The sequence below is a fragment of the Pteropus alecto genome, unplaced genomic scaffold (genome assembly GCF_000325575.1).
Source record: "Pteropus alecto unplaced genomic scaffold, ASM32557v1 scaffold76, whole genome shotgun sequence".
Classification (NCBI taxonomy): domain Eukaryota; kingdom Metazoa; phylum Chordata; class Mammalia; order Chiroptera; family Pteropodidae; genus Pteropus; species Pteropus alecto.
The window spans coordinates 11,616,442-11,688,530 of record NW_006443138.1 but is presented as its reverse complement, the minus strand read 5'-3'; positions in this window follow the sequence as shown (position 1 = coordinate 11,688,530).

Genomic DNA, 72,089 nt, shown 5'->3' with positions numbered 1-72,089 from the left:
CAGTACCAACAGTGAGTTCTTCTGCCTTCATGATCAATTACAGACCACTCTATCTGGCTCTACAACGACTACTGCCCTTGAACCTCATGGTATAGCCCAACACAAATCTTTTCCTCTTTTTGACCCAGTCTCCTTGCTGCCAAAAATGTGCCATGTTCACAGACATGTTCACAGACATGTTCCTCCTTACCACACTCTCCACACATTTGCTTCAGATTCACATTCAACTAATACTTATGAGCCTACCATGTGCACTTTTACAATTGCATTTACAACAACCCTATGATATAAATATGTATATATTTATATTTTCCAAGGAGTCTGAACTTAGAAAGGTGAAGTCATTTACTCACAGTCACAATTTGCCCACTACTCAACTCTTTCTTCCCATATAATTGAGAGTCTTTATCAAACCAGTTGGTATTAAATCTTTCCTGATTTTATAAAAACATGTCTTGCTTCTCCTAAAAAATGGAATTAAAGCTTCTAGGTCAAGCATGGGGACTTTATATGTTTTTCAGATCCCTTGAAGCTTCTTACACAGGGTAGGGAACATCAGGATTACTTGAACTCGAAGTTAACAAAACTCTTATTGATAAATTTACTAACTGCTATAACTTAGGTGTTAGCCTTTATTCAGGCCAAACTCAATTCTTCAGACCCTAAGTTATGTACAATCTTTTTTCTTTTTCTTCCCCTCGGAACAATCTTTTTTCTTTTTCTTTCCCCTGTCTTTTGAGGAAGTGTATGTGTGCTTTGCCTGAAGCTTTTCCACCCCCACTCCTCCAGTCTTCCCATTACATGGTACATTAGTTTTGCTCTTGAAAAATGAAGCTTAAACAGAAATTCCCAGCTGCGATTTTTCTTCTTCAGCTTCCCGTATTTGACATGAGGTGTGTAGACTGGAAATGCTAGATCCTTGACTGACGAAAGGTACTTGCAGTCTCCCCTTTGTGATCCTTTTAGTCGCTGAAAGATTCCATGTCCTCAGAGCCAAAGGCTCAAGAAAGAAAACCAACCGGGTCTCAGATGGAAATTATCCCAAGTGGCTGGTCAAGAGCAAAGAAATGGCAGTGGTGAGTTTTACTGCTTTTGTTATTCTTCCCTCCTCTCCTGAGATTTTTATTATGATTATTTAAAAATATTTATAATAAAATAAACAGTTACAAATGTTAGGGATATTGTGTTGCACTGGGGTTCTCTTTGGCTCCACTCTCCTCACAGCTGCGAGTGTTGCCTCCTACATGTTATTAATTTAGAGGTAATCAGGTTTGCATTTGCAGCTGTGCAGCATATGTTTTACTAAAACAGTCATGGCCACGGGCACCAGAACAATTAAGACTGGAAAAAATGCCAGCATTTCTTCCCTCCTCTGATGAACTGATAATGTTTTTCTTTCAGTTCTTGGTTTTGTGTGGTTTTATTATGAAAGAGAGTATACAGCAAACATTTTGGGGGGCACCTACTATGTATCTGAGTTAGTTTTTTTTTTTTTTTTAATGTTATTGCATTTAGATATACCATCTTGGTATTAAAAATGGTTCTATTTTATTAGTGGAGAGAGAGGCTAAGGCCCGACATGCTTCATCATAGGAGACAATAGTACGGAGTCAGACCCAGTAGGATACATATAATACTATAATTGGATTGCTATGTCAAGAAAAAAGCTGATGAGATATTGCCAGTTGGAAGTTGCTATCTTTTTTTACAATTTCAACTGAATTCTAAATCGTTCTTAGGTTACTTTAATAGAAAAGACCATATTATTATAATCTGATTTTGAACTCAAACACAAAAACTATCTTTACTTTTAAAAATAATCTTGTAGAATTTAACAAATTACAGATTTCTTTGAAGTAGATTTTAACTGAGTTATGGTATACAGGTGATATATAAACCAAGAACAGGGCTTACATCTGTGGGAGCTAAAAAATTATTTTGCTACTACCTTCTAAGTTCTTCTAGCTGGGCTAATAATGAAGTTAATTAAAAAGATAGATTAACAGGAGAAAATGTCCAAAGTTCATTATATGAATGTATGTTCGAGGATGCCATATAAAAATGAGACACAAAACACAATGAGGGTTTTACGCCATTATGGACAAAGGAGAAAGAGAGGCCAGATTTCAAAGGAAATAGGCAATTTACAGGAAGTTAAGGAAGAGTGAAACAAACATGGCAGACAAATTGTTGCTAGGCAACCCAGAAACAATGGGACACAGGGAGTGATCTAGTTAACATGTCCCTATTGGAGCCTTTTTATCCACTATACTTTAGGCAGGAAAGGGTGAGGGTCAAAGGTTCTTTCCGAGTCTTTCAGCTCTTCATAACCAGCTTAAAAATCAATATCCCAAAATGCAATTTTAGGGTGGCAAATCTTTGGTCCCCTTCGCATGCAAGAAAGTCCTGAACTGTAGAATGTTCTCTTGGTGTCTCAGCATCCCTGTCTCTTTCTCCATTCAATGCAACCTGTTCACTTTCTTGCATTAATTAAGAGTATTAATACAAATAAAATTCACTCAAAGAGTACCTAGCTAAATTAACTCCTCTATGAAACTATGCTTATTCAGTAAATATGTGATTTCAGGGTTTTTTTTTTTTTTTCCTATTTTTTTATTAGCTTATGTTAGCTTTCTGAACATTAGTGAGCATGCTGACATACTAAAAGTTAATCTAACTCAGCAGCTGGCAAACTACAGCCCTAGATCGAATTCTGCTGCCACCTGCCCACTCATTTACTTGCTTCCTGTGGCTGCTTCTGCATTACCGTGGCAGAGTCCAATAGGTGCAGAGTTGAATAGTTGTGACAGACTGTGCTGGTCTAGCTTCACAGGCATGCAATTTGTGTAGTCGTACAGGGTCCTGGGCCTAGAAGGATCCTGTGCTTAATTTAGTACTCTGCTATAATCATCTTGAAGTTATTAATAATTTTGAAGAAGGGACCCTGCAACTCATGTAGGTAGTCCAGGTGATAGAGCTGTATGGCCTACGAAGTCTAAAATATTTACTGCCTGACTTTTTATAGAAAAGTTTTGCTGATCCTTGATTTAGCTGATCTTCTGTTTTCTTATATTTATAATTATTTAAATCAATGATTTGAACCAATTACCTGGAGAACATGTTTAAAATGTAAATATTTGGGCTCATACTCATTCTTGTATTAACAGAGGTCTCTCGTGTGGCCCAGGTATCTATATTTTTAAGAAGATGTGGCTGCTCCTTGCCACATATGGAGAAAACCTGGTGGGCCTTTCTCATCTTGTGTTTGGGCTGTTTCATTAGATATAGCTTTAATGATTCATCTTTCACTAGCCTCTCCCTTTTCTAATCCATTTTTTATACTGTGGTCAGGTTAATCTCTCCAAACACTGATTTTGACATCTTACCTCCCTGCTCAAGATCTTTTAATAGTTACCTGATCACTGCAGAATAGAGCCCTGACTCATCTGTTTGTCATGCAAAAGCTTCCAACACTGGCTTCCACAAAGTCCCTTTCTAAATGTTTCTCACCCCAGTCTGGAACAGAGGCAGCAAGTGACAGAGTCAAAGGCATACACCTGTTTTCACATCTGGATTTTGCCACTCGCTAACTGCTTACCCTCCTATGAGCCTCAAAATATTCACCTTGAAAAATTGAGACAAGTCAATATATGCACTGAGAGGGACGCAACAACATTTCTTTAAGAAGCTTGCTCCAAATGTATAAGCTCATTCTAATCATGAGAAAACATCAGACGAAACCAAATCAAGGGACATTCTACAAAATAACTGACAAGTACTCTCCAAATTGTCAAGGTCATGAAAGGCAGGGAAGACTGAACAGCAGTGGCAGGAGACCAAGGAGACATGACACTGAAATGCAAGGTGGAATCCCGAGTTGATCCTGGACCAGAAAGATGATATTAGTAGAAAAATCGGTGAAATTTGAATAAGGTTTGTTTTTTCTCGTTATTAATATTGCACCAATGTTAGTTTCCTGTCTTTGATAATTTAACTGTGGTTATATCAGATGTTAACATTAGGGGAAGCAGAGTGAGAGGGATATAAGGAAATTCTCTGTACTATTTTTGTGACTTTTATCTAAGTCGAAATTAATTCAAAAAAAATTTTTTAAGTTGAAATAATAATATCTACATTACAGGGTTGTAAGAAATGATAAAATAATAGCTAATATTCTGAGGGCATTTATTAGGGGCCAGTCACAGGGAACTTTACATGCATTCAATCATGACAACCCTAATGTGGTGGGTAATACTTTTCTCAGGTACAGTATCTGGCACTGAGTATGAGCTCCCTGAGTCCCAGCAAACTTTTTTCTATTCACTACTTTCCAAATATGTTCACTTTTAGAGTTTTTATAGAGCCCATTGGAGCTCCAATAGCTGCTCTGGGCTTCTGGAACTCCTATTGTCTGCAATACTCAGTACTAATTTTGCACGACTTGGTATTATTAATTTTCATTCAATGTCTTGTTATCCAGCTAGAAATGAACTCTTGAAAGCAGAGGATTTGGATACCACACAGTGCCTCACACTGGGAATCTCGTATATCACACACGGCTTTCACCAGCAATCTTGGTCATCTCATGGTGCCTCTCACCCAGAATTTCCCAAGCACCTCACCATCCTCAGATCTCTAAGAGCTGCAACTCTTGGCTGGGCCTGGACATGATTTCTGGCCTTACCAGAGTCGGAGACATTGGTCCCTAGTGTAGGAGGGAATATTAGCAATTGGCTTCTTGGATGATTTCCTAGAAAAGCACACATTGTGATCTAACTTCAAGAAATTCAGCCATCATCCTTTTTTTAACTGTTAAAAAACACATAGCATAAAATTACCATCTTAACCATTTTTTTAAGTATACCATTCAGTAGTGTTAAGTATATTCACATTCTTATGAAGTAGACCACATCATACATTTTTAACCTCAAAACTTACTTTAACTATCCAGAATTTTTGAAAAATTTATTACTTAACAATAAGAGAACAAACAATAAAATTGTCCGGTAAAACAATGGGCTAAAGATTTAAACTATTTCACCAATGAAGATATACAGATGACAGATAAGCACATGAAAAGATATTCAACATCATTAGTTACTAGGGAAATAAAAATTAAAACCACAACGAGACATCTTTTAGAATGGCTTTAAAAAAAAACACTGAAAATACTGACTGCTGACAAGAATGTGGAGTTAATGGAACTCTCATACATAGTTTATGGAAAAGCAAAAACAGACAACTGTTTTGAAAAACTGGTTGGCAGTTTCTTATAAATTATCCTATACTTACCATATAATCCAGCAATCCCACTCCTAAATATTTACACAAGAGAAATGATGACATACATCTACACATAAACCTATATATGAATGTTTACTAACCAGTTTTACTCATAATCAGCCCAAAATGGAGACAACCCAAGTGTCTATCCACGGATGAATACACAGACAAATTGTAGTACATCCATGGAAGAAAGGCTGGACTATTGATTCACACAACACCATAACATTATCTCGGAAATGTTATGCTGACAGAAAGCAGACTCAAAATCTACATTTTATGATTCCTTTCATATAACACATGGGAAAAGCAAACCTATAGGGACAGGCTGGGGTTAGGGAGAGGATTACCTATTATTTTGCAGTGAAATATTCTGCAGTTTGATTGTGATGATGGTTACACAACTCATTATAATTGTTTGAATTCATAGAACTGTATAACTAAATGAAGTCAATTTTTACTGTATGCCAATTAGAGTTCAATTGACTTACCTTTAAAAATACTTTAGTTTTTTAATACTTGAGATAGTTGGCCACTTAATTTATGGTGTTGCTGTTGGAAATAGCCAAATTAGACAGGAGAAACTCACATGTAGGTAGACCTGAATTCGCCTTAGGTGGTTCCAGCTAATTCTTATTTTTCTGGTGACCCAAGTTGGCTTGACATTTGTCTCAAACAATACAGACTTGGTTTAGGTGATAAATCATATAGTTATGTAAGGATTAGGTGATGTTCTCATAGTACTTCAGACAAATCATTGAGATACAGGCCACTAAGCAGAATTTTCAAAGGAATTAGGCCAGTGCTAACTTTTCTTCCAAGGAAAAGTATGTTAGAGCACATTCTCAGTGCCCCTCAGTTTAGTCTGCCTGATAAAATATGTGGCACAGACTTGGGGTTTAGTAGATTGAGAATTAAATACCAGGATAGCTCCTAAGTAAGCAGGATGGTATTTAATATAAATTAACCTCACCTGTAAAATAGGTATTATAATACCTGACTTTCAGAGGTATTGTAAAAAAGTGACTTGTCAAACTGCCAAGTACAAATTCAGTGTTCAGTAGTTGCTATGATCACTGTTGTCACTTGTCATTGCCATTGTTGTCATCATTATCATTCCCTGTGAATAAAGAGAACTTTTCCATTTATGATAGGCTGCTTCTCCACACTGAGGGGAAATAGATTATGCCACAGAAGTGTACACACTTTCTATTCTCTTACGTCATATGCGCTTTGGCCTTCGTGGCCTCTTTTCTTGCCCACAAATGGCAGGAGTTTTTTGCTGAAAACTCATTCTCACTTACAACTAGGTCCTTCCCTGCAGAATTATTGGTAGCACCTTCAAGTGTCTCCGTTCTCCCTGGCTGTCCATTTGCTAGTTGCTTGTTTTCTGATGATTTCGAGACAGGTTAAAATCTATTTAAATAATTTTAGGAATGCAGCACACCCAAGGTGTAAGACAGCAAGAACCACACTTCACCTGCACCCTTGCTTTGTCACTCTGAGTGTGGTCAGATCACCAGATAGTTGAATTAGTGAGTCAGGATATTTGAAGAAAGTGTGAAATTCAAGTATGAGTCATCGGAACTTATGGAGTAAGAGACTGTTGTGTAATGTTTTACTGAGAACCCATAATACGAGCCACTGTAAACCTCAGGCAATTAAACTGTCACACAAGTATTTCTTCTGGGCCAACAAAGGAGTTCTATATTAAGGTATATATAGAAAAAAAGAATAATAGGAAACATAAGATCCAGAATTTACTTTGAAGGAGTTTATATACCATAGCTTGGAAGATAAAATGAAAACACACAAATAATAATATAGGATGGAATTAAGTACTACATGTAATGGAAAGCCCTAAAAGAATAATAATAATAGTAATAAAATAATAATAATTCTTTTAAAAGACATGAGTTAAAGGAGAGATCAATATAAATGAGAAGTGGGTAGGATAGGTATTTAAAGCTTCTTTTATATGACTTTAGTGTTTTTTACCTGTTATTTAAAAAATTAATTTCTGTCACCAAGTGGGATTTCAGTAACATCCTAGTCCTGTACCAAAGCTGAGTGAGAAGCAGTCAATGTGGCTAGAATTTAAAACTAAATTTAATTTGTTATTAGCAGAAGCAAGATTAATCAGAGTGGGAGATAGCTGAGGTAGGGAAATAGAACACTCCAAATTTTCAAAAGGTCTGTTCATGAACTTTTAATAGCAAGCTGCTATGGAAGCTTCTGATTTTTAAAATTTGTTTTAATAAATCATGGGAATTCTACTTTGCTGTGAGAGAGGTGAGAAGCAGAGGTTTTTAAGAGGACACTTCAAAGGGCAAATGAGTCTTTTTCTTAGATAGTTTGTCTCAGATAAAGTTGCTTTCTGCAAAAAAAAAAAAAAAGCAAAGACCAAAGAAAACTGCCTGCAAGGGTGTTTGATGTTAACACACCCTGAGACCCTTCAACACTGAAGTTGTAAGTTGTATTTGTTCTTCCTATGAAAGAGCTAAAATTCTGAGAAAGATTAGTGCCCAAGTTTTCTTTTTCATTCCTTCTCTCTCTCTCTCTCTTTCTGTCTCTCTCCCATCTTTTGGTGAAAAAAGAAAAAAATTAAAGAGTGATTAAAATCAGTACGATGTCAATGAGTATAGTCCTGTATTTCTATTTCTCTGTATTTTGCTATAATTTAAAATATATGCATATGCTGGTGGGAATGTAAAATGGTACAGCCACTCTGGAAATCAGTATGGTGGTTTCTTAAAAAGATGAAACATAGAAGTATTATATGATCCAGCAATTCCACTTCTGAGTGTATACACAAAAGAAATGAAATATTTGTATATATTTATAGCAATTTCATTCATAAGAGCCAAGAAGTGGAAATAAACTAAATGTTCGTTGATAGATGAATGAATAAATAAAATGTGGTTTATCCACAGTGGAATATTATTCAGCCTTAAGAAGGAAACTCTGATAATGCTACAACATGAATGAAAGTCGAGGACATTAAGCTAAGTAAATTAGGTCAGATGCAAGAAGACAAATAATGTATGATTCCACTTCTATGAGGTACCAAGAGTAGTCGAGTTCATAGAGACAGAAAGTAGAATGGGAGGAATGGAGAATTATTGTTTAATGAGTACAAATTTGAATTTAGGAAGATGAAAAAGTTCTGGAGATGGATGGCAGTGATGGTTGCACGAAAATGTGGTTGTATTTAATGCCACTGAACTACACACTTAGGAATGGTTAAAGTGGTAAGTTTTCTGTTATGTATATCTTATCACAATAAACTGCCTCCAGACATTTCACATAAAAAATACGTGCATATGGAATTAGTTTTTTCCCTTGAATAAATAGATCCTATTATAAAGTATAGTTGAAATGAAAAAGTGGTTCTTCTGATTCGGTTAAGCATTTCTAACTAAGTAGATTACAATGTCAAGTTAGGGAATGGTTACTAGGATGGAGGATAAAGAAGCCTTGGGAATTTTAGCCTTGCTAACCCAGACCTAGATGTGATAAGGTATAAAGTGCAGTACCTTCATCGATATTTATTTATGGCCTCTTGTGGATTGAAGGTATTCCACGTATGTGGAAAACAATTGGCAAAGGCATGCAGGCAGGAATAAGTATGTGGTGGTGATGAGAGGTGGGTAAAGGGGTTGCGTGAGGGCCTTAAAAAAGCCATCCGGATTGGAGGGAAGATTATATAAAAACAAGTGCTAGTGGGACAAAATGGTGGGTTGTGTGAGGTCAGACTGCGGAGGGAGTTCAGGTTCGGTGAACAAGTAATAGGCATTCATGGCAGATTCTTATTCTGGTTTCATGTACATTGCGTGTATCAACATAGAAATCCTCTCCAATGGTGAGACGGTGTTCTTCAGAAAAGAAGACATGTCCAACCTTCAGAATTCTTCGTCCCTTTTGTAAGTGCTCTGCTATGTGCAAGATTCTTTAAAAATTACAGCTTCATGTGCAGAAAAATGAAGCCACTGCAAAGCAGGCAATGTATATTTGCACAGCCCACAACGACAACACTTCGGTGATCTTAGTGAATGACAAAACTGGTAATTATGTTCTTGAAATCCATTCCTGTGACAAATGCCACACCATTTCTAGTTATCTGATTTGCTTTCCTTAATGGCTGAGGTGAAGGTCACGATGTATTGACTTGTGGCACGAATATAAATGTTTCCTTCACTTTTTTCTTTTGACATCATCCACTAACTAGAGAACATGGAGACTTTGTGTTTGATTTGGAGGAGGCAATGTGTTTACCAATGGCTGAAGGGTGATTAAGAAATAATGTAACTTCAAAGAGTCTATGGAGAGAGGCCTAGATAAAGATTGCCTGGGTCTCTTCTGGATATTAAGGGAAGTTGACTTAGGTTAAATTTGAACAAGAATGAGCTTAAGTGTCTCAGGTGTTGTAAAAACATTGTCCACAATGAAAGTCCCTTGCACTGTTTAAGAGGCCGAATCTGTTGTCAGGATCTTGTAATACAATTGCAAATCCTACTTTTTGAAAAATACTTGCTTCTACTTCACAGGTGTTTCTGAAGCATTTTTCAAATACTGTAGTTCGTAAAGGTAGAGTGATCCATTCGAGTGTGATCAACAAATATTACTAACAAAAGGAAAGAAGGTACTAAAACAACTGTCTACACAGATAGGTCATATGGTAAAGAAAACTGCTATTATTTTTCAAGGGTCACTAAGATCCAGGCCAATCAAATTCCTTCTTTGTGGCTAATGAAAAGCTAACATGAATTATGATAGTACAGAAAAGGGCCAAACTACAGTTTCCATTTCTAGCAAAGCCACACAAAAAATTTAAAGGATAGAAGATGATCAGCATGTGTCATTTGTCATGAAGCCCAGCTTTCTGTTTAGCACAGCTAAGGGTGCTTTGCCAAAAAGTAAAGATCAGAAAGGAAAATATTCACTTTCGTTTCCAGGCAATTGTGTTGATGTAGACCTGTCTTCTCTAAAATGGCAGCAACTTGAAATGTGGCTAGTCTGCATTGAGATGTGCTATGAATATAAAATACACACCGGATTCTACATTTTTATTGCACTAAATATGTAGAATATGTCATTGATGATTTCCTATTGATGAAATAATAACATTTTGGCTATGTTTAGTTAAAGCTAAATAATTAAAATTAACTTCACCTGTTCCTGTTTACTTTTAAATAGCTAGTAGAAAATTTAAATTACGTAAATGGCTGACTCTGTCGTCAGAATCTTGTAATAAAATTGCAATTCCCAGTATTTGAAAAAAGCTTGCTCCTGTTTCAGAGGTGTTTCTGAAGCATAAGTGGCTTGCACTTATTTCTATTTGATAACACTGGTGTAGATGGTACCACACTGATTTTAAGCACACATTTTTTCATTGATGTATTTCATTCTGCCTAGCATAGACATAATAATTTGAAACTTGATTAAAAAATAAGAATCAGGCTTTTTAACTTCTAAATTATTATATTAAAAATAAACTGTTTTATCTTACAGAAACTTTAAAAAATACCCAACGTGGTTATCTTTCACACAATTTCTTTTGCATTTGTTTAATGATATTTTTCACTGTGCTATCATAATGATAACTTTCCATTCTTTGGAAGAATTAGATGAGATGATTAAATCCCCTTCTGAGCATTTAAAAGGGGGGAACAGTCAAAGAAAGCTGATTTGAATACAGGGAATAAACAGTAATTAAACTGTAAATGTTGATTTTCTTTTGAAGTCCATTGGCGTGTTTGGTGTGAATAAAGAGCACATTGTCAGTTATTTTTTCTGCTGCCACAGTTATGGCACGTGAGAATCATTGAAAGTCTACTTTAAGTCGGGGAGTTTCCCAGGCTGCTGAACTGAAACTTCCTTTGTTTATATTAAAGCACGGATACTTTTTTCTCATACAGTATACATTGATTTTAGATAAAATCAGAGGTTTTTTTTTTCCTCCTTTCAAACTCATCTACTTCACTATAATCTGCAGAGATGCTTTTAAAACCTGGAAAATGTGGCTTCTCACTGAAAACTGAAAAGGGCTTATTTCACTGTGCATTTTTGGGAGACTTTAAAATAGTAGTTCTCAGCATTGGCTGTTTATTAGACTCACCTGGGGAGCTTTTAAAACTCCTGGGGTCCAGGCTACATCCCAGACCAATTATACTGGATACACTGGGATAGAATCTAGGGATCAGTAAGTAATTGTTAACACTCTCCAAGTGATTCCAATGTGTAGATGCGAAGCACCCTGCTCGAACACAGTGCATGAACAAAGGCACACCTGTGTTCACCAGCTTTTTCCAGGGCTCAAGGAAGCTGGCTTGCAGTATGTGAATGAGTTAAGTTTCTAATGGGCTTTTTTTTCTCCAGCTGAAATTGGCTCACCCTGAGACACTTAGTAATGTATACTTTTCTCATGCTCTGACATAAACACCGATAAGGCTTTGATGATTATAAAACTGTCACACATTCAATATTGGCATACCCCGTTTTACTGTGCTTCACAGGGGTTTTATTTTATATAAAATAAAAGCAAGACCTTTCACTGGCAAAAAAATTACAACTTATTTTATTGCAATACTGGCTTTATTACGGTGGCATGGAATGGAACCCGCTATATCTCCAAGGTATGCTTGTAATTAATTGGGCTTGCTTTATTTGGGTAGGTGATGCAGGCTATTAGTCTCTTAAAGTAGCCACCCACATACACAACATACGTACATATATAGATACAAAATTAATGTGTTATCCACTGCTAATATATTTTTGCAAATTATTTATCACAATATTAACAGTTTCAGCTGGATTCTAAAGAGAACATTTCAGCAGGGTGAGTACAGCAGGGACTGTGCTGAATTATTTTGGGCTGGATTAGATATTACTGTCTTTGTAAATGTAATTATTATGATGGAAACCAAATTTTTCCATTGTGAAACTATGGTCCTTGTGAATCTGGTTTTATTGCATTTAAGGCCTTCGAAAGTTATTTTGTAAGCTGTAAAGCACTAAGCAAAGTAAGATAATGAATTACATACATTTTGTAAAGTTTGGAGGTTTCATGTTTAAAATCAGTATCAAGTGAGACATTTCTGTTGTGGGGAGCCAAGAAAGGTGATTTATTCTGGGGTTGCTCTGGCGGGAATGCGATGGGTTTCTTTTAGTAATCTCAAAATAGAGAGTAGAGTATAAAAATCCTTAAATCAGAGACAGTTTGCTGTTGGCCATTTTTTTTATCAACAGCTTTGAGAGGTTTCTTCATTCATTTACTCATTCATTCAACGAGCATTCATCGATGGTTTATTAGGTGTCTAATGTCCTAGGTGCTAGCATACAGCAGTGAAAAATGCAGAGCAGCAATAAACAACCCTGCTCTCATGGAGTTTACATTCTAGTTGAGGAGACCAACAATACGTAAGTTTTCGAGAAATATAAAAAGAAAGGAAATGCGAAGAACCGGATTGTAATTCTTCATGTGACTAGGGCCTGCCTCCCCACGCTGACATTTGAGCAAAAGATTGAAGTAGGTGAGGGAGCTAGTCATACACATATCAGAAGGGTAGCCGGGCATTGGGAACAAGTGGTGTAAAGGGCTTGAGTTGGAGTACACCTGGGCTTACCAGAGAACATATAGGATACTTCCAACCAACAACACATAATTTTTAAATATAAGTATGTGTCATGCAATATTTGGGGCATACTTAAACTAAAAAAAATCAGTGTCCTATATTTTTATTTCCCAATTCTGGCAACTCTAGGTGTATCTGCATATTTGGAGAGAAAGGAGGCCAATGGGTAGAGTGGAGTGAGGAGAGGGAAAGTAGAAACAGGTGAAGTGAGAGACACTGGGGCCAGAGTGGGCAGGGCCTTGTAGGCTACTGTAAGAGCTTTAGTTTTTACTCCAACTGAGACTGGACATCATTGGAGAGTCTACTCAGAGAGGTGCTATGACTTTTCTTAAAGTTTAAAAGAACCAGTCGACCTGCTGTGTTATGTGTTAGAAGAAAAGGGCAGAAGCACGAAGACTGTTTAGGAAGCTCTTGTAAAAATCCAGGTGAGAAATAATGGAGGTGGTGAAAAGTGGCGAGAATCTGGGTAAGCCAATAGCATTTGCGGATGGACTTCACGTGGGGTGCAAGCAACAGAGAATGGACTGAAGAAGGATGATGCAACCATTTAATGAAAAGAAGAGCTGGAGTTTTTTGGAGTTGGGGAGGGTAGGATCACGAGTTCACTCTGTGTTCAGAGAGGTCTATCAGGTATCCAAGTGGCAATATCAAGTCGGCTGTTAGAGATGTCTTTTCAAATAGCAAAACCTGGAATTGCATCTTTATGTCCAAGTGAAAAAGGGGAATGAAAGCCAGAGTGAGAAGTGGGTGAGAAGCCTGTTTAGAGGAAGGGGATGTTCATAGTCCTGTTTAGGGGACTTTTTTGGGGGATTGTGATCATCTCAGGGAGCTGATAACTAGGGGCAGCTGCCAGTGTGTGGCAATCTTTTGAATCCCAGGGGAAGATAAGCTATCAGAACCCTCAGATGACAGATGGAAGAGCTGAACTGGATGTTACGACTCCACTCTTCCAGCTGCTAAGACCTAGCTGAGTCATTGAATGCCACCATCTCAGTTACCCTCCTTCAGTCTTCTGTAGTTTGCACAGTTAACCCTTTCTTGCCACTTCCCCTCAGAGAACAGAGTAGCTGTGAAACAAATATATGGGAGTTACCATCTCTACAGATTACCTCAGAAGAAAAAAATCTCTATTGGAGGGGTAAAACAAATTTTTATTATTATGCTTATTGTTGCTACAGTCTTTAGTCCAACGTTGTGATATGAACGAGGCTTTTGCCATCTAAAGCTCGGGCAGCACACCCTCTTGCCTCTGCCCAGTCTCCAGGGGCTGTCTCCTGGCTTCAGGGTCTCAAGGACACTCTTGATTCTTCCTTTCAGAGCTGAGGCTGCCAGCAGATGTTATCATTTCATCTCTCCCACCCACTAAAACTTGGCTCCTCCTCAAGGCACTTTCACATTTTCCCACAGTTTCCTTCTTGAAGTTGTTTTCCTGTTAGCTTCTGTGTTTTCTCCTCCTATTCTCTGTAGATTCTGTGAGAACTTGGCAATTTTCTCTTTGGCTTGTTTCGTTACTTATTACCTTCCTTCCTCCTCCCCCATTTTCTTTCTTATGGCTTATTATATACTGAGCTTTGGTTTGCGTTTTTCTTCTATCTAACTCTGATCAATAAGGCTCAGAATGGAGTTTTGTTTTGTTTTAACCTTCATTATGTTACTTATGGGTTTCTCAGTGTCATTCAGATATCAATTATACATCCCCAATAATGAAACTCGATGTGGGCAAGTTTTGGTGAGTCTTAGCATGCCAAGTCCATGATAAGACTGCCAGCTGGGTTAAGATATATAACAATTGCCATTAATATTTTGTTTCAAGGTTATCAAACTCCACTTGAAAGTTTCCCAGCAGTTTTATTTTGGAAAGAAGTTATTTGATCCAGAGATCTGGGCATAAAGAGCCACATGGTTCAAGTCACTTGGTTTAAGTTGTTTAATAACTGGGTTCACTGGAACTCAGACTCCAGTTCCACATGGAACCCAGGCTGTCTTTGCCTGGCCCTCTCCTTCTGCCAAATTAGCTGGGTTTAAATCCAAAAGCCTTTTTCTTTGATGCCAGTTATTGTTGATATCTTGGCAAATTCCCACTCTGCTGCTCAGTTAAGGGTGTTCTCTGTCTTTATCCACTTGTGTATCGAATAGGTTTTCCCTTTTGGGTCCATGGGAAATGTAATGGAAAGAGGTGCCTCGATATCATTAAGCCCCTTTTGGATGGGTCCTAAACAGACCTTTCTTATAGCAAAATCTGCTTTGCAGCCAGTATTTTTGTAGGGAGTCTTTATTGTGTTGCTGGTCTTATTTTGTGTAGGCCATTCTATCTTTGGCATCTACAGCTTTCAAATTGGTTGATTGAAAAAAATGCAATGTGAATTTCTTTTTTTTCCTTTTTTCCTTTTTTTTTCCTTTTGGTCAGTTGCCACGTATTGAGCTCTTATTCTGTGCCAGGCACTCTGCTCGTGCTTTATTTAGAAGATGCATTCCGTTCTCTCAACCCATTTTACAGATGGAGACTGATCCTCAGAGAGATTAAATAATTTACCCAGATTAGAGCTGCAAAGCATGGGAAACCAGGTTTGAATCACATTTGTCTGATTCGAAAACATGTGTTTTTAAGGATAAAACTTCCAAATACAATATGGGATTTAAACTAAATCAGTGGGAGAGAATTAAGACAATTCCTTTCCCCTCTCCCAAAGATTTTAGTTTCCCTAGAAACTTTCCAACTACTGTGATACTCATTTGAAATCTAAAAGTTGGGTTGTCTTTGCAATATCCTTTCTCCATACGCAGAGTCTGAACCCTGATTAGCCAAAAGAAAACCTGAATCTCTAAACTATTAAGTTTTTAAAAACGTTGTTTTGTACATACTGAGGTCCTGAATCAGAAACCAACTCTATTGTATGTCAGCAATAGATTAAATAGCTACTAAGTGACAAGCTATAGGAACACACTCTCATTAAAACAGACTGTCTAATTCTTCTGCAATGGTTATAATCCTAATGCATATGACAGATGCTCAGTACATTGTCAATAGGTTAGCTCAGGTTGAAAATGGAGAGGGAAGATGAGCAAGTGATGTGTCTTATCTTTACTTTTGTTCCCAGCAGAAGGTCAGAAGAGGAATTTTAAATGAGAAGCTGAACTCAATTGGCCTCGTTCAAGGTGTGCTTGATGAGGTGTTTCTGATGGGACTTTTATTGGTCAAGCTTGAAAGATCATCTTTGCAGAAAGGTCAAAGTCCTCATTATCAAGGAAAAGGAAAATCAAGCTAGAAATTGCTAGGAATTCCGCAGCTAGGTTTCTTTATCACTTCATTATCACTTCTTACACATAAGAAAGAAATAGGGAGAATTTACAGATGATAGATGGGATGTCTACATGGAAATAAGACTTTATTGTATTTCCCCTGTACTGCCCGCTATGATTGCCTACCTGAATGTGAGGAAAAGGTGACCAAAATAAATGTGGCAACAAATATAATTCACTTGTTTCTTCTCCTGCTTCCAGCACCCTAAGGCCCATGGCGTGGTGGTAAAGACCTCAGATTCTGGAGCTAACCGCTCTGGGCTTGAAACCTGGTTCCTTCACATATTGGATTGACTTTAGGCAAGTGTTACAATCTCTCTAACCTGTGGAATCCCATCTATAAAGTCAGGATGAAAATAGTACTTACGTAATACAGTTACTATGAAGATGAAAAGGATTAATGTCTGTAAAACATTTAGCAGAATACCTGGCATATGGTAAGTATTGAATAGATGATAGCTGTTTTTAAAAATTATTATTATTGCAGAAAAGATCTAGTTTATTAGTTGAAAATGCTGGTAGAAATGAAGATGGAAGTTCATAAAGGGAGTGGGAAGATAATATTAGGACTCCCTGATACCCATTGTATGTAAATCATTTAACAGTGTGCAAAGGATCGTACTAATTCTCGGCTGTGAGAGAAGACTGAATCACTTCCATTTCCATCATAAATGCTGAGGGCAATAATAGGGTGTGGACCAACAAGTCCTGCCTGTCTACCTGGAATTGACTAATTTCCTTTCTCTAATTTAGTAAAGCAGGATGATGTTAGAGTGGATAAGAAGAGAGAATATGAAAGTGACCAGAGTAGGAAGTACGGTGGAAAAGAGAGAAAAAGTTTTAAGGTCAGCTCTAAGCTGCCTTTTGGAGCTATGTCTTGAACATCATCTGATATCCAATATCCTATGACAAGCACAGAACAGAGCTCTGAATTAAACTGTGTGGCATATGAGTGCCTAATTCCCTCTTTCCTAGCTAGTAAGGACAAGGTTTCTCAGCCAAGTTCATCCTGAGGATAAAAGCCTGGGTAATGTTTTTTGAGGGATGGTCTATTCTTTTATAATAATGTTTACAAGAAGCTCTAGACCCATATGAGAAAGAAATTGCATTAAAAAGCTCATCTGGGAGTGGAAGGAAATGCCTTTGAACTCTACTGCTCAGCAGGTAGTCACCTATTCCTGTGCTATTGTTGGGTGGTCAGAGGCTAAGAGCAATCTTACTTCCACTTACAGTCCCTGAATATATATTTTCAGTGATGTTGGCAACTGGAGATTTTCCTTCATGTCCTCTCTATGTTTTTGCTTTGTACTCTGTCATATTTTTGGATGAACTATATTTAGCTTTCAGATTGGCATTGTGAAGACATTCTGATTTTGTTTAAAACTGAAATCACAATGCAAAGTATTGGACTAGGGCTGCTGATAACTCTTCAGAGTTATCGTGTTAGGACTCCTTAACCAGTCATTGTAAACTCATTGCCCTTTCTGAAGGCAGACATTGGGCTTCCATCTTCTTAAATGTAAATGATTCAATCAAACTCATTCAAACTTTCATGCTTGCATGAGTTTTGTTGACCTCCTCTAAGCAAGCCAGGCAAATTCTCCAAACTCCATGTGTAAGGTGGAGATTCCAAGAGGCCTCAGGTCATTGCTCTCCTCTATGCTGCTGCCTCTACCCCACCCCAGTTAATGGTGGGAGGAGTTCAGATAACCACTTAAGACAGCAGGCCGGTAGATACTACCATGTTGTCCTCGATGTCGATTCGACTGCTGAGTTTTCTGTATCACGATACCAGTGCTTATCTTCTATTCTCAGCCCCTCAGCTGCATTCTCCTCACCTAGTTCTCCTCTCCTCTGCTAATGGATTTACATCATTTTTATATACGTCTTGTCTGACTGCCCTGTCTCCAGCTCTGTTGAGACTGTCTGTGGGTGGTTTCCCTGTACAGGGATGACAAGGGCAAAGGTCAGAAGCTTCCATGATTCATTTCCTCTTTGCTGCACGCAGGCCGTGGATGGTTTTGTGGGTGAGTCACTCACATGCCAAACACAGGAAGGATTTTCTTCATATAGAGGCCCCGAGGCTCCGCTATGTCCCGAATCGGAGGAACTGAGTTCTTAATATCTCCTTAAAATGTTTGTATTTTTTTCTGATGATTTCATAAGCTCATTTGTATTCTCTTTCTTTGTGTTTGACGACTCTAATTTGTGAACGTTGCCTATGCCTTGGAGAACTTCCTGATATCTTGTGGAGCTCCACTGAATTCTGACTCTAGAATAATTGGACTCTTAAAAATATACCACAGTATTAAAACAATCTATACTGGATTATCATCTATACTAGAGTATTGACAGCAGTCTACTCCTGGCTTCCCAACAATCCACCCTTTTCATTTTCTCCCAGAAAATAGTCTATGAGAGGAACATGGACGTCAACTGAGAAAGACATTTAAATAACTAGAGCTAAGCTCTGCAGTAAAGTGTGTTTTCTCAATGAAGGGAGGGATGTTATTTTCTTTCTTTTTTTAACCCTTTAGAATTATGCAATAGAATATACAAACAGAAAATATAAATATATAGTATGATGAATAATCACAAAGCTAACATCCCTCAAGAAATGGAACACCACCAGCCCAGAAGCCCCTCCTATGTTTACCTTCTAGACCTCACCCCTTCCCTCCCTTCTAGAAGTAGCCACTCTCCTGGCTTTTATGGTAATCATTTCCTTGCCTTTCTGACCACTTGTGTATGCTAGGTTATTATTTTCTAAAGCAACATCACTTCTATCTTCTGCCAGTGGCACTGTGTAATTCATTTAAGTAATGACCATGGGATGACACTGGGCTGGAGTTGTTTATGTGAACTGTTCTTTCCCCCACCCTAAAATTCCACAAAACTGTTTATCCATGTTTACTGTGTCATGAACTAATAATACTCCTGCTATGACACATGTTTAGAATAATGACAGTGAAGAGGTGAAATAAGCATGAAACTTTTGGTGGTCTCTACTCTGCATTCTGAGTTTCTTGAGCTGCAAGTTGTTAATTTTGCAATGGGAAGTAGGAACTCCCCTTGTCTCCTCATACCATCTTCCCTTTTTAATTTCCCTGAGAAGCAGTCCAGCAAGTTTTAAAATCTGCAGAGCATGGGAATGAAAAGGACCTATTTACTGGTCCTAGACTATCCTTTTTTCGCTTTCCACTGTAAGAACATGCATGCCATTTCGAATATTTCATCATACTCTTCATTGCAACTTCCCTCAAGGGTTCTTTGACCTTTTTTGGTCTGAGCTGACGAAAAAAAGATATAATGGGAATGGGGCTTAAAGACGCATTCTTAACCATTTTTACTTCCCTGTCTTCCTTCACTTCCTTGATTAGTTCAGGCAGGTTTGTGGATGAGGGGAAGGAAAACTAACATTTATTGCACCCCTAATTTGTGCCATGTGCTTTTGAGTCCATAATATTTTTAAATACCGACAACATTATGATATAATTATTTATTGTCTCCATTTCGTCATGGAACCATGGAGTCGCAGAGAGGTTAAGTATCTATTCAAGATCATATAGAAATTGGCATGATCAGGAATTTAAAGGTCTGACTCCAAAGCCAAGTTCTCTTTCTTCTTCATCAATTTGCCTCTCATTTCATTTGCTTGGTGACCTTGTAACCAAGTAGTTGCAAAGTGTGTCCTTTGCAACTACTTTTTTAAGCACTTCCATTTCTAATAGACATAATGAAAGGTTCTTGGGTTTATTAGTAGTAATGGATTCAAAGGCTTAAACAGTTTTCCTCTTCAGAGCACTGGCTCTTAGCTTGGAAACCTATGGCTTCAGGTAGCTGCATCAGGGCTAGAAGTAGGGTGATCCATCTTTGAAGCTTGCATTTGGTCCAAGGCCACTTTCTGTGCCTCCTGACATCATAGATCCGGCCACCTCTGTGACCTGGTGCCCTTAGCCTGTAGTAGGCATTATAAGTTTATTGTGAAAGAATCTCAGTAGAAGATGGAAAAGACAACATGAAGTGGGAATACCCCTGACACATCTACTATGCTCTACTGCTACTCACTGTAGAGTACAATTTGGTGAAATGCTCATCTATCCTGGACCACATCCAAGATGTGGTCACTAAAGCACCAGAAGGACTTTATGTTTTTGCCTACAAGGAAGTTCTTCAGTGTGGTTCCCATGGCCAGTGTTTCCCCAGGAGAGAAGGGCAGGTTAAATGCTTGTGAGAAACAGTTTGGCTGGTCAAGGAGCAGGTGTTGGGAAAACAGACAAAGCAGGGATTTAATTTCGGAGCGTGTCTAGAGATGGTATTAATGGAGCGTGTTAAAGTTATTTTCAGAGGTGCTTATGAATTGTCCAAATCCACGTCCTTAACTTTGGGAAGGAGTAACATCTGAGTCACACTAAATGTAGAACTTGAATGAGGCTCAAAGCCTGTCACAGATACCAGGACCTTGGACCACTGGCTCTCATTCACCACATGAGCTTCAGTGCTCAGTGTTAAAAAGCATTTTCTTCAGAGAAGGAAGCTGGAGAGAGAGCAGCAGTGGCAGCCCCTACTTCAACACGTCTTTGGAACCTTCAACCTGTGTGCAATGAGGAACAATTTTTCATCCTCTCCCTGACCCAGGCTCTACTCTACAATGGCTCTGCAGTGACACATTGTTGTTATCCTCTTACAAAATTCTTTTTCCTCTTTTGTAATATGTATGCTGAATTTGTTCATTCTTGATTCATTCATTTAATCAACAAACATTTTTTGAGCTCACCCTAAGTGCCAGGCATTCATTGTCTTAGAGTCTAGTGATACACAATCGAATAGTACAGATGAATAGCACAATTGATTTCATGTTGTCATTTTTTCAATGAATTTTTAAAACCTAATTATGTAATTACAAATGCTATGAAAAAAAGTGCTTATGTTTGTATCGGTGGGAATGATAAAGAAAAGCCACGTGTAACACTCAGATGCAGGGAAATAATGAGGATTTTACTAAGAGATGGAGCATGAGCCTTACAAAAATAGCCACGTGTGTCATTTTCCTTGCTTTTTTCCTTGTCGTTTCCATATTGGCAGCAAATTCTTGGATCATGTTTTTGTGAATTAGTCCCTTCTCACAGTAATCGCAGGAACATTATTGATTTATTTCATGGCTTTGTGCTAGTATTTCCATATATCTTAGATAGTTTAGTATTATACAAAGTTAGAACTGGCCAGGATCTTCAACATTTATCCATGGATATTGAGTTCCAGATAGAGAAATAATCTGCCCTGAAACCAGTGGCTAGTTAGTAGCAGCTGGTCCTGTTCTGACTCCAAAATGGAATTCCTGCCTCATTTGTCTCTTCAACATCTGCTCTACAACTGAATGAACTTCACTATGCCATTGGCTCTCTCTATATCTGATCCACGTATTTATAATAGCTATAGTGACAATATGGCTAATATATATCGAGAGTCTACTGTATGCTATGCAGTGAACTGAGGGCTTTATATCCATGACATTATTAATCCTCACAACAACCTTGTGAGAACAACATTATTATTATTTTCATTTTATAGATGAGGAAACAGGCCAAGGTAATGATTCCTTTACCAGCTTTAAAAAAGTAGACAATCTTGAACAGCAAAATAAATAATGATAACACTGGATGAAAACTCAGAATAAAATAAATATCCATGAGTCCATACTGATACCATTAAATAATTGAATAAATAAATAAATCGAGGAGAAGGAACAAATCTTCCACATAGAAAGATTCTGATTAATAAATATAGAGGAGATGAGGGAAATAAAAAATTACCATTAAAATACCACAGTAGTAATTATTGCAGGTATCAATGTGTGAAAGTTTAAGGATAGACACAATACATGCAGAGTCTCAAAGTATCTCCCTCAACATATTTATTAATTGGAAAATGATAAATAGTAATATTAATAGTAATCCAGCAGACACTACTGCAACTAAGCATCACCAGCAATGAGATATAATGGTGTCTTGTACCCCTAATAATGATGCGCCGAAAAGGGAACCTCACTTTTGTGGTACTCTTGTTAAAAGCACAACATTAGTTTCATTATGATAAAACATTAAACACAAATTAAGCAACATTCTACAAATTACTTACCACTACTCTTCAAAAGTGACAAAGTCATGTAAATCAAGGAAAGGCTGAGGAACTGTTACAGTTTAGAAGAGACTGACTGACATGACAACTCAATGCAATGTGAAATCCTGGAAGAGAAAAAGGACATTAATGGAAAAACTGGTGAAAACTGAATAGGTTGCTCTCCGAGTTAAGTATAGCATTGCATCAATGTTTATTTCTATTTTGATATTTGTGTTATGGTTATGCATGATATTGACATTAGGGGAAGCTGGGTAAAGGATATATAGAAACTGTATTTTTGTAACTTTTTTAAAGTCTAAAATTATTTCAAAATTGAAAGTTAAGAAGTAAATTGTAGATTGCTAGGCCCCATCTCAGACTTAATTAGAATTTTTCAAGTCACACATGGAGGAACTGGTAGGGCCAGGATTTGAACCCAGGTTTGCCTTATTCCAAAGCTCATGGTCTTCACCAGAGCAATTTGTCTAATAGAGATTTGAAGTTAATGGAAATTCAGATAGAAAATATCAATGCTATTTGAGATAAAAATGCTCAGTGCAAAATATTATATTTTTTATATCCTGTTCTTTTAAATATACAGCAACATATAGATTTAAAGACGAAATAGAACTGAAGACTAAATCATTCTTTCTGGCCTTAATTTTCAGATCATCTCCATTTGTTTTAAATAGGTAGCATAATTACTCCAACCAAATGCTGTACTGTATATGCAAGTTATAATGTCAAAGCTAGCTCCGTATTTGGTAGGTAGGAACTCAAAACTATGATTGTAAATGTCGCTGTTGTAAAAGTATGGCCAAAGTTTAATAATATATATACATTTTGGACTGTATAATAAGAGCTAAACCAAAATTTAAATGTCATTATCCAAGTGTGGTAAAAGTCAAGGCCTGTTTTAATATGTCTTTTCTCATATTTGGCACAGCTCATGTCTCAGATTGCTTTAGGATCTGGCAAGCAGAAGTTCTCAGCGGGCTGGAGTTACCTACACTTGAGGGGATTGGTTGGCAAAGAGATGTGTCAAGGAGGTTGTTAAAGGGCTTGAAGTTCAAATGTTCTTTCTTCTCTCTAACTTTTGTGCGAGGCACTACATAGTCCCTAGAGTTTTAACACTGAATATGGCACAATCCCTGCCTTCAAGTAACTCCTGGTCTAGTTTGGGCAAAGGATCTATACATGATTTGAACTGGGGATTGGACAAGTAAGGGCAAAAGGAAGGAATATATTGCTATTGGAACAAAAATGTCCATCACCGTATTTACACGCGAGCACATTGGCATAATTTACCCAGATGTGATGGTTTTATTTTTGAACTTGAAATCCTCTCTTGTGAATAGTAGGCTTCTTCTCCTCCAAGAGTGGGGCTGTTGTCTAGAAGGAGAGAATGACATTTAGAGAGCTTTTTGTTCTGTATAACAAAATGGCAGGAATTGGGGACTGTTGCTTCAAAGGCAACTGGAAACAAGCAGGAGTGTGGAAGCTGGTTATAGCTTATGCCCCAAGTTTCCCGAGATATGTCAGAGGAAGGAGAGTTTCGGAACGGCTGGGGCAGGTGGATACTCTGCCACGTATGGGAGTGGAGAAGTGGAATAATAACAATATAATGCAATAGAGTCATGTGCTGGTTGTGGGCTACAACAGGGCCTGAGAGTCTATATTTTTAACATCTCAGCGATGCCATGTGAATCAGAATCTATCTCATAACAGGATCCCCAGGTGGTTCAGATGCACACAGAAGTTTGAAAAGCTCTGGTTGTAGAGAACACAGAAGGGAACAACTAAGTCTGATTGTTACAGTGATCAGGGCCATCTTCCAGAGGAGGGAACACTAGACTTTAATATAACAAGTAGGCTTTCAATAGGCAGAGAGAAAAGAGTCAGAGCCTGCGAGGTAATAGGTAGGAGGGTAGAATTATTCTCCTTGGAATTATTTCTTAGGCTGAGACATTGTAGTTCGAAAAGTGATGAAAATGTATGTGTAATCAGGAAATAGGAGAGTCATTGGATTTCCAGGTTCATGTCTGATAGTAATCAGTTCAACAAACATTGGACACCAATTATTATCATTCAACACATGTGTTTTCCAGGTATGTGCCGAAAGGAGAACAAAACAGGTGTGTCCTTTCCCTGAGTTCTGAACCCAGAGGAGCTCAGGTTAGAATCCTGGGAAAACCACATACCAACACAGGAAGTTCTTTAGTCTCTCTATTCCTTGGTTTCCACAGTTGTACATGGGATCATAATGGTATCTACCTTCTGGGTTCATGGGAGGCTTACGTGAGTAATACATTTAAGCACTGAGAATAGAAACAGGAACATAGAGAAGTTTATTAGGTACTTTCTATAATTAGTAGCTAGTGTGGGTAGAGTAACTGAAAATTTTGGAATGGGTTAAGCATTTCTGAAGACCTTTCGAGATTCCCTGGATTACAAAATCACCTGTTTTTCCTGTTACCTGACCTCAGAGAATATTAAACAAGAGGGTAAATAATATTCACCACAGTACTTAGTTTTGAGTCCATACAAAGACTTTTCTCTTTAGCTGTTTCATCCTGGCTCATTCCTTGCTAACTGTGTGACCATGAACTAGTTACTTAACACCCCAGTTCTCAGTTTCTTCATCTGTATAAGGACAATAATCATTGTACCGGCACATAGGGTTGTTATAAGGATTAAATATACTACTATAAGTAAAGTGTTAATATAGAACAGTGCTTGATCTATATTAAGCAGTTGATAAATCTTAGTTATAATCATCTTCATCATCATCATCATCATCATCACCATCCTTCTTTTAATTATTTCCCTTAAAGAGCTATCTGAAAATTAAGCCCCATCTAGGGCATCACTCATATTTCAAGTCAAGGCTGTTTCTAACAGTAGTATCATATTCTTTATGCTCAAATCCTTGGCTGTTCACCTCTCTGGCTTGATGGGAACTTGACTTTGTTGGTTTTTCGGATCACGTAGAGCAGCGATCCCCAATGTTTTTGGCACCAGGGACTGGTGCTCCTATGGGAGTCTAATGCCTGATGATCTGAGGTGAGCTGTGGTGGTGAAGCTAGCACTGGGGAGTAGCTGCAAATACAGATGAAGTTTTGCTCTCACTGGCCTGCTGCTCACCTCCTGCTGTGCAGCTGGGTTGTTAACCGGCCACGGATGGGTTTCGGTCCATACCTGTCATGTGAGCAAAAAGAAAAATAGGGTGTACATCCTCAAAACAGTCTATCTGTTAAGAATTCCATTGCTATCGCAACTCCTCAAACTCTTTCACACACATTCTCTCTCCAATTTGACATTCTTTTTTTGGACATTCTTTTTGAATGTCCAATGAATTTGGACATTCTTTTTGAATGTCCAATAAATTTGGACATTCTTTTTAAAGTTTACGTTTTTTAGCTTTGACAATTTCTGTAAAGGAGACAGATAGACTAAGTGCATCTATAGAGCTGTGTCCCTACCCTTTAAAATATGGCAGCTGCTCTGAAACTGCCAATCAGCCAAATCTCTTATTTTTTGTGCTGCTAGGTTGTATATTTCATTGTTACCTTTGTCATTCCCTTTCATTGCTACACAATATACTATTTCACTCTGAGGAGAAAAGAGAACACCTGTTATAAATCTTTGAGGATTTTTGTTCTGTATTTTTCTGTAAAGCCAAACCAGAAACCCCCACTGGAAAAACCAGCTGCGTCTCATATTTAAACACAACTATAATGTGTCAAGGGAAAGAAAAAGTAACTTAGCCAATAAAAACAGTGCACAGGGAGCCAGAATCTGTTTTCAAGATTTATGAGCTGAAAGCAAGTCACACTTTAATGAATATTAAATGAAATCCATCCTATTAATGAAAAACAGGCTGTATTTCCTATGGACATTTATATGGAAAGCCTCTTTTCTGAAACTCGAGTTCTCTTCTCAAAATTATATGCATGTCAAAACATTACAATAAATCTTCTAAAAACTAGAATATATATGATGGATTGGTACTATGGAAATTATATTTTGTTTTCTCTAGAATATGTCAGGTTTTTATCTACAGGGACATCTTATGAGTGAAGAGTAAAGAAAGAAAGCAGGGTCTTATATTTCTATTTACTTTACCCTTGGTTTGGGGGACTTGTGATTTGAAAATGAGGTTCGGATTTGGTATAGGGAGTTGGATGTGGGCAACGTCTGTCCCTGGTGTCTTCAGTACTTTTTTCCAGTGTTCTAAATTATCCTACAATCCTGGCTGCCACAAGGAACTCCACCCCTACTTCTCTACCACTCCCACCCCCAAATGTCACCAGAAAAAGATGACTCAGTGTAAATATAACCTTTTAGAAGAGCATTTGCATTTAAAATGTTCTTGCTAAGTGTGGAAGGAAAGGCTGGGGCATTTGGGGGCTTTTAGGGTATGTAAGGAATTATGAGTGTTTTGTCAGGGAGTCTTCTGTCTGAAGGGCACCTGTCATATATTCTCTATGCTCTTGGTGATGTGCAGTGCAGAGATCCCAGAGAAGGAGATTGCAGTTTCTAAAATCACATTATAACACTAATTCGGAGTCTATCTGTTTGGGCTGGGTGTGTATGGGAGATACAGATATAGACCGGTCCTAGAAGAGAGGCAAAGCTGGCCCAACAAGGAAGCGAAGATCTGTTAGAAATGCCTTCAAGCAGGATGGAATCTTGTGCTAGAAAAAAGAATGCAGTCATCTGTGTGTGGAAGACACTTAAAGACCTAAACCGCTAGTGCTGTATTCAAATGGAGCAGAACTGGAATACAAGGTCTCACTCAGCCTTCTAGAGTGGCACTTCCAGAATATAGTCTGAATTGTCCAGAACTGTGTAGAAACACTTCCTTTTGCTTGCGAAAGGTGATGATTTGGTGTATCAGGTTTCCAGATAAGCCAGGTTACACGTACTTTTCCAGGTTAGGGTATACTATACTATGCCAGGACATCACTTTGGTCTCTAAATGGGAAGCAATACATTTAGTGGTTAAGAAACAGGATTTGATGTCAGACTAAAGAAAGTCTCTCTAGGGCAGAAATGGCTTCCATCTTATTTGTTGATATACTAATATCTTGCTCTGTTTCTGGCACAGAGTATATACTCAATACTATCAGTTGAATGTTGAAGAACTAAATAAATGAATATGTGAATGAATGAGCTAACTCGTTTGATATCCCAGAGCTGCTATATTTTAGACTTATGATCTTGGGCAGGCTACCTAAACTATCTGAGTCTCAGTTTTCTTATTGGCAAAATTGGAAAAATAATACTTTACAGCTGGAAGAAGTAAGACAATCTAATATATCTATAGCCCTTAGCACAATGCTTTAATACAGATAAGCTGTCATGATAGTGGTAGCAGCAGTATTAACAGTAATAACTCCCATACTCACAGAAGGGGGTTGTTTTTCAATGGAGAAGGAGGTAAAATATTGGCATAGATTCTTGTGGCAGCCACTGAGAACACTGACAGAGGAGTCTTGTGCTGGAGTAGAGAGTCCAGACAGGAGGTATTTTAAGAGGTTTAGATGAAAGACTGCACATACTTTGCCCTTGGCAAAGAAGATAGAAATGGCTAGGGTTCGGTCTTAGAAATAGTGGGTTAGTTTGAATAGGAGATTGGCCTTTGGGAAGTGTCAGATATGTCTGGCCTTAAAACTCAGGCCATTTCTATCACACTGTACCACATATGCTATAAATAAATATATGCTTATTTCTATATAAAGAAAAGGGGAGTTATATCCGAGAATGCTGGTGTATGTGTGTATGTGTGTATATGTGTTAAGGGCCTGGAAGGTCATGGAGACGAAGTCACGGGAGGAGGTGGTGGGAGAAAGGGAAAGGTGTGTGTTAATTAAAGTAACCTCTTGCTGCTTTTCCATTCTGGCTGGGGTGAGCCTTACCTGTGAGAAGCATAGCTGATAGGCTGACACGCTGGGTTTTCTAACACTTACATGCACTTTTTTAAATAAAAGTTGGTTCTTTTATCACATTGAAAGCTCTTATTGATGTTTTTTTCTGAATGATTCAGTAGATCCTCTCAAACTTCTAATTTGTTTTTTTTTTTTTTTTTTTTTAAAAACGATGTTTGCCTCACATGATATTACACTTCTTTTGCAGCCAATTTCCATGGCCTTTACAATTTACAAAGCACTTGCTAAAAGGGAATACATAAAATGCACAAAGGGAAAGCCAACAGAGAAAGTTGATGCCATGAATGTATCTTATTAGTCATAGTAAACCAGGCATTGGGCAACGTATTTTACTTAATTATGTCTAATTTTTACAACCCCTCTCTTTATTTTATAGACGGGAAAACTGAGACTTAGAGAGGTTAAGTAATTTGGCTAGTATGTTATGAAGTCAGGGTTCAAACTCAGGTCTTCCTGAATTCCAAACAATGCTCTTTCCAGTACCCTGTAATGCATGTGGGTATTCAAAGCTAAACAAGCCTCTTACTCTCTGCCTTTGTCGTCTTCCCTCTACAGTTATCTTTCATGATGTGGATGGGCTAGCTCAGTGACATGGGTGAATATGTCGATGGAAAATAATTACTTGCTGTTCCAGGAACAATGGCTGTATTCTATTCAATAAGAGCAGTAAACATTGAGTCCTTAATATGTGCCAGGTACTCTGCTAAGAGTGTTACATTCATGATCTAATTTAATCCTCACGACAAGCCCATGAGCAAAGCCCTGTGCATGCAGTGGGCTGAAATTACTACAAGCACATTCCCAACTCGCTGCCAGGCATCACCAGGGTGGGGCCCGACACACTCGCTTCTGGGCCAGATGTAGTAAGAAAATTACTCTGGGGACTCTGGTTACTCGGTTCACAGCATTCCCTGCCAGACCACACACCACTGGTGTAGGTCCTTTCTTCTCTCAGAAACAAGTGCGTTATAAGGGCAGATAAGGTTCATTGCCAGTCAATGTGATCCATAAGCTGGGTGGGACAGAGTTTTTGTGGAACCACATTCCACCTTGTTACCTTCTTCCCTGCAATAGCAGTAAAAATATTAGTTAATATTTATTGAGCTGTTGCTAAGTTCCAGGCACTGTCCTAGTCATTGCACACGTATTTGCTCATTTAATCCTCAAAAACTACTCGCTGAGGGTGGAACTGAGACAGAAAAGTCAAAGAAGGGCATCTACCCAGTGTCTCACAGTGAGCAAATGTAAACGCTCTGGTTCAAACAAGGATGTCTGTTTTTAGAAGCCAAATGCCTAACAAGGTTTACAGCTGACAATCTTCACCAAACTGTGTGTTCTTTGAGGAGTATTGTGTTTTCATCACCTTCCTAACAATAGTAGGGACTTGGTGATTAAGGAGGACCACTGAAGTGATTGTTTTAGGTGATTGGTGAGCCCAGAGCATAATGTATGTGCTAAGTGCTTTTTCACCAACTTGGATTAAGGCCAGAGTTATTTTCCTTTTCTAGATCTGACCTCAATGTGCTCCCTTTGGTCAGTTGGCTTCAATTATGGTTGTTTCACGCTCACCTTTCCCAGCAGCGTTTACTTCCTTAGCATTCCTCTCACATTTCACTTTTAACTAAGCTTCCCTGCTCAGACTTCTCGTCTGTGAGAATGAGGTTTGATATCCACAAAGGATATTTTCCTATCGAAATTCCATGCTTGCTGCTTTCCGAGCTGTTTAGATCAGAACCCCGCAGAGGAGGCATTGTTTTCTCAGAAAAGGACCGTGCTGGAGGCTCTTCATTCATCTCAGTGCCCCCCTCTCCTGCTCTGGTTGCGGTGTCCTTATCAGTTGATGTATTTCATTAGAGAGGTCCTGGGCTGGTTCTTAGGAGCTTCCTGTCCGCCAGCTGCTGTTGTGGGGATGGCAGGCACCAGGTGTGTCCAGCAAACATACCTGCCTCAGGGCCCAAGGCCTTTTGAAGTTCCGTAAGAATGTCACACTTCAAAGAAATCTACCTGCAGCTGTCACCTGGCTATCTAGAGGAGGCCAGAGAGTTAATATGCAACTACAAAACCCAGTCCTCCCACCTCAGGTCCTTTCTTCTCTCAGAAACAAGTGAGTTATAAGGGCAGATAAGGTTCATTGCCAGTCAATGTGATCCATAAGCTGGGTGGGACAGAGTTTTTGTGGAACCACATTCCACCTTGTTACCTTCTTCCCTGCAATAGCAGTAAAAATATTAGTTAATATTTATTGAGCTGTTGCTAAGTTCCAGGCACTGTCCTAGTCATTGCACACGTATTTGCTCATTTAATCCTCAAAAACTACTCGCTGAGGGTGGAACTGAGACAGAAAAGTCAAAGAAGGGCATCTACCCAGTGTCTCACAGTGAGCAAATGTAAACGCTCTGGTTCAAACAAGGATGTCTGTTTTTAGAAGCCAAATGCCTAACAAGGTCTACAGCTGACAATCTTCACCAAACTGTGTGTTCTTTGAGGAGTATTGTGTTTTCATCACCTTCCTAACAATAGTAGGGACTTGGTGATTAAGGAGGACCACTGAAGTGATTGTTTTAGGTGATTGGTGAGCCCAGAGCATAATGTATGTGCTAAGTGCTTTTTCACCAACTTGGATTAAGGCCAGAGTTATTTTCCTTTTCTAGATCTGACCTCAATGTGCTCCCTTTGGTCAGTTGGCTTCAATTATGGTTGTTTCACGCTCACCTTTCCCAGCAGCGTTTACTTCCTTAGCATTCTGCTCACATTTCACTTTTAACTAAGCTTCCCTGCTCAGACTTCTCGTCTGTGAGAATGAGGTTTGATATCCACAAAGGATATTTTCCTATCAAAATTCCATGCTTGCTGCTTTCCGAGCTGTTTAGATCAGAACCCCGCAGAGGAGGCATTGTTTTCTCAGAAAAGGACCGTGCTGGAGGCTCTTCATTCATCTCAGTGCCCCCCTCTCCTGCTCTGGTTGCGGTGTCCTTATCAGTTGATGTATTTCATTAGAGAGGTCCTGGGCTGGTTCTTAGGAGCTTCCTGTCCGCCAGCTGCTGTTGTGGGGATGGCAGGCACCAGGTGTGTCCAGCAAACATACCTGCCTCAGGGCCCAAGGCCTTTTGAAGTTCCGTAAGAATGTCACACTTCAAAGAAATCTACCTGCAGCTGTCACCTGGCTATCTAGAGGAGGCCAGAGAGTTAATATGCAACTACAAAACCCAGTCCTCCCACCTCCCGCCAACACCTGGGCAGCTGAAGCACATATTCTTCTGGTGCAGAGAATTTGAAAGCATTGTTCCTAATTTATCTCAGCAAGAGCTCAGTGTCCTGTGTCTTTAGATAAAGATCCATTGTACATATCCGTGCAACAATAAAATAAGTAAATGAGCTGCATTTTTCTTTTCTGAATAGAAGTTATTTAGTAATGAAGTATTTGCAATTACTATTAGCGGAAGTTTAATCATGAGACGAATTTGTGAAACAAGAGGCTTTGTACAGATGTGGCACCTTTTATCTGAGGATCACAATGCATTGTATGCAAATTAATGAACTCACCTGTAGGCTTAGTATGCATGCAATTACTGTTTGAAATTTTCCTTGGGCATCCAGCACTCTGGGGCTGGGGTGGGAAACCAAAGTGTATTTATAAATTGCAGCAAGGTGAATGTAGATTAGATCTAAAAAAAGGACTTCCTGGTCATGATGTTATTAAATGCTGGCCTAAACTACTGTGGCAGTTTTTAAAGTCTTGCATGATGAGAGCTTCCTGCTGCTTTGATGGAGCCCCTTTTACCACCAAACCAAACTATCATCCTCTTCCAGTAGAACAAGCTAATTCTTCAACTTAAGCACAAACAGTCAAGTATCAAAGGACAGAAAGAGAGGGTTGGAGTGGGTGACCTAGGAAAACCCAAATTCTGGGAGGCTCTCCCTTACGACTTTGGATTCTGCTAAGATCAGGGCAGCAAGAAAGTGTTGATGCCTCAGGAACATCATAAAGAACAAATTTTGTTTAGAGGAGGCTTCGTTGCTACTCCTGTTACCAAATTCAAACTTCTGCACCCTTTCCCTTCTCCCTCACCTTATACATTCCAATAAAGACTATAGATTTTTTCTTGTTTTTGAAAAATACGATAGACAAATATCTGTATACATGTTTTTAGGGTGGAGTTTCATTTCTAATTTCTGTCTAGTGCTAACAGATAAACCAGCCATGATGTCCTAATATTTCTCCCACACTTGGTTTATGTGAGCTTCATGTTTCTTCTCTCTCCTCCTTCTTGGGCAGGGAAAAAAAATTTTGGAACACAAAAGACTCTTAGCAAACTGTCCATGATTATTCTAATGGCGGAAACTTATTCACCACTCACTCTCTGTTCCCCCATCTCCTTCCTCTCCCAGGCTTATTAGAACAGTCAGTAGTTTCCATAGCTTTGGTGCTAAACTTTGCAATTAGTTTTCTTCCACTCTTAGTGTTTAGTGAGCCCCTGGACTCACGTCAGCTGCAGCAGCGTGAGTGAAAGGTCAGAGAGGTTGAAAACAAGAGTTTCTAGAATTTGGCTGCTTAGTTCAAAATCTGGCTTTACTACACACTAGCATGGGAGCTTGAGCAGGTTTTTAATCTCTCTGCCTCAGTTTCCTCATCTGTCAAATGGGGACAGTAATAATACCTACCTTATTGAAAAGTTGTGAGGATTAGCATGTAAAACACTTAATAAGCACATAGTAAGCACTTAAGAATGCTATGAAAACAACAATTTTTACTGTCAATTAATTGAACTTGAAAAACATAAGGATGAGTTTTCTAGGGGAAGACTTATGTTATATCTCTTCCTAGATCTGGAGCATCTTCAATTATTAGGGTGTTTCTTCAATTAGTTGGATTTCATTAATGGTTCAAGAAATCAATTTAATTGGGTCTCAACTAACTTAAGAAAAAAGGGAAAATAGCAGCATACAGGCAGGTATTAAGAATAGTATTGTTTTATAAAACTTTTTGATTCTGTTATACATGTATGCTTATATCTTATATGTTTACTTACACATTCAGATATGTATATTTACATATATATTCATAGAAAGTATGCTGAATCACAATGTAAAATATCTTATTTCAATTGCAATAAAAAAATGAAAAATATAAGACTTAAAACATACAAATGAAAAAGAGTGCTTGTTGCAATCTCATGACTCCTCTGCATTGTGAGCTATGTACTGAGCTCTTTCAAAATGATTTGGTCTTTCAGAAGTGTGATCAGGAAAGTCATAAACTGAGGGAAGAATAAAGTCATTTAAATGACTTACAGGGCAAAGAGAACAAAAATGATTCCGTGCAAATTGTATGTAAATTATAAAAGCTCATTCTTTGCAAAGTAGGCACATGCAAAGTGTTAACATTGTTATTGTATTAGAAAAACACTTGGAAAGCATATGAATAGCTAATTCACAAAAGAAGTGAATAGCAAGCAAGCATATAAAAATATCTTCAGCCTCATTAGTAATAAAGGAAAGAAGTGAAATTCTTTTTTCATGTATCAAATTAACAATTTTGTTTTATAATAGTACCCAAAGTAGAAAAAGTTACAGAAAAGTATATACTTCTATGCAACACCAGTGAGAATAAAAATTGGTACAATTTTCTGAGGAAGCAATAATTGGTGATTCGATTGCAAAAGTCATAAAAATGTAGATATCCTTTGGGTTGACAATTCTACTTGAAAGAATTTATTCTAAGGCCATAATACAAATGAACAAACATTTAGCAATCAGATGTTCATTGCAGAATTGTTACAGTAAAAAAGATCGCAAGATAAAACATTTGTTTAAAAAAAAGACAATTGATAAAATAAACGTTGGTGCACTGATGGAATGGAATGAGTTAGTCATTAAAAATGGTGCTGTGGTTGGTTTCAGGGGTAATTCCCCTTCGTCTGGGCCTAGTGCCCACAAGCAAATCCCACTTGGAAAGGAAACTTTCTTTGGGCACCAGGCTTCTCTTAAATTATTTAGACTTAGGCCTTAAGTTGTGTAACTGTGCCAAAGTACAGCAGATTGAATTTAGGCATAAGTGTTAAGTTGAACAATAAGATGTGATTGGCTTTCAGTAGAATATAATGTTGAAGAAATTGCAGGTTACTTACGCATGGGCCAAGTAGCTCACGCCTGTCCTGCTTTTCTCCAGAAGAGCCTTGAGCACACCCAGCTAAGCTTTGGTCACCCTCCCGGGTAACCCAACGCAAGGTCCAGCATTCGGGACTGTGTGTTGTTATTACACCCACTGATGGGACTGCCGTCCCTCCCCTAACTCAATCAAGTGAACCCAGGGCTCCAAACCAGGTACTGGCAGCTATCTGGATGCTGCCCACATATCTCCCTGATGTCAGCCGAGAGCTGTGGGAGTTTAGCACTTACTCTTTCCTGGCTAGCAACCCAGAGACAGGCACGGCTTAGGGATCCACTTACTCTTCCTTTTTTCCTCCTCTTATCTATTGAGTCTAGCTCATTGGTTAGAATTTTAAAAAATGTTTCTATTCCTACTTTTGAAGTGAGGAAATTAGCCTTTAATCAGATTGCAACATAAGGAAAGATGGCTAACAATGTGGCAAGTAAAAAAAACAGCTATGACACAATATTATGTACATTATAGTTTTATTTGGGGGAAGATAGTATGTATACATGGATTCATACACATTGAAAATAGATGGAAATAGGGAATATATATTCCATAAAGTTAACAGTATTTTTTTTTTCCTGATGGGAAAACTCAGGTGATTTCTCCTCTTAGTTTCTCTCCATTTTATAATTTTTCTCTAAAAAGCATATATTACTTTAATAAGAAAGGTAAAAGAACCTTTTTGCCATCGTTGTCTTGTTCACCATGGCCTGAGTCCTAGAATGATATCTAGTATATAGCAGCCTCTCAATATCTGTTAGATGAATGAATAAGTGAATAAATGAATAAATGTTGAAATTTCTTTTGGGAATAGAGAGCAATAAAGAACGGTTTTAACTCATGGTTCTCATCAAAATCTTCCAATGTCCTCAGTTTGTTAGATTCACAGGTTAGAGTGTTGTCAGCTTGTGTTGAAAAATAGTTATTCTCTTCTTCGAAACCACCTATGGCTTTGGGCTCCCCATTGTGTACCCTCTTTCTTCCAAGACAGATGGTCCCTGCGTGCTGACCCAAGAAGACTGGCTACTGCACGCCAGCTAACCCAGTCAGACTTCCCCTGGGGTGGAGTAAGGCCCATGGATGTGACCAAGGTCCTTGGGGCTCAACTCAGGTCTGGCCAGAGGTTGGAGACTGAAAAAACAATCTCTCCTTAAGCCACAGTTGTCTGCGTATTCAGCGGCCTTAGACACTGGGGGAGGTGGAATTCACCATTCACCCTCTAAGAATGTTAACTAGCCCTTCATAGGTGCAATTCACTTTGAGGTGAATTTTTGTTTCACTTGCGAGCCTGCGATGGGAGTCAAGTGCAAAGGAAGAATTAAATCTGGTTTTATTCAAGTTATATAATTAATTCTGGTACTTTTTTATAAATGGCTTTGGTTTGTCAATTGAATTAAAGGTGAGGTAGAGATTGGTGACAAAGTGGCTATGTGGTTTTTGTTCCCTGTCTTTCTTCATGGAATTGATTTGAAGAATAAATTAGCTAAAGCACCAGGTGCAGGAATGTGGATAGTGATTAGCAAATGAAAGTTCTTGTCCATAGCCCTTTAACTCTTCACCTCTGGAGGCTGGGGTAGCTAATTATTTAAAGCTGGTGTGGGAATTTAGCTCCTGAGATTGACTGGCAGATTAAAACTTGGATTGTTCTGACCAAAAGGAACATAGCTCTACACTTCATTAAGTGTCTCTGTGGCATTTTGTCTTTCTCTGTCCTTCTGGCCACTCTCCTGTTCGCACCTCTTTTGGAGGCTGCCATTGATGAATCTAAAGTTTCCACAGTACCATGGGGTTTGTGGGAACTGAATAAATTTCTTCAAGATTGAACATAAAAATAAGTCCTGGCCCTAAGCCTAAAAGAAGTCACTGGGAACCCAATCAGAGCCGGGCAGAGAGCCCAGGCCCAGGCTAATGAGACATTTACATTCTAGGCCTTTCATTTCAGTTTGGTCTTCACAGGACTCGTTTGTGAGGAAGTCCAGAGAGGGTGTTACAGGCTCAGGCCAGTGCTTCCTAGCTTGGAGCCATGGGTTCCTACAGCAGAGTGGGAGTATTATTAAAACACCAAAAAATCCAACACATTCAACACATGACACATCCCCAACCCAAAGCAATTAGGACTTGTTGTTTGCAATTACTTGTTCTTTTTAAAATTCTCTTCTGCGTCTTTGCATCTTTCACCTATGTTCAACTGGATTACTACTAAAGTCTAATCTTTCAGTCTGAGAGGCAGTGGAAATAGAAAATAGGTAAATGTAATCTCATTGTTTTCAGTATTTGTAGGAACACTTGATCCTGGGTTCAATATTCGTTAGAGTTTTTGGAGAGTATTTGAATCTATCAGATTCAGGAAAATTTTAATGTGACCCCAAAGAAAATTGAGAATTGGAAAGTAAGACCTAGGAGGAAGTTAAAGGTACAGTGATCATTTTGTTTGGAGGATAGTATTGGCTTTTCACTAAAATGAGAATACTAAGAAACGTAGTCAACTGGTCATTAATGCACTGAGAGGACAAGAGAGCAAGGACTTACATTCACGTAAATGAAGCATTTTTCTCTCAGGTGAAAGTTGTTGGTTGCTAGTGTGGCAGAGTGCGATATTTCATCTAAAAAGGAGAATGCAGTTTATATAATTTGTGCCAGTGTACGGAGAGGAAACCACATGGCTTTGCCAGTAAACTTTCAAGTCTCTACTAGAATAGGGAGGAATAAATGGGAGGCAAACACAATGGCTCTTGAGATAGAGAAACGTTGTTTCAAATCAAGGGTGAGAAGAAATGAAGTTAAAGTTCATTTTCAGAAATATCATGTTCCCAGATTTGGGAATTACTTTTCAACAATGACTCTTGTAACATGTAGTACCAGAATCTCATTTTTATTTGTTTTAAGCACAACTTCAGAGGTGTTGAGAAAAATAATTCCAAAGTTGGAGATAAGATAAAAAGAGGACAGCATGTCCCATCAATGTCACATTGGGAGGTGTTAAAAAGACCACCAAGGATTATATAATTATCCAAGGAAAAGTTACTTTTGCTTTGACACATTATTTACTACCGACTCTGAGGTTTCCTGTTGATGTATAGATTTATGTCTGGTAGAAAAAATTAACCCCAAAGATTATGGTTTCATTGTCCTGTAGGACATTAACCAGTTTTGTGTTTAACTTAGCAATTTTATTCATACCTTCATTTTGCCAATTTTTATAAATACTCAGATCTCCATATGTCCTTGGAACCAGCTTCACCATTCTGCTGCCCGCTTCCCTTCATCTTCTGCTCTTTGATTAATGCTGAATGGAGTCATGATTTTATCAACATTTATTTTGTGGAGGCCTCGTGTGTAATCCCACCTATATTCTTCAAAAGCACTTGTAAGCCACCAACAAAAATATCTCCTGATATAAATCAGTGCACGAAATCTGTCCTTGTTCTTAAAAGATGTTAGAGAGAATGAGATTTCTTCACAGCAATCCAGTAATTTTATCTAAATGGGAAAATCAGTGTTCACTGTAGTTCAATACTGATCGTCAATGAACAGGTCTTGTATATATACAGTTCGTGCTGGCTTTGTGTTAAAAGTTATGTCTACCCATATAAATGGTTTGGAGAAAAAAGACTGAATTGATTCGAAAAACTCAGCTCCTTAGAAAAGAAAATAAACTGAACCATAAGCAGTTGAATTCAGTCAGAATTGTTTGTTCATTGCCTGAATGAATTTGACCCCTTGTCCTTGAATAATGAGCCACTTGAATTCAGTTACTTTTTTGTGTGATACAGTTGCATCTTTGAAATTTTGGAGATGCATAATGATCTCAGTCTTATGCTCATAAAGAAAAACAGGCATGAGAAACTGTGCCACTTTAAATGCAAACAGATACACGGATCTGGGACTGTGGCAATTCTGTCCTTCTCTTCCATTCAGACAGGCAAGATCCCTTTTTAGAAATAAGGACCTGATACCCAGAAAGGAAATGCATTTGCACTGGTTATACGAAGCTGGAAACAAAACGCATGACAAATGAGCTCCATGTTTATCTTAATGTTTCAATATTTAAAATCAGAATAAAAGTTTTGATAATCTTTATAGATAGAAACATTTACTTCCTTAGAATACCCATTCTATAGTTAAGTGCTTAAATTCTTGCTTAGCGATATGCATACATGGACTGCTAGGAAGTTTTTTCTAATTGGGTAATGATAGAAAATAACAAATGGGTTGTGTTTGTTTTATATTTATTTTTATTATTATTTTTTAAATTAATTTTTTATGGCGACATTGGTTAATGAAATTTAGTAAGTTTCAGCTGTACATTTTAACAGTATGCATTTGTTTTAGAAAGCGGTATTCATCATTTTTGTTCTCCAATCTATTTCATAAATAGGGCATGGCCTTTGTTTAAAAATTGAAGTAAACATGATTCTTATTGTACTAGTTCCTTTCACAGCTTGTTTCCAACATGGAGTTCAACCAGTAGTGAATAGGAGGGAATGTTTAATTTTTTTAAGTCAATATTTTGAAAATTTAAGAGCAAGGGAGAAATTCTATACTCCCATGATTGACAAATTAGAGTTAAAACTAAGATAGAATTAAAGTATAATTTTTAAAATATGATTTTACTAATCAATATGGCAGTTATTGGTATTTTTAAGGCTGACATTCCTGGTATTGTATGTTTGCAGGTATTTAAATTACGATAATTAGAAATGGACATACAAGCGTCTCAGATTTATTTTTTTTAAAAAGCTCCTTAAAGGTAAAGATGTTCATTATTCATTTTCTAGTAAGGATTTATAAATGAGCATAATAAAAAAAACCTTTGATCTTAAAATATCTTCAAATTAAAAAAAAATTAGGATCCGAAATAGTTGAATCCGGTTTCTAGAACCAAGCAATGTTTCTATAGTTCTGCACTGAAAATGCTCATCCAGCTTTGATTTATTTGGGAAAAAAAGAACTAGTGATCTGAGGGCTATCAACTCCTAGGCACAAGAAAGTTATTTGGTCAAGTTTTTGTTTTTTGACAAGCACTACTTGAACAAAATAATTATAACACCAATATATATATTCCTAGCTGAATATACAGAAATAAATAAAGACTCATAAGGACTCAACATCAGTTCGTAAGATGAGGTGTTACCATCGGCCAAGGAGGCCCCTGCTTTTCTGCTCAGTGATTTTGAGGAGAGGTTTCTATTACTTGCAGTCAAAAACAAACTGATAAGTATTCTTAAAACGTTTCCCTTCAGTTTTTTTTCCTAATGAATAAAACGACACTAAATTTTAAATAGGAAAACAATGGTAGAGATAAGTTTTAGTTCTCATTTCTTTAGATGTTTCAGCATTTTGTTCAAGTGGTAGCATATGGCTTATAACTGGTACCTTACAAAAAACTCCACTAGCTTCGTTTTCCTGTAGGTAGGCAGATAAATCTTCAACTTAGAATACTTTTTACTAAAGAAAAAATTTTTTTCTTTTACTTTTTCTTGAAGTCACTCTTTAGAGTAGCACACAAATTATTTAAAAATGACTTCCTCACAATACCACCAGCCAGTTTAATTCCTCCACGTAAAGATATTTTGGAGTGACTTAGAAAAGCCACTTCAGCAAACTGTGTCAGGAACTTGATGAATGTTATTATGGTCATCCCGAGACACCAGTCCTCATGACCAAAAATTGCTTTTTTCTATGTAAGAATATAAGGATTCCCAAAAGAAATAACATAGTTCAAAGCACTACGGAGGGAAATCTGGACAGTTTGGAGTTTTTAGCCTTCAGGATTTAACAGGTGGAACAGGTTTGTGTTGCTTGGTGTACCTGGTAGAAAGGTTCGTAGTTCAGCTCCAGCTCACACAGAACTGACCGGAGGCAAAACTGTGAGGCAGGGTTTGTTCTCATCTTTGCTCTGATTTGGCCAGCATTGTAGATAAGCTCATGGACTCCTATTTACCTGAGTTCAAATGCTGACTACATTTCGTTACTGTATGACTTTGGACAAGTTGTTTAAACTATCTGTGCCTCAGTTAACCCAGCTCTAAAATAGATATCAGTGGGCCCTACTATTGCGTGAATTAAAATTGACTTAACATGCATAAAGAACTTAGAAAAAGTGCCTGCTGCAGAGCAAGCATTTAATAAATCTTAGCTGTTTTTATTTTCATCATTCTGCAGCTGGTAGTCTAGCACTCTCTGTTAACTTTATTTCAGTTGTTCCTCTGTATGTGTTTTTAAATTTATTTTGTGTGTGTAATAATCACATATCTAGTCCTAACAGTACATTCAAAACATTAATGAGTAAGTCGAGAAGAATTTTAGAGATGGACAAGTCCTTCCCAGTACTCTGAAATCTAATCACGTAAGTGCAGTCTACTTCAGGCTCCCAAATTACCTGATAAACAAAGTTAAGGAAAATTTCTGTTTAGGGAGCAAATGCTAGGGGTTTCCTTATAGGATTCATTGATAAAACACTGAAAGAGAAAAATACCCTGTTCTTAAGTGACACGGGTTTTGTTTCTTTTATGAGATGTATCTAAAATATTTCAAGTCCTGTACATACATAGTCAAAACTATCTCTTTCTCCTGCATGTTCTCTTCTTGGAAGTCATTTCTTCTCTCTCACTCATCCTTTAGGTCTCAGCTTGGACATTATGTCCTTTAGAAGACTCTCTCCCCTCCTTGAGCTCCCACAGAACTTATTCCACCCCCACTCCCCACCCCAGTACAGTATTTAGCATGCTGCACTAGAACCAGCTGTCAACTTGTCAGTCTGTCTTGCTGGGCCATAGATCCATGAAGACAGAGAAATTATCTATTTATTTTGCTTATTGTCATAATCTTGGCACCTGGCATACTTAGTACATAGTAGATGTTCAATTAAATTTTTGTTGTATTATGTAGGGCATCTCAAGGCCTTTAAACATTGATGGTGATGGCTTTTATTAGCTTTGAGCATTAGTAAATGTGACAATGGAGAGACCAGGTGAGTCTGAGGTTTTGCTGCACATATTTTCATGTGTAGAGTATATAGGAGTTTCCAAGGCAATGGGAATGTGCTTCAGTTTCTACTTACTTGCTTGCTTTCTTTCTGCTTTACTTTTCAAATTTTAACTCCTGAAAAACGAATCATCCCTTATAAATCTGTTGCTGGGCTGGACAAGACTTACAGTAGTCACTAGGATGGGGAAGAGGCCAGTCACTTTCAGGTTTACTTTTTGTGCCATCACAGAATACAGCTACATTTTGTTTTTCAGTTGAAAGGTCAAGTCCCTGTGCAAAGCCCTCATCTGTGGACAGAGCCTTTGTCTTGTTTCCTTTTCCATATTCTGGCCCTTGGCTACTCGGCTACTTGGAAACTTTTCCCAAATGTTTATGAGTATCTCTGCTGTAGTGGATAACTTGGGGTTAAACTTCCTTTTGGGGGAAATAAACAGTACCCGTCATTCAAAAGCTTCTTGTTATTCAGATTCCTTTGTGGGTGTCAGGTTAACCCAGCTGGACCTGTGGGCTCCCTTCTATCATCTCATCTGCCTGTTTATCTCACTAGCTCATGTCTCTCTGATGAATGAGAATGTTAACTGGTCCAACTGTGTTGTACAGTATATGCAAAATGATGTTGCTGTTTTGTCAGAGGAGGAGTCCTTTACCTTCTTGTTATTTGAATGAGAAGAAAAGGTCTATTAAGGTTTGTGCTGGGTAATGATTATGTGCCTCTATTTTCTTTTAATTCCTGCTTTAAAAAGGAAGTGACTCATACTGTAGATAAACTAGACTTGAAAGAATGTCTGGCTTATGCAAAGCTCTTATTTACATACTAGTCTCTTTCATTCACAAGGAAATGGAACTCAAGGACATTTGAACTGAAATTCCTCCCTTTTTATTTCTGTTTTTTTTTGATAGGCAGTGGCCTAAATGATCTCTGGGAGGTTTTTTCTCTGCCCTTAACACATCTGCCACCCAGCCTTTCCTTTCTCTGTTGAAAATAGGAATTCCATGAATGTAAGAGCAGAGGCCAGAAAGATATTATAAAAAGTTCTTCTATCTTACATTCTTAACTCCTCAAAGGCTCAGACCTTCCACCAGTAATATTTCCTGTCATCTTGTCTATCTAGATGAGGCTACATTTATACTGTACTATGTCCTTCATAGAGTTTAGAGGCCAGGTTAGGAGCACATGCCTTAGTGTCAGCTAGACCTGGCTCAGTTTCATGCTAGCTATGTAGTCTTGGGAAAGTCATTTAATCTCAGGGCTGCTTTGTTGGTGACGTGGGAATTCACACAAAGCTCCTGGCCTACTATCTGGCCAGTGGTGAACTAATCCAATATTTGAGATTATCATTAATAAGAATTTATTTGTAACCTTGATTTCTAATTCTTTTTTTTAATCTTAACATTGTTTTCCAATGCTTCTTCTAAATCAGTTCTTCAATTGAAACAATTTTATTTCTCAGTATTTGTTGAATAAATGAATCAACAATGAATGAATGGTATTGGTGCATGTTCTCAATTATAAGAGCTTACTATATTCTTAAAAATTCTAATTCAGTCCTGAGATTCCTGGTTAAGCAGACCGGTTGCAGGGTGGAGTTTATTCTGTTCACCTATTGAGGTAAAGGGGTTCCTAGAAGCCATTATTCTTTGCCCTGCCCTCTGGCTTCTGAACCGGAGATGACCTCAGGCTGGAGTGATCTAGAACAACTCCCATTTAGGCTTGGCCCAGTCCTCCCAGCAAAACAGCACCTGGGCAGGGCACTAGGCAAACAATCCTCTCTGGTTTTCCTCTCCTTTAAAATAACCCTTCCTACATTCAATGACAGTTATTAATTCAATGGCAGCTCACATTAGTTCAGGTATAAATGACTAGGAAAGGTAATTCCTTTGAGTTTTTCTCATAGATTCTACTTTTTATTCTTTTAATATTTCTTTTGCTCTATGAATTCCGCTTTGGTGCATATTCGTTAATTTGTTCTCTCCATCCTTTTCTTCCACTTCTAATTTCCCAGCTAACTAGTGGTGAGTAGAAACTGGAAGGCTTGAAGTTAAAGCATTGGTGACATAGTCCTTCCATTTAAGCATTCAACAACCATTTAGAAACATCTTCTCCGTAACCAACACTGTACTAGGTGTTGAAGATATATTAATTAAAAAAAAAGAGAGAGAGAGAGAGATAACCCTTGTCTTTATGGGAATTATAATCTAGCCTCATCTTCATGGGAAATTTTAGGGTGCCTTTAGGACTCATCCAGCACCCAACATCACAATTTCATAACCATCTTCATTCTATTTGACTTTTACCTTCATTCTACTTCAGCCATCTTTTTTCATAGGCACTTCATAGGCATTTACAATTACACTTGATCTTGTCATCACCTAGAATTGAAATCAAACTCCATAGACTGGCTTATGAACCACAGCCTCTTAGCCTTCCAGCTTTCTCACCCTCATTTTCCAGCCATTTATTTTCTTTGGGACTCACAGTTCCTTTTTCCCCTAGTCGATCAGTCTCTTGCATATGTTCACATCCCTTCCTATCTAGCCTAGACAGGAGGATGACTTAATGCTTTGATTTTTCTCTAGTTCATACCATCATATCCCTTGTACCTCTTCTGCTATCACATCCTTCAAGGTCTTTTCCGTCCACCAATGCAACTTCTTCTTTCACAGCAACTTCTGAATGCTGCTAGGTTAGTAATTTAACTTTGTCACAACTATGGACCCCAAGAAGAAAGATTCATTTGATGTGAACCCCAACAAGGAATTTATCTGCTGGGATGGACTCCCCAGGGTCAACCAAAGGCACCAATTTTTTGACTAGCAGACATCTGCTGACAGGGCCTCATTTACTCTGAATATTGGGAAGAACTAAACTAAAACTCTTAAATTAAATTCTTGGCTTCCTGCACTATGCCCAATTTGTTTATCCATCTGAGTCAACCACTGCAGGGAAACTCTGGTTTCTTTTTGTCTTTCTACCAACAGACTAAGACCTGCCCCATCTAATCAGAACTACACAAATTGTATCCTTGTTTGCACCTATTTGACCAATCAGAACTGCACAATTTGAATACCTCATTTACGTAAAATGGACCTGATTGGGAACCTGGGCAGGAACTTTTGCTATAAAAGGCGACCTCCTCTTTGTCTCAGTAGAATATAATTTAGCTTGCTACTCGAGTCTGTGTTTCAGGCTGCAGCTCCTTTTGCTTAAATAAATGTTTTTTATTCTTTATTAAAATCTAAAATTAATCTCAGTTTGTATAACAAATTTATTGTCTTCAACTTCAGGCAGGCTTACAATGCTGCATAGCAATCTTTCTATATATCTTTGGTTATCTCTTTCTTTCATTCTCCACAATTGCCTTATTTTTTCTTCTGGCTTTAAAAATTATATATTATTGGTTCAAAATTTTTATTATGGAAAATTTCGAACATATATAAAAGTAGAGAGAATAGCATCACAAACCTCCATATATCTATTAGTTAGCTCATGATCAATATTGTTTCACTTATGGCCTCTATATTATCCCCAGATTATTTTAAAGCAAATCCTTGACATCATATGATTTAGTCTGTGAAAACTGTATGTACTCTAAAAGATAAGGACACTTAAAAAAACTAAGCACAATAGCATCATCTCAGTATAAAAGTTAATAGTAATTCTCTAATACCATTAGATATACAGGCAGTTTTCATATTTCCTTTTTGCCTTTTTTTTTTTAAGTTTGTTTGAATTAGGATACAAGTAAGGTCAATATTTTGTGATTGTCTGACATGGTTAGTACGTTTCTTTTAAGGTATAGTTTTCTCCTTTTCTCTTGCAATTTTTTAAAAACATTTTTATCTGAATATTTATTTAAATTTTTTGGGATAACATTGGTTAATAACATTATATAACTTTTCAGGTGTAAAAGGCTGTAATTAAACATCTGTGTACTCTATTGCACACTCTATATCTGAAGTCTAGTTTGAAATCATTACCATATTACCATGACCAACTCTCTCATTCCTGACAGCTGATCAGGATTTATAGGAAGAGCCGCTTAACTGCCTGCCTTATTAGTTAAGAGTCCCTTAAATATCTCTGAAACAATCTATACCCCTGTGAGCATTTACATCTCTCATTCCCTTTTCTGCTGGTCTCTGAGGAAAGTTGTCCCTTCTCCCTCCTATCTCAGGCTGATTCTTCCATTGGTATCCTGGTTTCCTGTCCACTTGCCTCCTTAGTGAACAGCCTCCATTTTTTATACTCTCCCCTGGAACGTTAGCCTCTCTCTGACTCTTCCTCTTAGGATATAAACATGTTCAAGGCGCTCTCATTTGTACAAACTAAGCAACCAAATAACACACAAACACTTACTTACACACACACAAACAAACACACACACACACTCCAAAACTTCTCTCAGCCTTGTGTCTCATTCTAATTTTGGTCCCATCTCTTACCTTCCTTTCAAAAATAAGTTTCTAAAAAATTCTCTACATTCAGTTTTTTCCCATACTTCTGTTTACTCCCTAACTTACTGCCTGGCTTCAGTTTCTATCATTCCTCAGAAATAGTGCTTTGCTTTCCAAGGTCACTAAAACCTCCTTCTGGCTAAATGCAATAGCCTAGTCCGAGTCTTTATCTCATCTGATATCTCTGCAGTATTTTACAGTGTTAGCCACTTGCTGCTTTTTAAAACGTTTTTTAGCTTCCATGAATTGGTATTCTTGGCTTTCTTTCTTCATACTGCTCTGATTCCAACTTCTCAATTCCTCTGAAGATTTTTCTTCCTCTATCTGCCCTTAAAATGTAAGCATTTCATGAGTTTATATATACTCTCCCTGGATGATTTCATTTATTCCAACGAATTAAATAATTACCTTAATGAGAATTCCCAAGTATGTATCTCTGCCTCTGAAATCTCTCTTCTGAGATCTGGATCTGTGTGACCAACTACCTATGAGACAGACGTTTTGATGTCCCTCAGGGGACTCAGACTCGACATAGCTTCTTGAACTTTATTCATTATGTTCCCAGATACTCTCCTTTCTACATTGTCTATCTTTGTGAATGTTATCACCACCTACCCAGTTGTTCGAGATAGAAATTTGGTAATTATCCTTGACAACTTCCTCTAGCTCCCTGCTCTCTTTCTTCCCATTTATAATAAATCACCAACTGATATTAATATTACTCACTTTTCATGTTCTCCTCTCCAAAGCTCCTTACATTTTATGTTGATTACTGAAATAGCCATAATGGGTCTTTCTGCCTCCTGTCCAGAGCCCTCCAATTCACTTCCTACACTGCTACCTGAGTACTGTTCTACATGATCATATTACTACTCTACCTTCAATGGCTTTTCATTCCTCCAGGAAGAGAGAAGCTTGGTAACATAGTCTATGAAGCCCTGTATGACTTGATTAGATCTTATCTCTTCATCTTCCTCTCATTATTCCCTATCTCATACCCTATACTTCAACTTCTTGCATTTCCAAAAAGGGTCTATTTTGTCATCTCTAGGTTTGTGCCCATGCTACCCACTCTGATTAGAATGCCCTTCCTTCTCTTTGTTTAACTCAACCTTTCAGCCTCAGGTTAGGAGTCACCTCTTCCAGGAAGTCTTTTCTGATCTCTAGCCCAAGGTAAGCACCCTTTTTATCTATCTGCCTTAACAGTGCCTCTTGATAGGCTCACTACTCCATCCTGTCCTCCTTCGGTTACTGATTTATCTGAGATAATCTGAGGTGTGAGCCAGTGCTCATTTACTGGGCTCCCCAAGCCATGGTATGTTCCAGCTGGAGATTACCCCCTCCTTTTGCAGATAAAGATTTGTCTGTTTGCAGCTTGCTGTCTTTAAGAAGGGAATCTAAACTTCCTGCTTTAGCAATTCAATAACTGTTTACCAAGGACCTGCCATGGGCAAGATCCTATGTGAGACATCTCCAGGGTATATAGAAACCTCTTTCTCAGGTTGCTCAGTGAGGTAGAGGAGATAAAATATCTACTTAAATGAGTAGAATACAATTAGTAATGATGTACAGATAAAATGCTGTGAGACTTCAGAAGAGGGTGTGATAAAGGGCCTTGAGGTCACCGGGAAGGTCTAGTAAAGCCCTTATGGGGGCTAATGGTTGAGCTGAGCCTTGAAGATGAATGGGTGGAGAACATATGTGGAGGAAAGAGCATTCGGGGCAGAGGCCAATGAGAGGAAAGGCAGAGACTATTTTGAATTTTGAAGGGCATATTCTGCTATGTATTCGTCTGAAATTTAGCAGGCCCTTTCACTGTCCTTTTTTTTTTTTTTTTTTGTAATTATTGAAATTGTATAGCACCCGAATAATGGATCTTCTGCATTTCAAAGCTATATAGCATAGATATATTATTCTGTAGCATCATTTTACTTTGGCTGTCTGCTTTTTCCTAATGTTCAGAGAGGTAAAAATTTGGCAATATTTGTTTATTCAATGAAGAGTTATTGATCTTTGCTAAGGACTGGGTGCATAATGGCATCTATAGAGATAAATAAGACAAAAATCACTGCTTCCAAGAAATTGGTACTGTAGGTATGGTAAGTGATAGAAAGGTTATCAGACGGTTAAAAAACAAGATAATAAATACTGTGGCGCAGGTATGAATAAGTTGGTACAGGAACTGAGTGAGCAAACGGAGCCACTAACTCTGCTTGTGGGAAAGAGAAACCATCAAAGGAGATATGAAGCTGATGAAGTAGGCAGGGGTGGGAAAGTGTCCCAGAGAGATACAATATGTACAAAGTGAATGGGAAGTGAGGAAATGGAACCAGGGTAGGGAGCTTTTTGTTCTTTTGTATATTTGCAACATGGCTTCAGCAATGGTCAACCCCCCCCCCGCCCCGTCCGGCCCCAATATATATGTTCTTTAAAGGAGAGGAGACATAGAAACCGGAAAAAGAGAAAGGAGAAGCCCTGGTTCTGCAGATCTGACTCAGCAATTCACGTGCTGTGTAACCAAGGAAAGTTACTTAATATCTCTGGGCATCTGTTGTTTGGGCGTGGGCCAGATGATATTTAGACTCCAGCTTAAATGATCTAAGACCCTGTTTTCCATGACTTTCCCTCTGATGATGAAACTAGACATATGTATATTGTTGGACACTGGATCAGATTTTTGGCTCAGTATTTGCTGAGAGATAAAACCTGTTTTCAGACATTTTTTTCCCATGACTGAACAGTGTTAGGTTTTTATCTGTGAGCAGTGGCTGTTCATCAGCTGTTTTCCTTAGAGCGAAGGAAGGATTGTGTGTGTGTGTGTGTGTGTGTGTGTGTGTGTGTGTGTGTGTGTGTGTGTGTTTTAACATTCTAACACCTTTCCTTGCTTCAATATCAGTACTGCTTATGAACCACACAATATTGTGATAAGAACTGAAATTACTCATTGACATTATCATGGGGCTATTTTGAAAACATTATCTCATGTTCATTTCCTAGAATATCATCAAGTCTCCACAATATCAGTTCCTTAAAAGAGCATGTTGTTTTTGTTCCAACTGAAGCCAAAAGATTTTCTTGAAATTTGTCTTCAGTATTACTGACTTCCTTCTCTAATACTGTGGCCAAAAGCATAGCTTTTAGCAAACTCTTTGCCATAGCAGAATCTGATATAGTTTGCAGAATTGGACTATTTTCAGTAATTTCTTTGTTTTAATCTTTATGTAGATTATTTGCATTATAGATTACTTATGGCATATTTCAAATCCTGGACTGAATTTTTTTCATCATTACCTGTAGTTTTGTCACATTTTCCCCCATCCCCACCACCCAGCCAAACATCATGTACTCAGTTAAGAGAACTAATTATTCTTAATGTAAAACAAAGCATCGTTTCACAGCTGAAGCTGTGAAATTGGCATTTTATATATTCCCAAAGGTAGAAAAAGAGCTTCCATATTATCTGAGAGTTTAGTTTGACTTGTTTCCATTAATGTGGAAAAGTGATTTTCTGTCAGACACTTCTCTTGTCTGACTGCATCCTGAGACCAGATGAAGTGAGCATTCGTTAGTGTTTGTATGGAAGGAGTCTTTTAAGAGCTAAAGAATTCCAATTCTCTTTGCCTTTTCTGATATATTAATATTTTTATGCACTCATTTATTCAAAACATTTAATTCATTTTTTATGTTGCTCTCTAAATTGCTATGTACAAAGCTAATTTTAGACAGCATCCTTAAATAAGTTTAAAGCAATAATAGTTAAGCAGGGAGAGAGTCAGCAGTGTTTTATGATATCCAAAGGAAGGGGCACACACAATAAGAAAATTTGGAGCTTCCAGGAGGCCCAGGGGCTTAATGGCTTAGATTTCAATCATCAGAACTTAAGTCAGCAACAGTCTTGTCTCCATGCATGAGTCATAAACATTAGAATAGGCAATATCTTCAGCAGATGCTATGGAAGAGTTTGTTAACAGGGAAAATATGGGATGGCTATATCACACACATCAGCATGACTCCCAGAACTGAGTCTTTTAGGCCTGCTAATTTCTTTTTGAGTGAATTAATGGACATGAGTAAACACGTTAGGATATTGCAAGAGCATTATTAGCCCATGAGCAGGATTTCTTTCAAGGCAGATTGAGACTGAAACCAGCTAGCTAATGAATTTACTTGCAGGATCATTTATGAGGCTGCTACAAAGAAAATTTAGCAATAAACAATTCTGCCAACTATTGACCTTTTTTTTTTTTTGCTATAGCCATTCTTTCTGTATTTCTTTGGAATAATACCTAATATGCAGTGATCAAGATTTTGCTTACCATTTAATATAGCACTTCTTAAAAGAATCTCTGCACAAAAGAATCTCTGTACATTTGGACATGCTTTTAAAGCTTATGTCAAGATACTGCCTTGGATACTGCATTCATTTGTTATTTTTCAGATCGTCTGGATAGAAGAGGGGTGGGAATTTATGCAGATTTTTATTGAACACTGTTTTTAGATAGTTTTTTAAATATTTAATATATTGTATTTGCTAATTTAGGAAAAGAAAGTATTCTTTTGAGTTCTTTGTTAGTGTGGGCTATTATACTTGCCATTTTCTGGGTCCAGAGGGTACAAGACTGATAAAATAGGTAAATAGAAGTGAATGTAATTTCAGTATGGGGGAGTAAATGTGAAATTCCTCCCACCTTTCTAAGTTCTTTTGGCTTGACAAACAATCCAGTTATCATGAGGCATATTAACAGGAGAAAATAAGCAAATTTATTATGCATGTACATGAATGAGACCAAAGTTTTTCCACCCTAAAACTGCCTTTTGGGATATTGATTTTAAGCTGATTATTAAGAAATAACAGACTCAGAAAGAATATTTGACCCTCCCCCTTTTCTGCTTAAGAGATTCAGATAAAAAAAATCTACTCGGGAAAGAAATCTTAGCATAATCATCTTACTCTAATCTGAATTTAGTATGGTAAATAGGAAGGCTCTAGGCAGGGGCCTATTAACTAAATCGCCCCTATAGTATCCCGTTGTTTCTGGGTTGCCCAGCAAGAATTTGCTTGCCATGTGTGTTCTACTCTTCCTCAACTACCTGTAAATTACCTATTTCCTTCGAAATCTCAGACCCCTGCCTCTTTCTCCTTTGTCCATAATGACATATAAACCTCAACTGCCCAGTGTATTTTGGGGTCTCAGATCTTATGATTCCCTACCCCGGCTCCCACCCCACCCCCCACCCCATATGTACATTCATAATAGACTTTGGACATTTTTTCCTGTTACGCTGTCTCTGTTAATTTGATTTTTAGCCCAGCTAAAAGAACTTAGAAGGTGAGAGGAAAAACTATTTTTTTTAGCTCCCACATATGTAATGAAGGGTCCATAAGAATGTGGGACTTGAGGACAGATTGGGCAGTTAAGGCTTATATGACATTTTGAACTAAGGAGAAGGGTGTGGTTTGGGACTCAAAGGGCAAGAAGGCAATTCACATGGAGATGGAAAAGCAAATGTTTGGTCACTTCTATTTGAAGCTGATTTCAGAATTACATGCTACTTGCTGAGACTTGTTTGCGCTACTTATCAACTGGGTAACCTCAATATCTCTATCTGAATAACGGCTCTAGGAAGTCTTAGCCCATAGAGTTCTTCTGAGAGTAAGATAATTTATATAAAAGTCCCTGCTACAATGTAAGGCCGTTAATATGACTCAGTAAATGTTGGTTGAATCTGAATCAGCAGCCTCACATAGTATTGGGTTGGTCTTTTCATGTCCACATTCATAGCAAGCTTAGGAGAAACAAGTGGTTGACTCTGTTGTATAATTCAATGATGACTTCCCTCCCTAAGTCTCTCCTCACCTTTGACTGCCAAGGTACATATCTGAGATAAATTTTTGCAGCTGTAGGCAGATCTGTATTAAATGTTAAAGCACTCTGACTCAGGGCTGGGTGGGCATGGGTATGTGTGGTGATAGAGACTGTGGATTGCATAAACATAGCTACTATAACTTTGTGGCCTTCTGCTTTGCAGTCTCACAATCTACCCCTTTAGAGATTTCTTTTCCCTAGAGCTTACTTTCAACCATCAATCAGATACCTGAGATGACTAGTTTTCTGAGAATAATTAACATAAACACAGATGTTCCCAAGAATCAGGGATGGAAAATTAAGTAAAGGCTTGTTCCTTCTGTGTTTGAGAAGTATCTAGCTTTTTTCTCAGGAAAGTTCAGGGAAAGTCTGTTTTTGTCTTCTTTACTTTACATTTCTTGATAGTTTTCCCCATTGTACCCTCCTACCATTTCTCTGCTAAGATACATGTCGGACAGCTATTGCTTAGTGTTCAGAAGGTTCCCTGAGGCTCCTAGGGCCAGATGGAAAGACAGCTTCATCTTGCCAGTCAGCTTTAGGTGTTGGGTTGCCCTACGCATCACACCTACCAGGCTGGATATAGAATGGTGTTGCAATCCATTAGCGATGTATTCCATAGGCCCATGAGAAAGGAATAGAAACGCATGCTGATCCTGTGCCTAGTAATATAAGCACTCATTTAAAATTGATTGGGGAATGAGGAAAGGGAAATAAATTTGCCTATATCCAAACCTGAATTTGTTTTTCATATGTTAAAAGCTAAAGGGCTTTTAGTGGACTTTACTACGTATTTCCATGTCGTTTTCAACAAGTATAATGAATCTTCATTTTTGAAATCATTAGTAAGGTGATCATGCCTTGTCCTCTATAAATATCGCTGCTTCTTCCCTTTCCCTTCCCCTTCTTCACTGTCATTGCCCTAACTTCTATGTATAGAAAAGGAGAGAGGTCTCTTCTAGCTCAATAAACTCATATTGTAGATAAAGTGTAGGTTTTGTCTGTGAACATTATTGAAATATTATAAGATCTGAAACTTTGGATCCCAAGTTCTTCATGGTATTTCTGCTGACACTTTTCAGAAAGCTGGTCTTGCTCTGCCTAGATCACATATTCTTTTCTGAGGTAAATTCAAAATCCTCCCATGATGGAGACAACTGGAGTGGCAACTTGAAATGCCTCTAGAGGCCAGGCAGGTGTAAAGAGGGCTAGCTATGGGAAGGTAGTAGCCAAAATGAGATACCAAATAGCACCTGCCCATAGACTGGAGAGCCAGAAGGCAGATGCCCATCTACACTCAGCTCCCGTCGATTGTTGTAGTGAACTTGGGGCCCAGAACTTCAAGAGCAGACATTTGAACATGTTTGTGGTTGTGCAAGCATGATGGGGGTAGCTATTACATGTCTGTGGACTGGATTTAGCCTCAAGGCCTTCAATTCCTGATATCTGAGCTAAATTAGGACGAGATCAATGGTGTTACAAGCAGGTGGTCAGAGATCTTTCTTTATGGAATAAAAGGTGTATATGTGTAGGGGGTGGAAGTGGGTAGGCAGTGCAGAGAAGTGAAGTCTTGAGCCAAGTCCACTGCAGAAAGCATCCTAGAAGGGAGAATATACAGCAACAACAACAGCAGCAAGCTTAACTCTGTGCATAAATGCAGAGAAAACATACAAAGGAAAAAAAGCAGATAGGAAAGGAAAAGAGCTTACAAATTTTACAACTAGTATAGCAGAGCCTTTTTAGAAAGATTCTAAAGAATGTGGAATCACCGAATGCCCTTTAGAATATAGAAGGGCATGTTTGACAGTGAACCAGGAGAGAGAGAAACTGATTACCCCAAATTGACCAGAGCATTAACTTGCTCCTAAGAAGGAATTGATGGTCTGTAGGTAGAGTATGCCTGAAATTAGTTGTTTAGGATGGTATACTTAAATATTTGAAGATTATAAGTAATTCTCTAGAAGATTCCTTAGTATTAAAAGCCTCAGGTTGGTCTGCCAGTTGATTATGCCAAACCCCCAGATCATGGGACAAGGCTAGAAGGAGACTTAGGGGTCACGCAGCATCTCTTTTTTACAGGAGAGGATTCTGCACCCAGAGGAGTAAAGACTTAATCGATGTCACAAAGTTTATAATCCATCTGGGACTACAACCTACGCTTCTGCTCGAACCTAACCCTGAGCTCAGATCCTGATAGCAGTACTGTCCCAGTAGGTCTCCCTATCTCCTACCCACCCACCCAGTGAAGGGAAAATTCAGAAAGAGCAGAAAGGGGTGGGTTGGAATTACGAGCTAGCATTTGAAAGAAGACCAGGCATATTTGCTGTGCTCTTCCTTTTCTCATTCCTAACTTAGTGATGCCCGCAATAGATTCTTTGCTAAAATTATCCCTGATGAATAAAACAAAGTTCTTACATGTAGGTGGAATCTAGCAAAAAATTTTTTAAAAAGTCTTTTTATTCATGATATAAATTTATGTTAAGTTTCTTGTCTCCTTGAAATATAGGAGCTAATATCCCTATATTTAAGCATCTAACAAGGGCATATTCATCACGTTAGAACATAATTATTATGTTATTTTTGTGTGTGTGGTTTTAACTTAATATCTAGACTTAATTTTAATTAAAGTATTTTGGTTAGGGTAAGTAGTGAGATAAATGGAGAGCTATTGCTAACTTTTTTTTAGTTCTCTACTTTTGTGTTGTGGCTAATGATCTTCTAGCATAGGGATTCCTAACCTGTTATTCCATGACAGCACACGCCACTGAACTTCTAAGCTTCACCAAGGCAGAGATTCTCAAGGGAAGAAGGCCATGCATACCCACCCCACAAGTGTATCCGAATCTGATGCACAGTGGGCTGGATAGTAGAAGCCTAAGTATTTTGAAAAAGCACCCCTCAAAGAGTTGATACCATTCTTAGTGGGAGGTGTGTTACTCTCTAACTCTGAGAGTCTTTAGATTGTTGGTTTCCATCTGGGGGTCATGGCTTAAATTAAAATGACCAAGGACCGAAAAGGATTGTCCCCAGCCTCCTGGCCAAAGGAAGATCTTATGGAGTCTTTACGAGCTGCAATGTGTGTGTGTGTCTGTGTGTGTGTGTGTGTGTGTTAGGAAGGCATTAAAGGAAGAATATCCTAAAGTAATCATGAACTCAAAGAGCAGTCCACACTGTCATCAGCCACTCCAGAGGGTAAAGGGAATTTTCCTCTCCTGATTGTGAGCTTCCATGATTTACCAGCTGACCACCAGACTTTCAGAAGCACCTTGGTCTTATTTAGTTCCTCTCTGGTTCCTTGAGGATTGAGGGGATAGATTAGAAAGAAAGAAACAGATTAGTCAAACATCCTAAAGATAAATGGTTGATTTAATTATCCTAAAGATAAGTGGTTATAATTAATTAATAAGTGGTATCTTGATTATCAGTGTTGTATGCAAATTTTGTCTGCTGTGAAAATACAGTAGGCCCTTCCTCTGATTCAACCAACTGTAGATTGAAAATGTTCGCAAAAACAGGTTATACCATTGCTGACATGTACACTGTAGTTACGCTTACAATGGTTGCTTGAGTCTATACTGAACATGTATAGACTTTTTTTCTTGTCGTTGTTCCCTAAACAGTACAGTATGACTATTTACTTAGCATTTACATTGTATTAGATATTATAAGTAATCTAGAGATTACTAGATTACAGGAGGATGTGTGTAGGTTATGTGCAGAAAGTAAATTATTTTATGTAAGGCACTTGAACGTGCATGAATTTGTAGCTGAGTGGGGTCCTGGAATCTATCCCCTGTGGATATTGAGGAACAAATGTAGCTATAATAATGTGTCAGTGTAGTTCATCGATTGTAACAAATGTACCATTCTGGTGCAGATGTTGATAATGAGGGAGGCTTTATGTGTGCGGGGGCAGCGAGTGTATGGGAATTCTCTGTACTTTCCTTTCAATGTTGCTGTGAACCTAACACTACTCTAAAACTAAAGTCTATTAAAAAAATTAGTATACCTTCTTCTAGTTCCCTTTAAGCACTAGTGTCCTATAACTTTGTAGTTACTTATGGTGAGAAAGAGTTGGGACCTCTGTGCTGGAAAGAGTATGCTGACACATTCCTTTTCTCTTTCTTCCCTACTCTGCCCACCATCTCCCACTTCTTTATAGAACTGCCGGCTTTGAAATCCCTTGCCCTCTCTCTGAGGTTCACTTATGTTCAAGAGAATGCCTGGTATGTAGCAGGTGGTCAATCCATTTCCGAATAAAGGAAGGAATGAATGACCCTGGCTTGGAAGTTATGAGCCTTTGGGTGACATTAACTTACACTCCAAACTCAAGGGACTTTTTTTTTTTTTTTTTTATGTGTTAGGAGAACTCGAGCAATTTGGGGATTTTTAACCCATACATATTTGTTAGGAGCTAAAATTATTTCTATTTTTAGAATAGGATGTTATAAATGGAAAATGATTTTAGAGGTTATCTAATCAAGCACTGGCATTTCTTAGATGAGATTTCATGTGTCTGTGCTCCTGTGTGTTTGAGGAAACAGGTCAAGAGAGGTTTACTGATGTGTTCAAAGTCACAGAGCTGGTAGAGAGCCAAAGCTGGTGTTTTAAAGCCCTGTTCTTCTGGATCCTAGTAGCACATTTGTGACATGGGTTTTTTCAGAGAAAACCTAACCTTGGGAGGTGTACTGGGAGGTGATAAATGCCACGTTGGTGGTGCCCTTCTATGGGAATGTGGATGTAATGTGTAATTTTTCTTTATCATCAAGCTAATTTTTACTATGGAGAATATTTTTACTTCTAGGGAGGGCTATGTGGCTTCATTTTGATCTTGAGCTGACGTCTTAATGAACTTCTAATACACACACACACACACACACACGCACAAACACATATTTTTTCTTCAATTGGCTGACATCAGGGGATTCTGAAAGTGATTTTTCGTAACTTCAGATTCCTACTGAGAGAAGCAAATTTAATAAGTTGGGGCCTGCTGATAACCTATCAAACATTAAGTTTTATCTGCATGATCAAAAAGGGGTGTGAGTGCAAACACTTATCTTAGATTCATCTCAATTAAGCACTTTCCTCACGATTGGCTTGCAAACATTGCCTGGCTGGTGGTGAGAGTCTGCTAACATGTATGTTGGCAACAGAAACAGAGCAGGCAATCAGTTGAAGTGAGATCTTCAAGGGCGTCGGATGTCATTAAGAGAAGACTTGAAGTCCTTTGGAATTAAATGGAGAGAGGTTGAGTTAATTTTATGTTTAATTCTCTAGAAAATATTTTTATATTTTCTTGCCATCCTTGCTAAATCACTGTTTTTCTGCCTGCCTACTGCCTCTCCTCACCCCAACATCATAAAGTAGCTTTGGAAAAGAAATAATTAATGTTAACTGTGGGGCCTTTTAGATATTTGACTTGATTGAAAGAGGAGGCAGAAACTGAGTCAATGGGGTGGGTGATCCATGACAATGATTTAAGAAATAGGAAACCAATAGGGGCTATTTTAGACAAAATAGTAATGGTGGGTGGACTTCTCGCCTTTTCCTGATTATTCCTTATCACTTCTAGAAAGGCACTGAGGATGTACTTTACACTTTAGCATTAATTACATTAATTTCACCCCCTTATTTTTTTGCTTTTTTAAGAAAGAACTATCTAAGACTCTAAATTTTTTTGGTCTCATGTGGATTTCTAAAATCCATTGTAAAAGTCCAAGGAAAAGTCTTCTGGGTTTAATTGAGATCTGATTAGATTCTAGCTTTAGTATTTTCCTCTCTCCCTCCCTCCCTCCCTTCCTCCTTTCCTTCCTTCCTTCCTTCCTTCCTTCCTTCAGTTCTTTTTCTTTTCCCTTCCGCCCTCCTTTTTTTCTTTCCTTCCTCCTTCCTTCCTTCCTTCCTTCCTTCCTTCCTTTTCTCCTCTTCTTCTTTTCTCTCTCTGTTCCCGTTCTCCTTTCTTTTCTATCAAGAGAGGAAATGGAAGGAGAAAGGTGAAACTGGAAAATGTGCTTTGTAAACTCTTTATCCCTGCTAAGATGTAAATATATTGCAATTAATCAATAATGAAATATAGACTCTTCAATAAAAACAATTTCTCTTCTCTGCTTTTTGTCGGGTGGGTAACTAAGGCTTGGCCAGAGAAATTCTGTGGTGCTTCAGGCCTGATGTTTCTTCTAGGGGTCCCTCTTTCCTCCCTGTGAAAAGGCAAAGGTTGAAGAGCTCAGGCTTTTTTGCAGCTTCCCATGTGACGGTTTGGGACTTGGAGTCCTGAATGTCCCTCTCCTAGAGGCAAGAGAAAAGGGGCAGTCTCCATGGAGGCTGCTCCTTCAGCGCCCACTGTGTATTGAGGACTGTCTGAGGTGGTGATTATGCCACCAAAGCAAAATGCCCTGTTACTTCCCTCTCTAGCCTGCTCCCCTACATGAGCCTCCTCTACCATGAGCTTGGTCCATGGGAGGAACTCAGAACCTGTTGGTTGAATGAGATATTATGAGGCCCCTTTTGGGGAGTTTTTTTTTTTTTTTTTTAAGATTTGTCCTTTATTGGTGATAATTATATCAACAATAATGAGCAAGATATGGAAGGGTTGGTTAGATAAAAGCAAATGAACTTACTTTTTTTTTTTTTTAACAGTAAGGCATATTTATACGTATGCTGTGTGTTCATCTCCTATAGTTAGATTGCAAACAAATATGTCACTACATATTTGACCTTATTTACCCTGTCTATCTCCCCCCTCCCCTCTCTTCTCTCCCCTCTGGTAACTGTTAGTCCTTTTGGAAAGTTTTGAAGCCATTTCCTTAATTTCTCTAAAGTTTTCTTCTGGCACTTCCTGGTTTGTACTATGTGTTTTTTTTAATTCCCTCCACCCTTTAGCAGTTCTTTCACCCTGAAAATATAACAATGCATTTGTGATAATATGTAGATGTTTATGCTTTTAGTGAGAGAGCATTAAATACTAAAGAAATAGAAAGGTTTTTTTCTAGATATAATTTAAAGCAGGATTTTAAAAAATGCTAGTTTCAACCTATTAGTGGGTTGTCAACTCAACAGAAAGTCATGCACCACTTAATGACAGAGATACGTTTTGAGATATGCATTCTTAGGGGGATTGATCATTGTGTGAACATCATAGAGCAGACTTACACAAATCTAGATAGTATAGCCTACTACACACCTAAGCTGTGTGGTATAGCCTATTACTTCTCAATTACTTCTCAATTTCTCTGTGGAATAGCCTATTACTTCTAGGCTACAAACCTTTGGAGCATGTTACTATACAAAACAGTTGGAGATTAAATCGAGCACAAGGAAAAAATGGCACGATCAAGAGATGTGAGAACACGAGATATATGAGGCTGCTGCTTATGTAACATGGCATAATTTTATAGCAAATTTTTTTTTAATAAGTAGAAAGAGCACACTCTAAAATAATAATAAAAGGAAAAGTATAGTAAGTACATAAACCAGTAATAGTCAGTTATTATCATTATTAAGTATTATTATGTGCTGTGCATAATTATATTGCTATACTTTTATATGAATGGCAGTGCAGGTTTGTTTATACCAGCATTATCACGAACATGGAATTATGTAAGAGTAATATGTTATGCCAATGCCATGGCGTTATGACGTTACAACATTATGATGTCACTTGGTCATAGGACTTTTTCAGCTCCATCTTACAAAAACATTGCAACAAGGCACGTGACTATAGTGGGTTTCAATTTGCAGCAGCATTTTTTTTTTTTTTAAAGGAAAATATTGAATAGAAAATAGCAAGGGTGAGTACTGTTTTGTGAAACTTCTGTTTCTATTACACGTCCATGTAATAGCACGTGCTGGCATGTGTGATGTGAAGTCTGTTTCTTATAGTGGGTCCATAGAGTTTGAAGCTATTGATTTAAGGCATTCATGCTTTCTTGATTCGATTAAAGTAGCAAATGCTGTCTTTATGAGATCTTAAATCACTGAACTTACATTTCCAGAGAAACTACTTCACATGATCAAAAGTAAAAACTTAATAGATAAAAGAGCTAAAGTAAGTAGTTTAAATATCTATTTAAATATAATTTAAATATTAATTGTATTAACACTGAGCCAGTGGGCTTATACAACCAGCTCTCCACTGCTCCAAATTAAGAGTTAGCTGATCGCATTTTGCAAAAACATCATCTGCTTATGTAAAAAAATCCTTTTGTATTGAGAACATATATGAGATATGTTCTCAATACAAAATATGATATTTTTGTATCATATCAAAACAGATATGAGAACATACTAATTCGGTTACCAATGGAGATAGAAGGGGCTTTTTACTTACCCAAGAGAGCCTTGAAACAAAGTTTTATCTGGATCAGGGTATTAAATTGTGTTGGATACATGTGGGTGGAGGCAGAATAGAATTTAAAAGTAGAGTCAACCTCCTGGTGACAGGCTCTGTTCCTTTTGCAGCCTCTCAGCTGACTTGTTCATTGGGCACAAGATAGGTGACTCCCTGATGTTCTTATCTGGTCAGCTGGTTATCTGAATGGGGACTCTCCAGAGCTCCTAGAACTTGTGGAGTGGGGTTGTGTCATAGGAACTGCACACTGGGCTGGTGTTCACAGCTAGAGTGGAGGGTGGCAGAGTTGTGCCTGGCTCTGCTGGGAAGCACATCTCAGACTGTAACTGAAAGCATGAAGCTGGCACTGGAATTGTTGGAAAAGCTGTAAAAGCACTACACATGGCTGTCCCCTTTCCAGTGTGCAGTGCCCAGACCTGAGCTACTATTTAGTCTGACAAGGATGGAGGTTTTCCCCCTTTGGGCAATCTGCCCTGTATTGTACAAAGGACAGCACAAAGAAGCCAATTGATTTATAGATTCTTTTTAGGGAAAACAAAACAAAGCAAAGCAAAACAAAAACTCAAATGAAATTTCAGCTATTTTATATCTGAACATGGAAATAGTGCTGCATATTTAGATTCATAGCTTTGGAAATTTCTCCTGTTGTCTAAGGTCTTGTCTTTAGACAGGCTAGTGGGTAAAGAGCATTGAAGCTCATTGAAGCTGTTTTTATTCTTATTCTGTTCAAGAACTAGGCCACTTGGCCCTCTTAGACAATATAATGGATCCCCAGACTCAGGAGTCAGCAGATGGCATATGAAGATATATTGGTGTTCTATTTGGAAATTGACCTTTTAATTTTGTTCTTATTTTCCCTCTTCCTTTCCTTTAGCCTTCCTCCTCTTCCCCCAACCTGTTATTTGAGAGGGCATGGACAAAGAAATGCAAGAGGAAGGCTGTTGGTGATCTCCCCCACCTCTAGCAAGTGATAGCACATCCCTGTGCTTCTAGTATAGATGCCTCTGCCAGTCCAACTCCTATTTTTCATGTGCAGCTCTAAAAAGTAAAGTAAACTGACATCTCATTATGGGGGGAATTCACTTCAAGTATGAATATCAGAGACGAGGCTTTGACAGGAAAATGCCTCCTATCTGCTCTCTCCAAGATCCTAGCCTTTATTCCGAGACCTTAGAACTCTCATTGTTGCTGACTGTGGTTAGTGAGAGAGTGGGAAAAGAGGAGGCACATTAAATGCTATGGATGGGTCCACAGTACTTTTCACTCAGTAGAAGAAACTGGACACTTGTGAGGGAGAGGGGGATGGATCAGTTATGCCTTGATCATTAAGTTGCTGGAATAACTAGGCCTCTCATTTTCTTGACATCCTGTTATTTGGTCATTAACCCTACTGCCCAGGAATTGAGTGCTAGAAGAAAGAGGGAATGAATTAAATAAAGTAAGGGCAAAATGGGTGAACGTGGTTAAATAGGCCCAGACTTCCAGTTATAAGATAAACAAGTCCTGGGCATATAGTGTACAGCATGGTGACCATAAAAAATTAAAAAATAAAAACTACAAGTGAGTATTTTCATGGGAGAGTAGACAAATCTGATTCTACTTAATGAAAGAGCGTTTAGCTCAATCTTTGTCCCTCATATGGTAAAAGGAGGGTGTCTCCTTATTCTGTTCTTTACTTTCCAGCCACTGCATTCTAGTAATCTGATTTCTCAGGGTATTTGACTAGTCAAGCGTATTCTGATGCCAGTTACTGAGGCTAATTGAGACTTAGTTGTATGCCTGCTCATTATTTTGCTTACTTCCTAGTCTAAAAGCAAGAGCAGTTGTTCACACTCCAGAGGTGGGCCAGGAAGTAGCATCATACGGGATGACTCAAGGTGTGAGGAAGGCTCCCTCCCCAGTATCTTTCCCACCACCCAATCACATCACCTGAAATTGTACCATTAGAGAGTTATTTATTTGGGCTAAAACGTAGCCTTATTTTTCCCATAGAGAGGTAATATTATATATATTTTTTAAAGTTGTTCATTTTTCTACATTTTTGAAATTGGTATATGTTACAAATGATAATTATAGTGGTTTTTTTCCCCCACTGAACTTTTATTAACTTTATAATGCATTTTCAGTAGATGGTAGCTTAGAATGTTAAATATGATATACTGAGCCATGATTAGCTAGTTAATCATATCTAAGTGTAAATTATTTCAGATTTTTTGTTTCTGGAAAGTCACCTGAAAAAAAGTGCTATACAGAATTAGGAATGCTAATATAGTTTTTAAATTAATATTTATTGAGCACCTTATAATATTCCAGGCTCTGTTTTTATTAATATCATCTTACTTGATATTTAAAATAATCCTATAAGGCAGGTATTACATTTTATTATTATTATCATTATTATAGAACTCTGGCTCAAATAATTTGAATAGCTTTCATTTATTTATTAACAAATATTTATTGAGGATCTACTAGGTACCAGGCATCCTTTTTGACCAAGGATTCAGAGGTGAATAACAGGCACAGTTTCTTCTCAGGAAGCTAACTGTGATAAACAAGCAAACCAGTAATTGAGATAATGTCAAACATTAAGTGCTATGAAGAAAATAAAACACAGCGTATCAGGGAATTACTGATTGTTATGGGAGAGGTCAAAATTACATAGGTGGAGGGGACAGCAGGTGCAAACCACTGAAGCTTTGCTTAAGACTTTGTGACTCTTCAAGGTCAGCCAACTAGCGAATGGCTCTGGGTTTTAATCCATTTCTGGAATAGCAGGGGGGTGGGTGGAAAGTTTTACTTATTCAAGGTGAAGCCATGAGAATTATCAGAGCATGTTATTTGAGATATTTGCAGACCTGGAATGGTGCCAGGACACCTGGGCTGCAAGGTCCACCCCCCACACTGGGAACTCTAGAGACTTCAGAGGAAGTACTTAATCATTTCTGGAAATGGGATTGTTCTTTGATGTTTTCTCATTCTGTTTGCCTGCCGACCACACCAGAATCAGACATTTTAAAGGCCTCTCTTGCCTAATGAACTAGATGCTTTGGAGAAATCTGCCAAATAATAGAAATATTTCTCTTTCAGCTTAACTGCTGACCCAGACTAGTCAGAGAAATGGCCTTTCAAAGGATAAATCTATGAAATTCCATTTCTGGGGGCAAGTGCCTTGATTTGCATTGAGCATTGTTGTAAATGTCAACTGTCCAGCTCCCACTGTCCGCCTGAATGGCCATCAGTGTTTATCCTCCCAAGAAAACTGCACCGACTTATTTAGTGCACGGTTGGTGGCTGTGAGGCCATACTGTTTCTTGTTAATCTCAATCATGCCCCTTTTATCTGTCCTCTTTACTTTTTCTCCTGCGAGCCACTTTCAGATTTTCCAAAGTTATGATGAAATGCTGACTTCTTTGCTTAGCTGGGCTGTTAGTTTTCCTGGGCTACTCTGCTGAGCCGTCATTCCTAGGGCCGATCCTGTGGAAGGGCAGGGAGGGTAGGAAAATGTAAGCTGGTGGGAGAATGTGAAGTAGTTGACGAGATTGAACAAAGGGTCAAGTTGTGGTGGTTTCCTTCCATTGCAACTAGAGAAGATATGAAGAGCCCAGGGCACAAAATTACTCCAAATTAAAAATGCCAGAATGTATGTGCTGTCTCGTTTAACCCTTTACCCCCAAGACCTAGAACGTAGTAGGTGTTGAATAAATACTTAGTGAATGACTATCATGGCAAGTTGTCTCTACTCGCTTAACCATACTCCCCATGGCCTCTGCAGTTTCTTTCTCATTGAATGCTGCTGGGCTTTTGCCAGTTGTCTGTGCTTGAGGACAGGGTTGAGACTAGAAAAGGAGGGTCTGCTGGTCCTATTGCTGGGCTTGATTGGCTGCAGCTATCGTGTCTCTTTTTCCAGCTGCAGAGCACTTTGTGTGTGATAAATGATACAGAAACCTGCCCCTGACAGCCAACTGGCCCCTTACCAGTTCTTTGTAAATACCAGCCAGAGGCGGCTCTGGTCCTGTGCCAGGCTAGAGACAGCAAGAGCAAATCTTGCAGGTTCTTAGTTCTCACAAGGTGCTCATCATACCTCTACTGGTGTTGTCACAGCTCCAGATACTAGTTGATGAAGTCTTTGTAATTTTCCTTCACAAAATCTACAAAGGAAATGTCATTCTCTCATTTCCCTTTGCCTGTATGTTTGCCTTGGCGGAGGATTTCTCTGTGTTCCTCTCTTCTCCACCCGCATCTGTTTGATTCAAAATGTTCTCTCCTCCTGGTTACTTCTTATTCCTGGAGGTACAAAACCAAGTTTGGCTTGATAGAAACTTCGAGAGGATGTGTTAGGTCTCTGAAGGGGTCTAGATCGACAATTCTGTGTGTCTTAGAGCCTATTTTACCTATCCTTCCATCAAGCTGCATTATACTGAGCCAGTCTAGAAAAGAGAACTTATAAACATAAAATGCCTTGTCCAATGACTGAGGGGTTATGCTACCATATTTCATGACTTCTGAGACTTAGAGACTTTCATATTTTAACACCTCAAATTTCATGAGGAATCTTTCTTAAAATGTAAGCATGCATCAATTGACAGTGTTTTTTTTCTTTTCTGGTAGTAAATTTTTAAAAATGATGTCTCTTACAATAGATGAAATCTTAGATTTTATTAAATAAGGCAGTTAATTTTGGCCAGAAATGTCTCAATTTTTGATAAGACTATTTTTTTAAGAGTAGTTTTAGGTTTATAACAAAATTAAGAGGGAATTATAGAGATTTCTCTATTCCCCGTGTCACCACACGTGCACAACTTCCCCCATTGTCTACATCACTCACCAGAATGGTACTTTTTTTTTTTTTTTTTTAAATGAAGAATGAAGTCACATTGACAGATCATAATCACTTGAAGTCCAAGAGTTTACCTCAGGGTTGTACATTCTATAGGTTTGGACAAATGAGTATGATATCCATCTATCACTGTAATATTATACAGAGTATTTTCACTTCTTTATTTACCTCTCTTCCTCCCCCTTGGCAACCAAAGTTTTGCCTTTTTCAGAATGTCATATAGTTGGAATTATACAACATGCAGCCTTTTCAGATTGGCTTCCTTCACTAGTAGTATGCATTTAAGTTTCTTTCATGTCTTTTCATGGCTTGATAGCTCATTTCATTTGAGTGCTGAATAAAATTCTATTGTTTGGATGTAGCACAGTTTATCCATTCACCTACTGAGGGACATCTGGTTGCTTCCAGTTCTGCTTTGGTAATTATGAGTAAGGCTGCTATAAACATCAATGTGAAGGTTTTTGTGTAGATATAAATTTTCAGCTCCTTTGAGTAAATACCAAAAAGTTTGATTGCTGTGCCATATGGTAAAGAGTATATTTAGTTTTATAAGAAACTACCAAACTGTCTTTCAAAGAGGTAGTACCATTATGCATCCTACCAGCAATGTACAAGAGTTGTTGTTCTACATCTTCGTCAGCATTTGATGTTGTCAGTGTTCTAGATTTTGGCCATTCTAATAGGTGAGTAGTAGTATCTCATTGTTGTTTTAATTTGCATTTCCTTGATGACAAATGATGTAGAACATCATTTTATTTGCCATATATGTATTTTCCTTGATGAGGTGTCGTTTTAGGTCTTTAGCCCATTATTTAATAATATAAATATTTTAATATAATTTAGGTTTTTATATATTTACTATAAATTAAAATATATTTAATATAAATATAAATCATTTAATATAATACAAATATATTTCTGCTTTTCTATTGTTGAATTTTAAAAGTTCTTTGTATATTTTGGATAACACTCTTTTATCAAATGTAAAAACAAACATTTCCTCCCAGTTTGTGGATTTTCTTTTAATTCTCTTGGTAATGTCTTTTGCAGAGTAGAAGTTTTTAATTTTAATGAAGTCCAGCTTATCAATTAGGTCAGCTTGGTTTTCTCCTATGTCATCTTCTAGGAGTTTTATACCTTTGTGTTTTACAGTTAGGAATATTGTCTATTTTGAGTTAATTTTTGTGAAGGGTCTCTGTGTCTATATTATGTCTTATTTTGCATTTTTTAATATCCAGTTGTTCCAGCACTATTTATTGAAGAGACTATCTTTGCCTCACTGTATTGCCTTTGCTCCTTTGTCAAAGGTCAATTACTACATTTATAGGTAAATTTGTTTTTCCAGTCAAATATCCTCTATTTGATATTAACCATTGAGACTAACCTATGAGCAAAATTTCTATAATCAACCTATTTTTGAATGTGTCCATAATTGTAATCATTATTTTAAATATATGTGGATAGAGTTCTATAAAGGAGGAAAGGAGCCAGAAGTGAGAAAGCCTGGGTTCTAGTCCTGCTTTTGCTTTAACTAATTATAAGAACTCGCAGAAGGTATCGCCTTTTAGCCTCTCCTTTCTTGGCTATAAAATAATGGGTTTGCAATGATGGCAAGGGCTTTAATTTCATAGCTGCCTTTTCTCTCCATGGGTCTATACTCAGAGCCAAAGGCATAGGTGGGGGCACAGCAAGTCTGATTAATATCTCTTCGGAGTGAGGTTATGTCATAGTGACTTGTGAGAACCTGTCATGTTAGACCAAATTAATTTTCTTTGTAAGATATGATCCCATAATGTGAACATATAAGAAGAGTTAATAGTTATTGAATGCTAGCATAGTGCTGGGCACTAAGTGGCTTGAATTGTGTCTCTCCCTAAAACCTTGAAGTCAAAACCCTCAGTACTTATGGATGTAACCTTATTTGGAAATGGAATCTTTGCAGATGATCCAGTTAAGATGAAGTCATTGGAATGGGCCATAATCCAATATGAATATGTCTTAATTTAAGTAGGGAAATTTGGACACAAAGACCAACACGCATACAGAGAGAACACCATGTGAATTGAAGATGAAGGCAGAGACTGGGGTGATGCATCTATAAGCCAAGGAACTGCAGTGATAGCCAGAAAACCACTAGAAACTAGGAGAGAGGCATGCAACAGATTTTCTCTCACGGCATTCAGGAGGAACCAGTCCTGCCAATGCCTTGGACTTCTAAGCTCTAGAAACATGAGATAATAAATTTTTGTTAAGTCGATCAGTTTAGGGGACTTTGTTATGGCAGCTCTAGAAAACTAATACATTTCTGTAGATACATTAAATCATTGGAGTCTCACAATGACCTTATTCACTTTTTCCCCAAGGCGATAGCATGAAAGCACAGAACAAAAGAAAAAGTCCTTCTCTTGTCGGATTTACATTCTAGTGAAAGAGGCCAGATGAAAAACAAACAATTAAATGTCATATATCAGAATATGAGACATATCATAGGAAGAAGTTAGGCATGAAAAGGGAGACAGAGTGTATTTGGAGAAGGGCAGCATGAGGTTACTCTTTTCTGTAGAGTAGTCCACAAATATTGTGTAGAAAGAGTACTGCAACTTCCCAACAACTCACATGAAGGCAACTCCTGGTGTGCTCACCAAGCAAGTGCCTTTATTAGTCTGTTTGAGGTGTGGCGAAGCTTAGATTCATGGAGATATTTGCTCAAGGTTATACAGACAGCAACTGGGGTAGTTGAAATTTAAAGAGCTCACCCTCTTATTCACCATAAGGGCCTTTTGGTCACTCTTAATCTCTATTGATTTCAGTGTGATTTTATGTTTGTTCGGCCTCAGTCTAATTTCAGCGTTACTACAATTAGGTAGAAAATTTACTTGACGACTCTCTCATAAGCAGTTTCCAATGATCTGGCATCAGTGTGAGGAGGTGTATGTCAAATGATCTTATCATCCTAGGAGTCACTGATATCTTGACTGATGAAAGACATTGAGGGTGTGCTTAATTAGCCTGTCGGTAATGCTGCATCGAACAGAACAATCGATAGTACTAAATAGGAAGCACAGTCATAGGCAAACAGGACAAAAGACAATGATACGAGGGTGAGAGTAGGTACTTAGGAAACCAAGCCATAAAAATCATTACAGGACCGGCTAGTCACAGTCATTATACTGAAAGATCTGTAGGTCAGAGATGATCATTAGATGATTCAGCAACACCATGTCACTGTGGGAACAGAGTTAAGGCCAGCCAGGACAGACTAATTCTTCCTCCATGCTCTGAGTACTTTAATCTCTTATTAGTGTGTTACAAATACTACTGCCCACTGAACCTAAAAAGGAAAATATTTTAGTTTAAACAATAAAATTGGAAAAGTTAAAAAATAAGACTCAGTGTTAATGCTTGTTTGAAGAAAGGGACATTTTCATGCACTCCTGTTGGGATTCTGAATGACACTACCTATCTATCTACAGGGCAATTTGACAACATATATTAAAAGCTTTCACTGTGAATATCTTTGAAACAGTTGTAATTTCAGGATTTTTTCCCTCTAAAGAAATCACTGGAGTGGTATGAAAAGATTTAGTTACACAAGTGTTTATTGCAGTATAATTTATAATAGCAAGATTCATAGGTTCGTATGGTAGAATATTATGTGGCCATTAAAAATATTACTGCTAAGTGAAAAATTTTAACTATTTTCAGGTCACACACACTTTTGGGAAACTGATGAAAGCAATCAACCCCCTACTTGGAAATAAAGCACATATGTACTTACATAAAGTTTTATAGATAATTTTACAGACTTCGTGGACTATGTAAAGTCCATGGACATACTTAGGTCAAAGACTACTGCTCTCTAGTAAAGAGTAGTAATTAGTGACATGTGAAAATAGTCACAAAAGCACTTATGTGCATTGACATATGAGACTGAAAAGATACGTATCAAAATAGTTATATTCTTTGAAAAATAAGATAATGGGTTTTAAAAAACTTCTTTGGGATTTTCAATATTTTTCTAATTTTCCACCATAAAATGTATTATTTCAATATTATTTTAAAGAATATTTAATATGGAGTAAAAAAAAAAAAAAAACAACACCAGAGTCTTAGAGAAGTCCCCAAGAAATGTAACAAAAATGACAGATGACGAAAAGTACAAAGGAATAGTAATATGTTGACAATGGTAATAGGAACCCCTGTGAGGAAGGCACAAAACTGTTTTCTGTGCTCATGGAATATTTAAGGGGATTTAATTTAAACTAAAGGTTATGTTTGGTTAGAAAAGAGAATTTCTTTCCTGTCAGTGCTGTAAAATACTGAGCTGGGGCACCCAAGGATGAGGTAGAACCTCTGTCCATGGAGATGCAAAAGGTGTAGCAAAAGATTATTGATCATGTCATTTAAGCATCCATCTCCCTGAGGACATGAAACAGAATCAGATGATTTATCTAGAGCCCTCGTGCTTAATTTGTTTGTTTTCAAAGCGGAGTACACTGGTACAAAAGAGGGAGAGGTGCTGTTGGCCCTCAGTGATCTGCTCCATCCCCACATCCTACATTGATGCCTCTTCTCATACACCCGATCACATGGGGCAGTGGTGAGTGCTGCTTCTCTAATAAGGTGATTTGGATTTCCTATTTATAAATATTGTCTACCAGGGGAATTGGTGACTTAATTTCAAGATAGTTGAGATTCATTTTTATGCCTTAGTCTAATCCACATTTCTAAGTGAATTATATAGTAGAGAGTCTGATCAAATAAGGTTATCTTCCATGCTCATAATTCTTAATGTTAATGACCTCTCTGGAAGAAAGTACTCTGTTTATTGGGGAGAGTGAATACCTTGGAGAGCTGCTGAATCTCTAATCCACTCTGTAGGCGTGGCAATCCTTTGACCTTATTATTTCTTGTTTCTTATCATGTTTACCATTCTTTTTATGACCCCAAAGTACTGCTGCTAAAAGTATATACCTTAGAACAATTCAGTTTCTATAAAAGACTGCATGGATTGAATATAATTGTACTATACACACGTGCACACATACATATGCACACATAAACACATACACACACATTTGTACTGCATGTATAGATGTAAAAATAGGCAATATAATGTCATGGGTAAGAGCATGGGTCTGTTGACAGATTTCTGAGTTGTGCTCCTGGTTCCACCATAGCCCTGTGAACTTGAACAACTTATTTAACCTTGATAAACTTTAGCTTATCAAAATGAGAATAATAATGGTTATCTTCCTGATGGGGTAATGGTGATGATTAAATGCATTAATACAAGCACAATGATTATACTATTGCCTGTATACAGTGAGTGATTGCTAGTGGTATTAACACTCGCTGAATGTCAGAAGGTTTGTGAGAGAGACTCTGATTTATTGTCTTTCCCAGTCCCAGGTCATGAAACTCTTGCTTGTTTCTAAGGCTATCTTACTGGTCTTCAAGGCTGAGCACCATAGACTTCTTGGGAGTATAGAGTATCTTTTCAGATCCATAACTTCACAGTCTAGTTGATTATCTCTTTACGTATTCTCTGCCTTCCAATAGGAAACCTGAATTCTTCTGCGATTCTTGTTCCCTGGGATCCCAGACTTTCTGACATTTACAGCTGAGACAAAATTGAGTATATTGAGATGTTGAAAAGGACACCTCACAGAATCATGGATGGGTGTATCTCCCTTCACAAAGAAGTAAAATTTCTAAAGTTGTATATAAAGAAAAAATTTGTAAGTCAAATATAAACTTGTTGATATAGTTTTTCCTTTCTTGGGTAAAGATTTTGCCCTATTCTCAAATAATGCATCAAGTAAACACAGATAACAATACCCTCTATTGTATTAGGCACTATCAGAAATCTTGGAAGTTATTAAAGAAGTAGAAATCTTATTTGTCTCTATAGAGTCCATGTTTTAATTGAGAGTCAGGGAAAATATAAATTATGTTTTTCCCCCCAATGTTTATGAGCCTGTTTTGATTGCTCTATACTTGTGGAGAATAGAAATAGTCTGTATTAAACTTCACAGTTTGAATTTCAGAAAAACATATCTAAAATATTTTTACTTTTTTTGATTTCCTAAAGGTTGCTTGTCCTGGATTTACTGGGACAGCTTCTATTTCATATTATTTCATTCTATTTAATAAAAGTGATGTATTAAATCTGCAACCAGTGAAACTTATCTAGCCTTCTACAACTTTTCATACAAATCAAAAACAGAACAACAACACACCTTCATGGACCTGCAGTTCTGATATCTGGTTCTGAAAATATGGTCTTTTGGACTCAGGGCCCTTTTGATTTCATGGGCTTCTTGAAAATGTTACTTAGAAAAGGAGGCCAGCATAGTCTGACAGTCTCCTTTGAGGTGAGGACAATGCTTTATTATTCATGCAGAGCTTCTGGGATTGAACAGAGCCTTTGGCACAGTCCATCAGGGTGCATCGTGACCTCTGTACCGTGATTGTTGGCCTGTCAGCTTTTCCATCTGTCAGAGAGAACTGAGAACAAAGTTTGAGTGATCTTTCCATTGTTTACCCCTGGCTCCTGCTTCCTCTCCTCTCTGCTTCCCACAGCTGCTCCATTGTCCTCCACTGGTTAGCTTCCTCACCTGGGACATTTTGAAAACTGGATAGTCCAGGGATGGGGCAAGTCATTGTTGAATGTCTGCCCCCGGTCAAAGGAAGACTCTCGACAGCCTCTGCTCTTTTTTATTTTGAAGGAGATGACAAGAACATTGCTATGCATTATGTCACAATGTAGGTTTGGCCTGTAGTGCCCCAATTGTCAAATCTGAGAAGCGAGAGTGCATTGTTCATGTTCTTTGTGTCTTTGGACTGACAATTCCTTAGCTGTCCATGCATGTATGTATGTATGTATGGTTCTGACTTTAGGCCATAAAGCTCAAAGAAATTTTCCTGCTTAGAATTTAATTGTACAAATAATAACTTTAATGCCATATAAAAAGGATACTTTGATGGCTGAAAGAAAATCTTTAGGGCTGACCTGATCCCTGAAGTTAAAAGAGGAGGGGAGAAAGGGCAAGTCAAGTGTTTTCAATCTCTCCAGATCTGTGTTCTAGTTCTGCAAACTCTTATGGTTCACAAACTGTATCTGCTCTAAAACATTTTAGAAATCT